This window comes from Toxorhynchites rutilus, chromosome 2 (assembly GCF_029784135.1).
Source record: "Toxorhynchites rutilus septentrionalis strain SRP chromosome 2, ASM2978413v1, whole genome shotgun sequence".
In the NCBI taxonomy this organism is placed as follows: domain Eukaryota; kingdom Metazoa; phylum Arthropoda; class Insecta; order Diptera; family Culicidae; genus Toxorhynchites; species Toxorhynchites rutilus.
The window spans coordinates 290494497-290566585 of NC_073745.1; the positions used below are offsets into that span (position 1 = coordinate 290494497).

The following is a 72089-nucleotide window of genomic DNA, read 5'->3' on the forward strand; positions in this document are numbered from 1 at the left end:
TATAGACTACGTACATAAAAATAATTCCTGTGGGAACTTGAGTGTTCGAAATGATTTATATCAATATATCAATTGTGTGTGAGACGAAGTTCAGCGGGTTAGCTAATTTGTTAATAAAAAGAATTCTGTTTCAAATGTTGAACATTTTCGGGTATCTTATAAGGTGATAGACATTCGTTTAGCCGCACTTGAAAAAAAACATGAAACACTTACAAAACAACTAAGAATGTTCTTTTTATCGGGATGCTTATTTGCTGTAGTGATAATATATTTAAGTCACTTTTATTGAAAGGACGTGCGTCACAATCAGACACACACACAAGGCGGCATCGGTATATATAAACATTCAAACGTCGTTTTTTCCCGAGACATACGTTTAGCCGCAGGGCATAGAAATCGAGTTTTCGCATAATCATCAAGCCTTTATCTGTGTTTAAAAAAAAATATTTGGGAATGTTCAATTTACAAGATAAATTTAGATGTGCAATGTAAGAAGTTGGTCAGATTAGTGATTTACGTAGAATTTAAAGGAATGGTGAAAGGTATTCTATTGACGGAAGAGGGGCGGAAAATAATAAAGATATTCAGTGCACAAAAATTTTCTAATCGCTCGATCGTAACAAAAATTGGTCTATCTGAGAAACTGGTATGGAATTTCTTTGAATAGTGCCAGAAATATGGGATATAACGGCCAACAAATGGGAACACCAAAGTTACTTTGCGTCTTAAAGGTCGAACAAGACACGAAGCAACCAGGAAACGATGTCATGCTCATACATTAAGGCTGTTCCAGTAACGAAGAGGCATATTGCGCGCATCTTGAATGAGTCACCAAACATCATGTGGAAGCCGAATCAAGAGAAGCCGAAAACTGACCGCCATCTATAAGCAGAACCATCTCATTTTCGCCCGGCAATACATGAAATGGAAACTAGAATGGAGAAATATTGTATTTTCCGGCGAAAAAATTTGACAACATTTCCAGTCTCAAGGCAGTGATTCAGGAATGTTGGGCTATAATCAATATAACAACAATTTAAAAACTGTCTGACTCGATGCCAAATCGAGTTTTCAAAATGATCCGAAATGGGTGTAGACATTCTAAATATTAGCTACCGATTGGACTCGAAATTTGCCGCACAAATTTTCTTTTATTTAAATTTTAGGATGCGGCTAAACGAATGTCCACCCTGATTCCACATATTTGAATTACTTAGAAAACAATTGTTGTGCACTCGTGACCGAGTGGTTAGCGTCTCACATTATCATGCCGGGTGTTCGGGTTCGATTCCCGTTCTGGCCGGAGGATTTTTCGTCAAAGGAATTTCCTTCGACTTGCACTGTGGTCACGCGTATTCAAGAGCTTGCCCCTCGGAATACATTCAAGGTGTGTTATTTGGCTTAAGAAATCTCATCTAAGTATTAATAAATGACGCTAGTTAATGCATACGTTGAGACGGCAAAAGTTCCACAGGGAACGTTAACGCCATTCAAGAAGAAGAAGAAAACAAAAAGTGAATTTATACTTTTCTTAGAAAGAATTCGATGAAAATAAACAATAATCGTCTTTTATTAGCAAAACTGTACAAAGAATTGACTTATTTTTAAAAATATTGAGGAAAAATAGGGTGCGGCTAAACGAATGTCTACCACTGTATTGTCAGTCTCCAACCTCACAAAAATTTCCACGTGGTATGTTCGACCATAACACCCACTCATCTCCACCCAAACATCATATAGCGTTAACATTAAAACTTCCCAACCAAGCCTAGGAAGTTTCTGTGTTTGGCCTTGCGTTGTCTTTATGGAACACAATATCTCTTCTGTTGGCCAGTTCTGGCCGTTTCTAGTCAATCGGTAGTTTACAACGAACCAGTTGTTGACAGTACAGATCTGGAATAAGTGTTTGGTCATACGGAGACAGCTCACAATAAATAACTCTTTTCAAGTCCCACCGAATAGACAGTAGAACAGTGGTCATTAGTCCTGGTTTGGTCACCGTTAAAGCAGCTTTACCACACTTTGACTTTGAGATTTTTGCCTTATGTATGGTTCTGTAGTTATCCTACTCTCTCTCTTCCTGCGTTGTATTAGAAGCTCCTGAAGGAAATCACAGTAAAATATTCATTGAAAAAATTGCGCTGCGGTGGCGTTAATACGAAGGTACTATTTTTTTTAACAATTCTGTTCACTTTTTTTTAGACATTTATGGTTTATATTCTGTATATTAAAATTACCTGGTTAATATAAAAAAAATAAAGCCCATGTTAATTTTGAAATAATCTCTTAGCCTCAAAGAACAATACGACAAGGAAAGAAAACGATCTGCTAATTGTGCCTATACTAATTTCTAAAAATTAATGAGCGAAGTCTCCTCTTCATTTCCAAATTTCCTCTTCACAAATTTTCATCTTACTGTACATTTTTGTTACTCTTTCATGTTGTATTGATTAAATCTTATTTATTATCAAAAGATTCGACAAAACTCATGACCTGATTTGTGCTTTCTTCATTCGGGTGAATGTTGCATTCGAATTACCTATAACCGGTTAGAAAATTTTGGTATACGTTAGGTGTGGGGGAGTAGATAAAGTAGTAGAAATAAACCGAACAGTTTTACAATTTTTGGTTAAATGACCCTTTGTTTCATATTATGTAGGGGAGAGAGTAAAAAAGTAAAAAACAGAAAAAAATACCGTTGCGTAATATTTAAACGACCCCTAGTTAAAATGTTAATAGGTTTGACTTGTATCATGTCTGTGTATTCATAAATTTCGTACTTAAGTATTGAGGAACGCAATGTAAATGTTCTCTATTTTTTGAATTTATCAGCAGTCATTCATATAGAAATCACTGGCGAATAACGTCCGACGAAGGCAGCAAAAAATAGTCGATTCTCACTGTGCTTCAACTTACCCTAGGGCTGAAAAAAACCTAGGCAAGTTGAAAAGCATAGAGCTATGCGGAAAAAAAATGTTGAGCTTATTATTATTTTGAACCACTACATTCGATTATCTCTATTCGATTACCTGACGTGCAATTCTGAAAATATTTTTGTGAGAATCTGTGTTTTCGGACCGATTGAGTTAGCGCGCCAAAACAATCGTTTTGATTTTACGAACGACGAAAAGTAAACAAAGGCGCGAATTGCGTTAAGGCATTCCAATATTCTGGTTATGGGTGACATCAGGTGGTTTAAAAGGTACTGTTTACTGAAAAAAATATATCACGTCAATCCATCATTCCTAATGAAAGTTATGGCTTCCGTTACAACTTTCCTCGTATTTCAACTTGTCACGGTGTACTTCACGCCCTGTTGAAAAATCAGTCGTAATTTAAATTGGTCGTATGATAATGAAAATTGTGATTTTATGTAGTTTCTATCAAACAACCAATTGGCAAAATAAGCAATTTTTCAGACCACCCTAGTTCAGAATGATGGACCCTAATGGTCATTAAAAATACAGGTCTAATTTTTTTCTGAGAGGAATAGATATAGGAGGTCTGAACAAAATTCGAGCAATTTTTATCTTCAGTAAATTCTTTTTCCATGGAATTGCTACAACATAATGACTATGCCAATCAATGATCATTAAGCTACGATTATGATTTATATATCAAAACAGATTATCTGAAAAAAACTAAGATGAAAAGTTTTTTGGAGCAAAAACATAGAATGTCCAACCGATATAAATCCTGTTTCAGATGAGATTTCCTAGCATAGTAATAACGTACAGAAAAGGGAAGGATGTCATGGAATGCACTTTGAGGGAAAAATACCTGAAAATTATTCATCAGCTGTTCGGATGAATTTTCGAACTTTTCGTGTGATACCACCCATTATTTTCTGCATAGTACTGCTGGTAACCGTATTTATCCGAACAGCAATAATTTTCATGTATTTTTCCCTTAAAGTTCATTTAAAAGCATACAAAATGACCCCCTTCTCTTTTTGTACGTTATTATACTGAGAAATGTCCTACTTTATGCGACTAAATTTCAACTGAAACAGGCGTTATTCAAATGATTAACTGAAACGATAAAGAAATGGAATATTGAAATCTAAAAATTGACGGTTTTTATGCTTGCTTGATATAAAAAAAAATTCCAACTAGAATGGTCTTACGTTTATCGCACTTGATTGAAAAATCACAAAACCAAATGTATTTGTTCGCAGTGGATAGAAAATGTTTGAATGTTTTTTTTTTTCAATTCCCAGGAGAACTGGCAGATCATTTTTCAGCAACGATAACATCTTTCCGGAATCTTCTCGACGCTGGATGGCAACCAAACGAAAATAGTTCCGCGCGTGTATATGTGTGTGCGTGTAGCGGCAGCTCCGATGCCTCCGAAATTTTTCAATGCTGATACTCTCTTGGTCGCCTTCTCTGCTCCTTCTGATGGATCGGCTTTTCTGCGCTCCCTCACAGTTCCAAACAAACTAAATGCGTTTCAGGTCAGGCCAGATAATTAATCCCTCGATCCCTCGCCGTCCAGCTCATCCATCTCGTTCAGCTCGTTCAGTAACGATATTGTCTTGTCGATGTCCTCACGAAAAATGAATGCGTTTCACCACCAGAATATCGCTTAAGTATGCTTTTTGTCTGTGATTGAATCGAGAGAAGGTGTGGCAATTTGGAAGGCAAACTAGAGGCGAATGAACTCACTGAGTTTGAAACTTTCAGCGACTGAGCAACAATCGATTGAAAATTATATGATTTTCGCGATTTCCGTTGCGCGCGCATCCAATTTTGGATACGAAAATATCCTACTGATGGGGAAGAATAATCATCAGAAGCTTTCCTGCAAATTGCACTTGAAGATAACCAAAACATCTTTCCAGATTCTCCTCGATACTCGAAGCCCACCAGTGATTAATGTTAACTCGATAATCACCTGTTCATTGCACTTGATTGAAAATCACAATACCAAATGTATTTGGTTGCAGTGTTATATGGATAGAAAACATTAAAATAAACTCTTTCGCATGAATGTATTTTTCAATTCCAAGAAGAACTGGTAGATTTTTTTTTCAGCAACGATGACATTTTTCCGGAATCTTCTCGATGCTGGGTGGCAATCAATCGAAAATAGTTCCACGCGTTTACGTGTGTGTGTGGTGGCTGCTCCGATGTCTCAAACGGAACCGTTTGTGGCATCACTCTCCTCCTGATGGATTCCCTGCTGGCCTAAGGTGCACAAACAGGCTCTTGGTGACACCGTTCATCAGCGCTTTCATGATAAACGAAGATAGCTTCACCAAAACAGCGACAACATGCTCCAATCGCTGTTCAATTATAACTGAGTGGATTTCCGAGCGGCGCTCGCTTATATACCGATTGGTGATTTCAATAGCCTGTTTTGGAAGCAATTTTAAGGCTATTGAAACAAGTTTTTGGATGAAAGAGTAACAAGTATATAACGCGTAGACATTTTATCTTTCGAATGAAGTGTTTATCATACCATTTCGTTCGGTTGTTTAGGAGCTATTAACGCTCAAAAGCTCGATCTCCGGTGTAACGCTTTCGTTTTCGATCTTTGAGATTACACCCTGGTATAGAAATGAAAGACGTAGTCCTACGTCAAAAAGGGAGCACATGAAGGAGAGCAATATCTATCTCGGTCTGGCCCGTGCATGTGGCAAAGTATGCGGAAAGCTTATTTGTCTTTGGTTTCGCTCGCTCGTATTAAGTTGGCGCTACACGATGCTACGAACACCCCTCGAATGTTGGACGCTCGATGATTCGACGTATCGTGTAGTCGACTGACGAGCTACGAACCTCCAATGTCGAGCGTCGAATATTCGCGTTGGAAGGTAATCCGTTCGTTATGGATTACCTTCCAACACGAGTGGCACGAATCAAAGAATTTTTGTCATTCGCTCGATTCGACACTCGATGGCATTCGATACACTGCTACACAATTCGTCCGAGTATATTTTTGACAGATATGTTTGTTTACAAGTTGTAGGTGTAAGAGCTAAGGAATTAATTCGTAAAATATGCGGTGCCGAGAGTGCACTATTCTTTGTGTTTCAATAAAATGTTTTTAATCAGTGGAAGGTTAGTGTGTTATTCTTCCGACGATTTTGTATCCGCGGGACATGAAACAGTTTTTTCCGCTTCTAGGTTATGCTTGTGTTGGGTCTAAAAATAAACGAACGCTTAGGTCGTGATAAACTAGGATGGTGCAAATCGATAGTGTCACGTCGATCCGGATTGAGAGTGTTGACCATTGTATGCACAAACCGGAGCCCCAGTTCGACACATGCTTCTCCGAGTTCAGAGATTCGGCCGTGGACGTGTTGATGTATCAAATCGCGACCAGCCTGGACAAAGTTATCAACATATCGCTAGGCAAAGCAACGTGCGAAGTGAAACTTGTGCAGCATCCAACTAGCGCTAGAGCTTTGAAATGTTATTCAAACCAAGTGTTTACTCGAATGTGGATTCAGAATGAACTGTGTAATTTGAGTAAGGAGTAACTTTTTGTTATAAAACAGCACCTAATATTTTAGAGTTAGTAAATAATGACAAAATACAGTCTATTTTAATTTATTATATGTTTTTCGATTGTTTCGATATTTATAAAATTAAATTGTATTTTATTTATCTGAATTTCATTTATCAGTGCTTCAGTAGGTGCCTGACAAACCACGGGGACGATTTTGTTTATAGACTGGTGAGATATTTTATACAGATATCCAAGGATGATAAAAGTATCACCAACTGCTAAGAACCTTAAAGTAACCGCTAGAAGGACTTTTATTGGAATACCAAGTCTCATATTGGTGTCTTGTGCAAATATTTGAAATTTCAACTGACATTAAAAACTTTCCTGACCATCAACCATAAATCCATCAACATATCCGATCCGTCGTACCTAAAAGGTTATATATATCTCATTACGGTTTTGTAAAATTTTTTTAACTCACTTTTCTCTACTTTTATTTGAAGAATAACATCCACCAGCTCATAGCACGTCTTTTGCGTTTATTTCCTCCAAGCATTTTTAATTCACATTCCGTTATCAGTATAATTGCTACGGCACCAATTTATAATTGCTACGGTAAATAAAAACAATAAACATTGGTACCAAATACTCGCCGATTGTTTTAACCGAATGTATTATATCGAACATTCACTTCACCGTGTAGCAGCACATTCGTCCCAACATTTGTCGATTCATTGTTTGTTTGAGTAAAACATTCGAATGTTTGAGTAAAACATTCGAGTCAAACGTTGGACGAATCGTGTAGCGCCCGCATTAATCTTAAGGCCGTTTTATATTATCCAGCACGTACCGACACCGGCAGACAAATACAAGATTTATTCATATCATCAGGCATAGCAACTTCTCTATAGGGACCGGCAGCGCAGACGGAGCGGAGAAATGCTAGTGGTGATTGAACCGATGTCGTACCGAAGAGCGACGAACGCACCCATACCACGAACTTCGACGTTTGATTTGTATGTATGGTGCTACTCGCTCGAGTAGTTCGTGCCCGGCACCGGCAAAATATTCTTTTCGAGAATTCCTTCATGCATTTGTCTGAAACGTGCTGTGTATGCCCGGAGCCGTTCCGCTATATATATACGCATACACATTTGAAACACACCATTCGTCCAACGTTTCACTCGAATGTTGGACTCAAACATTTGGCTCGATGAATCGACAAATGTTGTGACGAATGTGCTGCTACACGGTGAAGTGAATGTTCGATTCAATGCACTCGGTCCTAACATTCGCCGAGTATTTGGATCGAATGTTTATTATTTTTATTTACCATCAAAAACGTTAGGAAACTGGATGACGATGCGAGTATTCAAATTGCTGCCGTAGCAATTGTACTGATATCGGGATGTAAATTAAAAATGCTTGAAATCAACATTATTAAACTGCAATATTTTGCCGAATATTTTGAATTTTGTGAATCAATTTCATAGTTCCTTCATCTAAAACATGTAAACAAACCAATCTGTCAAAGATAGATTTGGACGAATCGTGTGGCGGTGTATCGAATGTCATCGTGTACCGAATCAACGAATGACAAAAATCCTTTGACTCGTGCCACCGCGTTGGAAGGTAATCCACAACGAACGGATTACCTTCCAACGCGAATATTCGACACTCGACATTGGAGGTTCGTAGCTCGTCAGTCGACTACACGATACGTCGAATCATCGAGCGTCCAGCATTCGAGGGTGTTCGTAGCATCGTGTAGCGCTGGCTTTATATAGGGCTCTTACTACACATACATGCAGAGCATCTGTTGGGCAAACATCATTTGTTTACATTCTTAGCTTCTATGCAGCAGCAGCGGATCCATTATCAATCGACGTTCTTATAGATGATTTAAATATATATAGAATATACATAGAACTAACATTAACTTTGAGAAACAGTTAGGCAAGCTATTTACCGAACAAGAGCTTTTGTGTGACGCATTTTGCTTAACTTACTTATTTCGTGATGTTCATTGAGCGACTTTCCCACTAGATTTGAATCGAAAATATAACAGGAAAGGATTATCAGCATGGTCGGACTTAGATTCAAGACACAGAGGCTGGAGCTCACGCTTGAATGCTTCCTTGTATTTTCCATGAATTAACTAATTGATAGATTTTCTTCGTTTCCGATCAATTTTCTTATAACCATATTTCACTTCTCCGCAGAGCATTCAGGTACCCGGAAATCACATATGAGGGTTGGTTGATCTTTCTGGCTGAATATGTTCTTAGTTTCGACATAAGCATCTGCTATTTTGGCGTAACTAACCACCGATTAAGGATATCTGCACACGAATATTCATTATAGTTTACTTCTTTACGAGACCAGTATTTCAGGGCATTTAGACAAAGTCTAAATGGGAGCACACTTCACCTAATCCGGCTATACAATCGCAATTTGCAATTTGCATTGTTTCTGTGAAATTTTTTGAATAATCAATCTGCTTCCATTGATATGGATCATAGCCATAACAGAAATTTCTATTTTTCTCCGTGTATATGGCTTTGACGCTAAAAGTAAATATTTTTATGTAAAGAGACATACACTCGCATGTTATTAATATAGTGTAGCGCGTAGTTTCCGTGACTATTTGGCTAAAATAATTATTTAAACAAAGCTCAATCTTGTCGAACTATATAAATCCTATGCAGCGATCTCTTTTGCCTGCCCAACAGATCACTAATACATATGCACGCTGCAAGCGCCCTATTGGCTCTAGCATATATATTATACAAATGATATACATGTATTGGGGAGTAGAACATTTCCTGTTATTTTTCAGCTCATTTAATGTAATAAATCGGGATGCCATAACATGTGCTAAAAATTAACTTTGGGTGTACTTGACCTAGTTAAAATGGTAGCATTGCATTGATTCAAAGCCTTTATTGCATGCGTTACTACGGAATATCATTAAAAACTCCCAGTTATTACAATTAAAAACAACATTGCATTAGTTATGTTCTAAATTTATTAGGATAAATAAGACGAGCGTTGCCAGCCACTGGCCACAGATACAAGCGTTAATTACCCGTGCTACCGTGCTTGATAAGACCAACGCCGCATGTCGTCGCACCGTTGTTGCTCTTCAGAAGCCACATCTTCCTGTCACCGGTGCGGACAGTCGGTTGCTCGGTAGGTGCTTTTTACGGTCGTTCTGAGGCCTTCGAGCATGCGGTCCAATAAAAGTGAGAAAAAGTAGCACAGCACTGTAAATGGCTCGGTTCGGCTTTCTAGCTGCATTCTCCAGGAGAAAACATTGCTCGGCATGTGTGTATCTTGGCCGTTAAAAGCAAGCTATCCTGCTGGGTGTAATAAATATTCCTTCACTTATCGTTAACTTTACAGCGGCAACTCGTAAATGCACGACGGACGGCTGCTGTAGTTCCACACCGCAGCCGGGCTTCCGGGGGAAAGTCATTTTTCTACGATGGTTAGTAGTGCGCACGTATACATGGCTGTGTGTTTGTGTGTGATAGAACTTTTTGTTGTCCAAAATGTCCCCCCTGATATTTAGTTGAATAGTGTCGCACATCCGGAAGGGTGTCTGGTGGAGTTTTTATTTCCCCCATTGCCCCACAATAGTGCAACAGTTTTGTGTATCCTGCTCGGAAGGTGGGTACGAAGCTGGCAACAATGAATCTGTGAGAATGGGAGTCCGGGGGGTTGCCGTAAAATGCCTGAATTATTGGTCCCGGGAAATTTGATGAAATTGTTGCGCATTTTCGGCGCAGGAGGAGGTCGAATAAATTAGTACCATCGTGGTGGATATGTCAGGGCAGGGAGGAGTAGGGAGTCGAGAATTATTGACTATAATTGGTCTCTATTTGTTCGAGTGATTCAATCGTTAATTTGTGGAGTAGCCAGGTGACGCAATTTGTCGATAATTAAAGCAATTTTGTTTCGACGCAAACGATACAATTGGATGACAGTCGTTCCCCAAATTAATGAAATACAACAGTATAATATGCTACATAGTTTATCATACGCTTTTTTCGGTCGAACATCCAAACTACCTAGAGCCAATTAATTATCGGTTATAGGCGATCCAATGAAGATAATTATTGAATTATATTGTTGATAGACCGTAACATCTGGTCGATTAGAAGTAAATGAAATGGGTGCCACTGAATCTCATTTTTTACATGTATCCAGTAGCCACCAACCACCGCAGACCATTCTGATTGTTAAAAATATTCTAAGCAGTTCAATGCATAATAGGGAAATATAATGCTATAATAGGGAAATGTAATAATGCCTGAAAATAGAAAAAAAATCGCCAGTTTACCATCGTCTTTTCTTTAAACATATCAAGGTAAATGCAGTGCAACAATTTATAGCCTAAAAAACCGTTTCCCTCTCAAACACATACAAGCGAAAACTAATAAGACCCGATTAAAAATAATTTATTTATCCCGCTCTCAACAAGACACATACCCGAGATGGAAACGGCGGACAGCTGTGTCGGGCATGAACATTCCAATTTAGTGTTGTTTCACTCTCTGAGCTGGTGATCGTCTACCGTACACCCAGACACAGCTTCCGTCCGAATTTTCCTCAAGTGTCCCATCCATTCATACATTTGAATACCATATACTCTTACACGTTTCCATTCCTTCACTTGCTATCTGTATTCGAACTCATTTGTGGTTCATAAATCACTTTTACCATCAAACCTCCGCCCCTCACTTTTCTCGATTCACTCCGGATCCGAGAGACAGACAATCGAATACGCGTGATAGTCTCAAGACGGCGCTGCGAGGTCAGAGTGTGGAATGTGTGCTGGTTTATATTTCACACATTTCGTTCTACTATACGATTCCAAGTTTTTCTCGGCGATTTCCTTGAGGCGCTTCCCACTTGAACCCATTTCCGTTCGCCGCGCATGCTGTCATTGGAAGATTGCGAGTTTAGCATTTGTCCGCCCTCTGCCACCTTGGCTTGGTCGTTAAATGGGAGGGGTGGGGAATGTGTGCTTACATTCAGGTAAAAGACTTCAATCGTGGACATACGGAGAACGAACGACGGAAGAGTGGTTGGAACGGCGGAATACGGTTCAAAAAATTTAACTTGAACTTGAAACTGTTTGCGGAATATAGTTTTTTTGAACTAAATATGATATTGTTTGCGGAACACGGTGTTTATGACGTAGGACTACGTTTTCCTGGGAGGCCGTTATTTTAGAAATGATTTCTGTTCTGAAGAAATATTTAAAAAAGTTGTCTGGCATGCATAATTTTTTTTGATAGTGAAATAGTGAAAAATGGACTTTAAACTCAACTTTTAAGGATCTTCCTAAACAAAGAAATCAGAATCAACAAATGTAGTGAAATGAAACAATTATTCACTTGCAGTCCCTTAGTCTTATAGCCATGCGCGAAAACCGATTACAACTATACATAGTGTTAAACCCTTTCGTTACGAGCGTCGTCTACAGACGACATCCGCGCGACGTTCTGTATGTACGAGTGTCGTCTATAGACGACATCCGCGCGACGAGCTGTGTGTACGAGCGTCGGCTTTAGACGACCTGAAATTCATATTGCTCTTCGATCACACAAGCGCGATGTGCATACTTTTCGGCGCAGTGCTCCGTAATGAAAGGGTTAATCGTGCCCGTGATCTTAGGTCATAACTAGAGCAACTCCGATTTGGAGAATTGCAGGATTATGAAAAAGTTTGTTTCGTTCGTATTTAATGTCACGCTGCATTCAGTAGGAACACTTTCCCATGATATGGAAAAGGCACACCTGTTTCCCAAAGTGATGAACAGGCTAATGACAACCTGACTAACGACAAATCTTCAGTGCAGAGTATAACAAAAATTTTACAAAGAAAGAAAAAAAAATTTTAATATTTCTGTACGAAACATGTGATCAATAAGCAAAAGCAGAAAATAAACGATCGTTTCGATTCAGTAAATTCAGTAACTGCAAGTGCTTATTAGGGATTGCATTACCGTGCCAAAATTTCAATAACCGGTTATTCGGTAATGAAATTTTCATTACCGGTAAAACCGGTGAATTACCGGTTAAAACATACTTTTAAATAAACCATTTACTTGTAGAAACGAATTTTTTTATAATGATTAGTTCACAAAAATCATTTTGCAAGTTTTTGCTGGTTAAAGTAATACTTAAGAACACAGAGAATGTTAATTTTGTCGTAAAACGGATCTCATCAACAAAGATTAACAAAGTGGATTTTTTTCCTCCTACTGTCCAGCTTGTCACCTCCTTGTCCGAAAGCGCATGAGATAGAGATAAAATTTTAATAATTGTTCGGACGTTACGAAGGCTCTAGTCACCCGACCCAAGTGCCCTCTATAAGGCAACGTCCAGGTTCGAAGTCTTGGGAACCACCGACTAATTCCTTAGTCATTCCACACAGAAGGAATTATGAGCTGTCCCAAAAAATGCTGAACACGATTTAATTTCTACTTACGAAATTTTTATTCAGTGTATGTGTGTTTATGAAATTGTGTAGTGTCTCCGGGTTGGCTGATTTGGGCTGAGCTCTGGTGTCTAGCGTTCCTCCTCATGGTATGGCGTAGCGTGATCAGGATGGAAGAAGGCTGAAATTCGGTCTACTCAGCCGTTTGTTGCGCGAGTTAACGATTGAACCCTAGACACAACCAGCCCATCGTCAGCATAATCGCGTATCGCATGAGAAGCGATATGAGCCGCCGCAGATAAACAAACATCATTTCTGCTGAGTGGACAACCACCGCGGGACTGTCATCAGTTAGTTTACATATAGCCTGGAGAGATGAAATAAAATAGTCTTAACTTCATCACCGACAAGTGCAGTCGAACTTTTATTTTTAAAAAGAAAACCCTAGAAAATATTTAACTGGCGCCCGAATAGGGACCTCGCCAGTGTGGGAAGAGTATAAGGTTTTGTGTTGTGAATTCGTAAAAAAGTGAAGAAATCAAATTCAACAATTAGGTTCAACGAGCCTTCATTACGAAACCGAAGCGGAACCAGGACACCGAGTTTGTTAAACTCAATCGCTATTAGGACCCCGAGTAGCAGCCCATCAAGGACGGCAAAAGGATTTACCCCGACGTAGCTGCCTGGTTTTCCCCCCACCAAGCGAGGTTAGCGAGGAATCAACACAAAAAGTCCAACTCTTGTTTCGACATGTTGGCATTTATGTAAGTCGTTTTTATTTTTATTTTTATTGTTAACAGTGAATAAATAACCGTGAAAATAACCGAATAAAAAGAACTAATATAGTGTTTTTAAATTTATTTTATAAATGATTCAGTGAAAGATTTGATTGTTTTTAAAGTGTTTAAAGTGTATTTTATTTTTCCTCAAATTAAATTTCATAAATAATCTTACACAATTTATTCAAAAAAGCCTCGAGTTGGTATTTATTTTAGAAATATCATGGCTCTCAACGAAAATCCGCAGCCAATGACGGCAGAAGATTTTGTAGGGATTGGGAAAATCCCAGATTTTGTGCGAGACGTAAAACAGTTTAGCGGAAAACCGACTGAATTAGTGGACTGGATAGCTGACGTAGACTCGATATTCCGGACATATCGTGAAAAACATGCGACAGCCGACCAAATTAATATACTTGAAAGAGTTATACGTCGAAAAATCTGTGCAGAAGCAGCGGATATTTGAAATTCAAACAACATTACTAGCAATTGGGAGCTAATTAAAAACACACTTGTTCTCTACTATAGACAAGCGCGACGTCAGAACTTTAGACTTTGAGCTAACAACAATTAAAAAGTTAGCGACTGAAAGTATCAGTACATATTACAGCAGGGTCAACGAAATTTTATCACACGTAATTGCCCAAACACACACAGATGATAAATTGAAAATTAATGCAGCTGTACACATCAGCTATTTTCGCGAAAAAGCTCTTGATGCCTTTATCAGAGGACTCGAAAAACCTTTGAACATACTTTTGAAGAGTACTAATCCTGGATCTCTAGGTCAGGCCTACCAATTTTGCATGGACTACTATAATATGGATCTTCGAAGTGCCCCGTATAGGAATGAGTTTGGTAATCAGCTAATACCCAAACCCAAAGAACCACCAAAAATGATTCCTAGAATGCAAAATCCTAATTTCCGCCCAGTTCCACCTCCGCTTCCGCCAAGATTCCAAAATACATTCCCATTCAGACCAAATCCATTCAATCCGAATATATCACGACCAAACAATTTTAGACCATTTAATTCACCGCAGAGAACATTTCCTCCACCGGAACCGATGGATGTCGACCCGAGTTTGCGAACACGAAATGTGAACTATGGTAATCGACCACCAATCAACATAAAACGCCCACACCCTCCTTCCCAACAACATCCGAATATAAAACGGCAAGCATATCCACTTGAGAATACATATCAATCCTATGAAGAAGACTATGACTATTACAATCACTACGACTTTGAATCTCAACCTAACTTTGATACTGACTATGACCCTTACTACAATTACGAAACACAACCAGAAACAGAAAATCAAGATAGACCTGACACTAACGACCGACCAAACGACGGAAACAGTCCACCACAAAATAATGAAACCATTGTATCTTCCAATTTTTTAGAATGGACCCCCGAGTGGTAAGTATACCGTACATAATGCTCAAAACCTCCATTGGAAATTTTCCCTTTTTAGTTGACACAGGCGCTAATATTAATATTAATAGTCCGAAACTGGCTTATAGTTTTAAACACTCGAAACCATATCATTTAAAAGCAGAAAATATCTCTAGTGCGAATGGTAGCTTCAACGCTTCTTCAGCAATAGACATTAATTTCTTTTCACCGAAAATTGATTACACCGCACAGTTTATATTGCACAAATTTCATAACTTTTTCGAAGGGATCATCGGAACCAACATATTAAATGCACTAGGTGCAATTGTTGATTTAAGGAACAAAAACTTGACACTACAATTAGACGAACAGAAACTGGCTATACCCCTTCAGTCCTACATTCCTCAACGTACAGCTTCGAACAGCTTAACTGTGACGACACCTGACACCACTAACAATGACCTAATCGAATCAGAATGCTCCGATCATGAAATTGAAAGCAAAAACGTTTCAGATCCATCTTTATTTAGAACAAATCACCTTTCAGACGATCAAAACAAAAAATTATTGAATATACTTCAAAACCACGACTCAGCTTTTCATAAGCCTGATGCTAAGTTAACATGTAGCACAGTTGTAGAGTGTAGTATCCATACCACTGATGATATTCCAGTTCATCAGAAGGTGTATCCTTACCCTGCAGCTTATGTTGACGAAGTGAACAAACAAATTAACAAACTTTTGAATGATGGAATTATACGACCCTCTCGGTCAGCCTGGACGTCACCTGTTAGGATTGTCCCGAAAAAAACAGATGCGTCAGGAGAAAAAAAATTCCGCATGGTCATTGATTATCGGAAAATCAATGAAAAAACTATTTCAGACCGATATCCTATGCCGGAAATTAACTATGTATTGGATCAATTGAAAGGTCAAAAATTTTTCACCACTCTTGATTTGGCATCTGGTTTCCATCAGATTAGAATGAAGGAAACTGACATTGAGAAAACAGCGTTTTCTATTAACAATGGCAAATATGAATTTACAAGAATGCCATTTGGTTTCAAAAACGCTCCGGCAATTTTTCAACGAGCTATCGATGATGTGCTCCGTCAATATATTGGAAAAATTTGCTACGTTTACATAGATGATGTAATCGTATTTGGCATAACATGTGAAGAAGCTTTAGAAAATCTGGAGACCATAATCAAGGCATTGAACGATGCGAATCTCAAGATTCAGTTAGACAAATCTGAATTTTTGCATCATGAAATTGAATTTTTAGGATACGTGATCGAATCTGAAGGAATAAAACCGAATCCACAAAAAATTGTAGCAATTAAGAAATATCCACCTCCAAAAACAATAAAAGAATTGAGATCTTTCCTCGGAATGATGAGTTATTATAGAAGATTCGTGAAAGATTTCGCGAAAATTGCTAAACCCCCCACGAACCTTCTTAGGGGGGAGAAGAACATAAGTTCATCTAAGAAAATTAACCTCAACGAAACCGAAATAAATTGCTTTGAAAAAATGAAATCGTTACTATCGTCAACAGACGTGTTAGCATATCCAGATCACACAAACCCCTACATACTGACAACGGACGCTTCAGATTTCGCGATTGGTGCTGTGCTATCGCAAGGTGAAATAGGAAAGGACAGACCAATTCATTTTGCATCACGGTCATTAACAAGAGCAGAAGAAAAGCATTCTGTGCCCGAGAAAGAAATGTTGGCAATATATTGGGCTCTAAAAACGTTTCGAAACTATCTATATGGATCCAAATTCAAAATATTTACAGACCACCAACCACTCACATTTGCCTTATCGCCAAAAAATACAAACGCTAAACTCAAAAATATGAAAGCCTACCTCGAAGAACACGACTACGAAATTATCTATAAAACAGGAAAATCAAATGTTGTTGCTGATGCCCTTAGTCGCATCGCATGTTCGATGACAGCAACCCAACATTCAGCCAATGACAGCGATGACATGTTCATTATATCCACAGAAGCACCTTTAAATGCATTCAGGCATCAGATAATAATAAAAATGGGACCTGACAAAGTAGAGACTACCAACCCTTTTCCTAATTATATTAGAATCACTATATATTTGAATGATATTAACAAAAATTCTATTTTTCAGATACTGAGAGAACATGTAGATGCATCTAAGCTAAACGGATTATTAACTACAGAAAGTATCATGGGTAAAATTCAAGAAGTGTATAAAAAACATTTCGCTAGACAAAACATGTTAAAAATCCGTTTCACTCAGAAAATGCTCATCGACATACCAGAGGAACACGATCAATGGGAAATCATCAAAAAAGAGCACTATAGGGCACATCGTGGCTTAGAGGAAAACAAAGCCCAAATCCTTAGGAAATTTTATTTCCCACAGCTGAATAGCAAACTTCGTGAGTTCACGAAAAACTGCCAACTGTGTCACGAAAACAAGTACGATAGAAATCCTATTCACTATCCTCTCCAAAAAACACCCATTCCTAACGCACCATTTCAAATTGTCCACATTGACATCATGTTTCTAGAGAAATTAATATTTCTTACATACGTTGATAAATTTTCTAAATTTGCTCAAGTCCGTTTAGTACAATCAAGAGCAGCTATAGATATTGTACCTGCTATAAAAGAAGTTTTAACTAAATACAAACTACCGGAGATTGTCGTGATGGATAACGAGACATCCTTCACTACAGGTGACCTGGTAAATTTCTTCAACGAAAATAAAATTACTCCTTATATAGTAGCTACAGGTCGAAGCGAGATGAATGGAGTGGTTGAAAGATTTCACTCCACCTTACAGGAAATTTTTCGGATTACTAAAGCTGAAAATCCAAATAAGAAACCAGAAACACTTGTTGAGATGTCAGTAATAAAAAACAACTTCACTGTTCATTCCTGCACAAAATATACTCCTTATGAAGTAATTATCCCAAGTTCCCAAAGCTCAAATATTATTGAAGCAGTTCATAAAAAGCTACAGAAAAAACAAGACCAGGACTTAAAACACCACAATAAAAAACTGACTCTACGGACTATAGACCCAAATAAAGAAGCTTTTGAAAAGACACGATGACGAGTAAAAGCTGTACCCCGCTACAAAAAAATTAAAATCAAAAATGTCCATAATAGTACAATAACTACTTCAGATAACAGACGTGTGCATAAAAATGACTTAAAGATTCGACACAATTAATTTCTTTACAGACTGTTACTGACGCAAATCTCTGGACCTGTCATGCCACAAACGATTTCGGTACATAAGGCAGACAACCTACCTCTTTTCATATACGACAAAGGATACGGCCGAATACAAATCAACTTTCATTACTACATCCATCATTTTAAATTAGAGCCGTTCAAAGTTCACGTAAAAGATCTAAAGTCGAAATTCAATGAAATAGAAGCAAATCAGTTTACTAATCTTATACTAGATAAATTCAATGAGTTAGATACAAACATAAAAAATCTTTTGCCAATAAAGAGAAAAAAACGATGGAATCAGTTAAGAACAGCATGGAAATACCTAGCAGGAAGCCCCGATGCTAACGATCTCAAGATTATCAATAGTTCCATCAACGGCCTTATCAACAATAACAATGAACAGGTTAGAATCAACAGAGAAATTTCACTACAAATGAAAGAAGCCGTGTTTAAAACAAAAGAATCTATTCAACTGCTTAATCTTGAGTCATCTGAATTGTATTCTGTAAACATACTCTTGAACTTAAAATTCCTGAATGACAAATTAAATCAAATTATACAAACAATAACGCTAGCAAAAGTAGGGATGCTTAATGAACAAGTACTGAGCCAGAATGAAATAGAGTTAATTATTGAAGATCTAAGTAAAGAAAATGTAACTGTTTGGAACACCGCTGAAGCATTAACTTATGTCACTACATCTATTGTAACCAACGAACATGAAATAGCACTTTTACTCAAACTACCAAAGCTAGACCCGAGAATCTTCAGAAAAATCTTCATTCTACCAACATGGTTCAATCGTCAACAAATCCACATCTCCAACCATAATTATCTTAATCATGAAGACCAGTACTATATTGTGAGCAGCCTGCAGCCAAGAATTTTCGATGCCAAAGACATTACACCTGACTCAACAGTATGCGTACCATACCTGCTTAACGGAAAACCAGCAAAATGCGATTATCTAGCCAACCCAGCGGAAGAAATCATTTCAATTGACAGCCAACATCTCATCACGAATGTGTTAGACAATTTCACCCTGCACACCAACTGTGGCTTATCCGAGAGGAACCTGTCGGGTACTTACCTGATTTCATTCAACAACTGTGAGGTAACAGTTAACAACCAAACGTTTTCAAACTATAACCGGAACATAACTGGAGAACCTATTCATTTGCCGATGTATGGCATACCTATAGAAAAACAACGTATTGTTGTTAATCTGAGCTTACATCATTTGCATAATCTGCACCTAGAGACAAGAAAAGAGATGGAAGAAATCCGTTTAAACGCCACTAGTATACAATGGCCACATTGGACAATTTTTGGAGGACTATCATTTACTCCCATTGTCATAAGCATTATTTTCTTTTTGTTCATTTCCCGCCATAGAAGATCAGAAGTCAAAATCCAGATGAATCACCAAAAGCAGGCCCCAGATGAAGCAAAGAGATTCCAAATATTACCATTAAGTGAAATTCTTCGTATGGAACCTCACACTTAAAGGGGGAGAAGTTAACGATTGAACCCTAGACACAACCAGCCCATCGTCAGCATAATCGCGTATCGCATGAGAAGCGATATGAGCCGCCGCAGATAAACAAACATCATTTCTGCTGAGTGGACAACCACCGCGGGACTGTCATCAGTTAGTTTACATATAGCCTGGAGAGATGAAATAAAATAGTCTTAACTTCATCACCGACAAGTGCAGTCGAACTTTTATTTTTAAAAAGAAAACCCTAGAAAATATTTAACTCGCGCGCAGGATGCTGGTGGTTGAGTCTTCCAGCAATCAGAGAGCCCTTCTCTCTTTGTAGCATCTTTTTATATCCTCAAAGATGTGTGGCCAGTTTCCTCCATGAGTACCGGTATTCTGGAGAGAATGGAGATGAATTTGTACCCACTGACCACCTTTATTTATCTCCCCGGTTAGCCCAAGCGAAGGTACGGTATGTTCTGTTGTTCTGGTTTGTGAGTGCGATGTGTTTTTCCTATGGCACTTGACTCACCTTTCCAGTGTATCATTAAGAAACCTGGAAATCAGGTTACAAGCTACTGAATCAATATCATCATCGTTGAAGTTGATCAAATTGAGTTCAAAACTCAGAGCCCTCATTGACCATCTTTGTGTTGTTACAGAATAAACACGTCCACGCAACAATCATCAGCGATGGAGAACGATCCACGGTCGAAATAAGATCAATTCATCCATACAACTGCTCTGCTCTGCAAGAAACATCGGGCTGCTGTTCTATAAATAACTTAACAATGATCAATCAACTGTCTCCGCTGTCCGGTCTAACTGGATAATGGAGAAACAGAAGGAAAACTCTTACGCCTAAATGGCTGCTGTGTAAATGTGTACCATATACAATGGTATAAGAAGGGAATACTCTAACACCGAAAAATGGCAACTATGTAATGTGCTAATTATAGATATGATAAATATGTGACATGTACACGATTAAAATTCGGCTTTGTTACAGCTAAAATGCTAATGAACCTAAAATAAACTAAAGGGATAAAAAAAAAGTTGATCAAATCAGGAACAATTTCAAATGCCTGTTTGATCAATGCAGTCCGCGACGTTTGATAGAAAATGCCTAAGTCTCCATAATTGTGTCACGACCACAATTTCATATAGGGGAACAGGGGGGAATTTGGAACACCTAAGCAAATAATCTAATATTTCCAAACGAATACGGTCTAAATCAAAAATGTCACATTGTATACTGAGCTACACTTGTTTTCTCTCAATCAATAATGGCTAATACTTATATCAAGCTTCAAATTACCAAATATATCGTAAAATAGAAGAGATGATTTTTGGACATTAAAATTTGATGCGGGGTGATTTGGACCGTCTGTGGGGTGATTTGGTCCAGTGTGTGTTTCATCGAAAAAAACATACTTATGTTTATGTAAAGTATTTTGGGATAATGTTACAATCAGTAACAGTGTTCTAGGATCGATACCATGAGTCTTGGCCAGATTCCAGACCAGAAAAATTGGATTGACACCATCTCGAATTCTGCATGAATCTTTTCACTGTTGTTCGAGCATTTTCGAACACTTTCGTTGTTGGTCAAAGAAAATCCATTCTTGATGGCCTGAGTTGCTCTTTCAAGCTCCTTCTTCTTTCAACGTTGTCTGCCCATCCTCTTTTTGTAATTCTTTGACATCTGGAATCAATTAGATCAAAGAAAAGCCTCAAACCTGTAGGACCAATTCACCCCACAGAAACGTGTCCATGTCACCCCACACAACATGCAAAAATTAAAATGCAATTAATTTCATTTATTGTTATCAAACTTACAGTTTCGCTGCATCAAATTTTTCCTGTTCTGTAGGCGAACAGAACTTTACTGCACATAACACGAAAAGTTTGTTTAATCAGCGGGAAAAACATTAAAACCACGATCGGACAATCAAAGTGCTTCTTGTGTTCATGCTACCGTTTCCTTCCACCTGCCGAATTTTACCAAAGTTTTTTCACGTTAGTTACATACGGTTCAATAATAAAACAAAATGACATTATAAAAAATCCAAGTTGAGCCGTACTTTTTGAGTTTTTCACCAATAAGAACCAAAAATTTTATGAGAAAGGCATTATGAAACTACCTTTAAAACGGCAACAAATTATACAACAAAACGGCATACGACAAACATTGATTGACTCAAATCGAGCAGTCCGAAACATCTTAAATAAAGTTATGAGTTTCTCGCAAAAATAATTGAAATACTCTTTTACCCCAACCTAATAAAAGTTGTAAGGAATTGACTAATACATGAGCCATGAGGAAGAATTGTATGTTTTTCACGTATAAAGTTGAATAGAAAATTGTGTGATTTTGGGGAAAACTGTTTTGGTCATGTTTTTTTTGAAAAAAAATACGTGAAGATGGATTTTGGTCAGCTCCCAGGACTAAAATTCTATAAGGCCGCAGCCAGAGGAGATGTCCCCAGCCAATTCATTCGCTGATAGATTTGCCAAGACTTCATTTGCAGGCATGAAGAGATCATGGAATAGAATAGTCGCCGAAGTAGACGAACAGAGAGTTCAAACTTTAATGAAGTGTATCCGAAGATAAGCACGAAAATTCATCAGAACTTCAACGGAACATTTTTTTTTCAATATGTTTTAATGAAAAAAATGTTATCTCTAAAAAAACTCCTCTTCAGAAATATAAAAGTATGAAACATGACATAGCTAAGCGTCAGTTCCATTTTTTCGAAAAGATCAAAAGTTAAGCAGAGATTTGCTTCAAAAGACCAACAATTCTTCAAACATGGAATCCGTAGTCTGCCAGGAATATGAGTAAAGTTTATATCTAGCGACATGCAATCCTTTCAATAATTAAGGATAGAACCATTTTATTTGCAATAAAATCCTAAATTTTCACAAAAAAGCGGATTCACTTCGCACACCTGCTATTAAATGGCTCTCTACTTCCCTAACGATGCTAATTACATTTATAATACGTCCACATCAGAGACCATTTATTTTTTGCTGATCACACCCACAACATCCCGAGATTCCGCATTCAAATCAACACATCACGCTGGAAAATAGCGGTGACAAGTTCAATGCCATCCTAGCGCGTATGAGGAGGATATTGTCCCAAATCGGTTGAACAAATTAAGAGACTAAAATTTTACGCCAACACGCGTCATTCCATTCATTCTCACCAATCATAACCGTTGATACTGCCGCAGCACCCACGAATCGGTGTGAGTAACGTCTTCTTCTATTTCTCGCATCCATTAGTAAACGATCTTCCCCTGCACACCCTTGCCGCCTAATCTCTTTTTCCCTGACGCGTAGTAGCCGCATTCCACATGAACCAGATGCCGAACCCATGTTTCGCTGTCAGTGTAAATAAACCAAAAGCGGGATGGACCCAGGGGACAGACCGATCGCCTCTCGGTCCAACTATCAGTGTTTTGATTCCGTCTCGATCATGAGCGGTCTTTACCTGCCATCATCTCACAAGCACGCCAAGCGTTAGAGCGACCTATTTTTAGGATCGGCATGTGAATTTCAGCCGTGCCAGTGTCGGCTAGTGTAAGTAAAGCTTGTGTGTATATGCGTGAAAAGTTGGATTTTCGCCCCATCCATTGCAAAATCCATTCTTCAGTTCAAATTTTCTCGAATATCTCAACGGACGGGATCGCGAGTCTGGATTCTTACCTTTACTGCGCCGTTGTTGTCGTTGTGTTTCTAGTGGTCTCGTGAAAGATTCGAGGGTATGCTGATCGAGTTCTGTGCCAAAACTTATTGAAAATTCGCCTAGAAGTGAAAGCGTTACGGGACCTGACCACCAATGACTGGAAGTTATCTTCCTGAGTCGTAACGGAATTTCATCGACGCGGAAGAATGTTGTATCATTAGTTTGAATAATTTTATGTGCACGGAACACTGGATCCGTTAAAGTTCCAGTTGGATTGTCAGGAAATGAAATGTGTTTGAATAGAAAGTGAAGACACTTGAAAAGCGATAATGTGTATTACTGAGCCTATAGAAGCAAAAAACAAACCCATTAGTTGGTGGGTATAGCAGAATCTCGGTTGTATTTGGAAGGGTGAATAAATGTAAACAACTATCGTGGGTATAGGAAAAACATTCCGACGTCATACAGCTACGATTTGGAAATCTCCACAATACAGCACAAAGAGTACTTCTTGTCGAGATACCTATTTGTAATTTGGTTTCATATTTATAATTGGTATCCATCAAGCTGTGGTAACTCACGAGGACTACAGATTCAAACTCTTGTTAGGGACGGATCAATGTTAGGGACGGATCAATGATGTGATGTGATGTGATTACTTTACACGCACTTTCACGTGCCATCTCAAAAACTGTAAAAAAACAGTTTTTGGAGGAACTAATTTTTTTTACATCTCACCGTTTATGGCGACATTGATCACGAATAGTTCACTCCGCTTGACACAAGTTCATATGCCCTGCCTAATAAGGTACTTCAAAGGTAATTTCGTTAGCTTCCTCCGTTTGAAACGGTCATCCACAGCAAACGTGTCCTTGCCCGTGAAATGTTTATTTCCCAGCAACTGATTAAAAATCCGCTTCAACGTAGGTCACATCATCAATGAGCCCTATTATAGAAATCGAATCGAGGATTCGATACAATCACTATCACTATCACACCGAGTAAAATCTGGAATTATAGAAATCGAGGAAAACTGTTCGATTCGTTAGTAAGCTCAAATGTCAGCGATTATGATGAAATATTTTGAAACAAGTTTGAAATGTTTCACGAAGCACTATAGTAAGGATGCCAAATCTTTTTTTGAGGCATCTGCTATGAAAATGTATTTCCAAAAGTGTTAATATGGTTATGTTTTGGAGTAAATTGATATTCCCTCAAAGAATGAAGCTTACTAGGCGTAAGGCACGCATGCATGTGTAATAAAAACGACAGCGTGGAACAATTTGCTTTAAAAAAATATAATTATTAGAAAATGAACTTTTTCATGTATTTTCATAACTGCAATCTATGGAATTCCGTAAAGAGTCACGCAAGAATTTCACTTTTTTATAGCAAAACAATTTTTTTTCATTCATGTAATGCAACATGTAATTCTCTTTTAGCGTAGATTTCTTGTTGTAGCGGCGTCAATAGCTTTATTGTATTGGGACCACCACCTGTTGCTCTGAATTCTCGCTTGTTGTGTGCTAGTGTTTTCTTTACCTTTCCCCTCATGTCAATCCAAACCTGTAATTTAAATAAAATCATTATTGTTTTGCAGGATAGCTTTAGCATATGGTATAGAAAGTTTGACATCTTCATCTGTAGGAGCATTTTACCACTGCGACCATTAGTTTGATCTATTGTAGTGAAAGTGGTGTAGTTTGGCATAGTATAGCAATAAAATAAAAAAGAAAATTACTGCCAAAAATAACGTACTAATGTATGCTAGTAGAAGTAAGCAATTTTTAGGTAGGAAATTCGCTTGAAAGAAATTCAAAGAGTATGATAAAATGTACATATGAAAGTTATGTGTATCGTAAAAGAAATACTTACTTTCTGCCATTCTGAACCAAGATGCATTGGTGGCCTCAGTGCATTAACCTCTTCTCTGAATTCCTCTATCTTTTCCTACATCGGGATTATATTAGAACTGCCCCCACAAAAACCTCGAGCAATGTCTACATTCGCTTTCATTGGTTCTACGAGCCGTTCATACTGGTGGTGATTTGGTTTTTTTCTTCCGCCACTCATTTTCAGCCACTGAAATATGCGCTGGAAGTAAATTCTGCATCGTAAATTATAACATGATTAATATAAATAATGCTGGATTGAACATTTACCTTGTATACACTATTCTGGCAGCACCGTAAAACAAATGCTGATCAAAACAAACGAACATGTGTTGAAAATTGCATATATTGAAGCGTTTCTGAAATGTTTTCAGAAGGATATATCAGGGACGCAAGCCAAAACAAAATAATTCTCTGAAGATATGCAACAAGCGAACCAAACAACTCGAGAAGTTCTGACACTTTCATCGATAGCTATCACTCGCTCGATGCTATCGAATTGCTCGATTTATATAATAGTAAAATAGAGCTAACGAGCAAAATTTTCATCGCCTCGATTTTTATAATAGGGCCCACTAACTGTCATCCGTTCCGAAGATCCTTGTGGCGCTCGAACGATATATAGGGTTGGGGAAAAAGAAATGTCGTATTTCTGATCGAAATTTTACGCTTTATTTAACATACTTAAAATTATCCAATTTAGGTCAAATATGCGCCATTTTGTTCGCAAACTTGTTGCCATTTAGAAGGCAACTTTATTATCCCCCCCTTATAAAACCCCCCTCCTTATTTGCAGAAAAAACTCAAACAGCCAGTTTCGCAAGACTCTTTTGAGGCCAACTTAGTATCACCAAGAGCATGCATGGACCGGATAAGATGATAATCACTTGGAGCCAAGTCCGGACTATACGGTGGGTGTAATAGGACATCCCATCCGAGCTCCCGTAGTTTCTGGCGGTTCAGCAAAGATGTGTGAGGCCGAGCGTTGTCCTGGTGGAAAACAACACCATTCCTATTGATCATTTCTGGCCGCTTCTGGCCAATCGCCTGCTTCAAACGGTCAAGCTGCTCACAGTAGAGAACCGAATTGAGGGTCTGGCCATAGTTGAGCAGCTCATAGTGGATGATTCCCTCCCAACCCCACCAAACACACAGCAAAACCTTCCTGGCCGTCAATCCGGGCTTGGCGATGGTTTGGACCGGCTCATCGCGCTTCGACCACGACTTTTTTCGCTTTAGGTTATCGTACGTGATTCACTTTTCATTACATGTCATCATCTTCTTCAAAAATGGGTCGAGTTCGTTCCGTTTCAGCAGTGCATCGCAGGCGTTGATTCGGTCTAAAAGATTTTTTTGCGTCAACTCGTGTGGCACCCATACATCCAGCTTTTTTACAACCCAATCTTCTGCAAATGGTTCCAAGCGGTGTTATAGTCTATATCCAGTTCCTGGCCAATCGAGCGAGTGTTCACATGCCGGTCTACTTGGATGATTTCAACGATTTTATCGGTTTCCACGACGATTGGCCTACCAGTACGGGGTGTATCTTCGACAGCCACTACACCAGAACGAAATCGATCAAACCAACGTTGTGCTGTGCGAATCGTTACAGTATCGAGTCCATAAACTACACGAATTTTTTCGGCCGCCTTCGTTGCAGTTTTACCTCGCAGGTAGTTAAAACGTAAAATATGGCGAATTTCTTGCTTGGTGGACTCCATCTTTGACGCGCTATAACTTAAGACTGAAAAGGACAATCACAACACTGTCAAAACGACACTTGTAGCACAGATTGTCGTCTTTAAATAGCCGTATAGTATGACCCGATGCGATAAGTATAACACAAGATATGTTGAGGTGTTGCCATATATTGACAATATACGACATTTCTTAAATATTCCCCAACCCAATATTTTCATCAGTGTTCCCAAGGCGCGGTGTGACAACCACAACTTTGCATGTGGTGAACAAAATCTTCCCGTGAACTTTTGCCGATTTTCTTGCATATCGACCGGAATTTTACTGATAACTGCAAAACTAAGGGGTTATTTTCGGTCAAGTATGAAAACAGTAACGCAAGTTTCAAAGTGTCGGAATAAACATTGACTCACCCACTCGATCCATGACTCACTTTAGTGGTATTTCTTGAAGGCTTTCCGATCGATCATTCAATTTCCGCGCATTGTTTCCGGTTTAAAAGTGGCGTCAACGTGCAGCTCATTTCAAGGCGGTAGTTTGTGTGAAGAAGGTATTTTACTGCGGTGAGATCTTTGTTTTTCGGTTGAAAATTGAAGCTAAAAATTGGTTTCGATGGGGTTGACTCCGCCGCCATCACACAATAGATTCGGTTTGTATTTTCTACTAACATTCTACATTGTTGGTACATAGTATTATTTGTGAATTATTTCTTTGGTAATAATATTTTTGGAAGCGTGGAGACGTAAAATACGCTTTGGTCGTTAATGCGGCTATATTTAATAAGATTTAATATGTAAATTTAATATGCTGTCCACAAGTATCCCAAGGTCCTTCACTGTGCTTGTACGTTTCAAAATTGTTTTCCATTCTGTAGTTGAAAAAAATAATAGAAGGCTGTGTCCAAGACACGACCACTTTGTTGACGTAGAACTACGCTGTTATTTTGTTAAAGTTGCTTGTTAATAACTTCGGATTTTATTTTACACACACACACACACTTATCCCCGCTTTGCGCTCTTCTCAACAGAAGCTCTTTCTATTATAATTTCCGGTTTCGACTAGCTTTGCTGTTATTCTTGGTGCAGCTAGTTTTGCTACTGTCATGCGAAACCAAATGACACACAAAATTCCTAAAAAATAATTTCTTAATGAGCCGATTATATCCTAGATATCCCCACACTGTTTGATGTAATGATTGCAATGCCAGACACATCCACGAGTAAGTAATTTGGTCGCGTCCACAGCTCAATCCGAAACGACGACATGTGATGACGCAAAACAAGGAAGAACAAGCGATATTCATTGCTTCGTATCTAAAATGATTAAATTTTCATTTTTCAATTTTCCGCAATTGTTTTGTTTGAATTAGTGAAATCATCGTTATTTTTTCGACACTGATGCCAAACAACATCATCGAAACAGCTATAAAAACCACTCAATGAAATGTTATTCCTGAGTCATAGCGTTTCATGGCATGAAAATCAATAAAATAAAATTGTGAATTCTAGCAACTTTAACATTGGTCAAGAAAATTGTATTGCAGAGCTCGGAACACTGCCACGGCAGACTCTGGTGTAAAAAATAGTAAACGGAAAAATATTACATCCAATCAAAATGTCTCGGCCAACGAAGAGAAGGGTTATAGCTCTCCAACGTGAATATGTGAAAAAAATACGATCAACGAAGGAAAATATTAAGGAATTATCAACATCGAGTTACTGTGCAGAAGAACTTGTTAATAACAAAAAGAGCCCCAATTCGCATGTGTTATAAATTTGCTCATGTTGCGCTCGCGTATAATCAGAATTTTACTTCATATGCAAATACACTTTCTATATTTATTTATATTTGCAATTGTTCATCGGAACACATCCTTCATACATTTTACTTAAATATTGAATTCTCGCGTAACTTTTGAAAAGGTCCTATGTAACAAATGTAAACAAATCGAGTTAATGGATGCACGCTATTAGTTTTTAATCATTGAATGTATTACAAAAACAATCGTTCACGTATCTATCTTCTTCATATTTTTGTCGCCGATACAAAAAATATCCAATGTACAGATTCGGATTTTAAGCACCCGGCTGTTACTTCGGACGCCACTTTCCTCCGACGGCCGAAACGTCCGAAGTAACAAAGCATTCAAAAGAACTCGCAGTCGTACTTCGGTCGTTTTGGAATTTGTTTCTTACAGGTGCTGTTATCGATTTCAGTGCAATTCAACGAGTGAAAACAATAATAATCAGTCTTTAGAACGAAATGCTGATATTTGGATTGTTATTTATTAGTTAGTTTCAAATTCTTATAGTGCAACGTAACATGTCCAATGTGCAAACGCGGGCAGTCAAAACGTCCAATGTAACATTTTTCGCTCCGAGGCTTCAACCTTAATCTCAAATCACGGAACAACAGTTACGATTGGTCTTACGGAGTTATTCTTGACAGCTAGTGGTGAAAACAGTGATAAAGATCGATAGCTTTTAAAACAATTCGCGAAATAATGTTCGGGTCTTCAACTTCGTTTTTCTCGAGTTGGCGAAAATGTTACATTGGACCTTTTCAAAAGTTACGCGAGATTTGTAATTTTTTTTCAACTGTATTCTAAGACTCGTGTCAGTGAAGCGCCACACAGTCTGATAAGTTAATTGATCTATTTAAGTTACAAAACGGTGTGCTTTGCTCTTCTCTCACAAACACTATTACCCCATTTTTACACGTGGTTTTACCTATACTACTACAATGGCTTCCCTTCCACCTTCACCTTAAATCACTCCCGTTCGTCTTCTTCTTCTTTTCGTTTGTCTATGGAGACTTCAAATCCAACGATTCATTCGTCTCCGATATCTCCCCTTCGTTGATCGCCGGTAAGTTGCTCATAAGTGACGGCATGGGTCTGTCTGATTCTTATGGACTCGAAAACTACTGAATCGATATACGAAAACTGGTATGTAGATGTTTTGGAACCGGGGAAGGTTTTAATGATAGTTTGAGACCGCTCTCTCTATCTAACGGGGGGCCGCCATACAAGTGAAACACAAATTTCTGTATTACTCGAGAATTAATCAAGCAATTGAAAACAAATAAGATATATGGAGGTTTGAGGGTGCAATAAATGTTTCTATGGTGATTAGACACCCCATCTTCCTCTCTAAGGGGGGGAGGGGTGGTCGCAATACAAATGAAATACAAATTTCTTCATTACTCGAGAATTAATCAAGCAAACGAAACCAAATTTGGCATGTGAAGGTTTTAGGGTGCAATTTTTTTTCTCTATTATAGTGACTTTCAACACATTTCGGCTGGTTCGTCACTTTTACTTCCATTTTTGGAAGAATGTCGGGAGTGAGAATTGAACTCGTGATCTCTGCGTGAGAGGTATGGATGTTACCACTACGCCAGATCGCCTCCACCTTTAGGGTGCAATAAATGATTCTATGGTAGTTAGATACTCCTCCTCCGTCTCTTAGGGGAAGGGGGGGGGGTGTTTGCCATACAAATGAAACACAAATTTCTGCATTACTGGAGAATTAATCAAGCAAAGGAAACCAAATTAGGTATATGAAGGTTTTAGGGCGCAATAAATGTTTTCACGGTGGTTAGACACTCCATCCCCTTCTCTAAGGGGAATCTGCCATACAAATGAAAGACAAATTTCTGCATTACTCGAAAACTAATAGAATGGAGCCAAATTTGGCATGTTAAGATTTCAGAGGGCACGAAACATTTCTATGGTGAATAGACACTCCTCCTCTCTAAGGGGTGAAGAGGGGAGGGGTCTGTCTTTATTCTATCAAATTTTCTGTATCAAACATTTATTCAATGTAACGGAGAAACATGTTATTTGAAAGTGGTTAAAAAATCTTGAACGAGAATTGTGTCTGAAAATAATCTGATATTATAATGATGAGTTTTGATAGAAGTACTAGGAATTTTTTAGTAAAAGGTAAATTCAACGGGGTTGATTAAAAAATCAATCAATGAACAGTTCTGCGATTGGACTCATGAACTTGCGCTTAGTAAGAAAACGTGAATGTTTGAAGGTATTGATAACAAATCAAATTTTGGGCGGGACGAAGTTTGCCGGGTCAGCTTATCTTAGCTTATCTTATCTTAGGAACTTGCCGATTCGTTCGGTATGTAAATCGTCTAAATGCATTCGCGGCAAAAATAGGTATTACCGTTAACTTTGTTTCATAAAAACGTGACCAGTTTTCTGATTTGACACTTAGAAAAAGAAAGCACGTAGAAAGACGTAGTTCTACGTCAAAAATACAGAATACGAGAACGACTGAAGAGATCACAGAGCATGAAATGGACGAAACTTTCAATTTAAAGCTGCAAGCAACCTTTCGCATGCGAAATGAAACTCTTTGAAGATGATAATGAATATAGCCAATTTAACAATTGCAATCGTCAACTACTTGGTTGGTAAATGACTGGACTAAGCGTACCATCGGTACTTCGCGTACCTGCAGGCATAAAATAGACCCCATTCGTGGTCCTTAGCTTCCTGTCCAGTAACTCCTATCCTTACCTCCCCGTGGTACCGGCTGGGGTACGAGTAACCATAGTGAAGATCGGGTAACCAACCCCGGTGGGATCTTGGTCGTATGCTGACAGGGAAGGGGGCCTATGCGAGCGTGTGTTCACCATGGAGGTGCGGCTCAAAACAGCGTCTGATCCCCATGTTAGGGGCGGCTGATCACTGTCTTCGTGCCAGCGGGGACTCTAAAAAGAGCTGTGCACGACGGTCCTCTGGCGAGACAGGGGGTTGGTGCAGGCCCTGCAAGCCATCCGTAAAAATAAAACGCACAGGAAAATTCACAAAGAAATTCGAGACAGGACAATCGGACTAGACCTACGCAAAGAACACGGACTAGAGATTGGAAACTCGGAACATGGAACTGCAAGTCTCTCAATTTTCTTGCGAGTACCCAAATTCTTTCGGAAATATTGAGAGCCCGCAATTTCAACATCGTAGCGCTGCAGGAGGTGTGCTGGAAAGGTTCGATGGTGCGATCATTCCATGGTGGATATACCACCTATCAGAGCTGCGGCAGCACACACGAGCTGGGTACAGCTTTCATCGTGATGGGGGAGATGCAAAAAAATTGGTTGGTGGCCGATCAATGAAAGAATGCGCAGATTGAGGATGAGAGGCCACTTCTTCAATACTTCTTCAATATCATCATTATCAGCCGAACGTTGCTGCAACATTCTCGCAGCGTCTTGAAGCTGCGTTACCGGGGGTAGACGAACTGGATGCTGTTCCCCTCGATGAATGCTGGAACTCCTTAAAATCAGCAATTAGCAGCACAGCAGAGACCGTAATCGGGTATGAACAACGAGGACAACGGAACGAATGGTTTGACGACGAGTGCCGAGCGCTCCTGAACGAGAAGGATGCAGCACGCGCAGCCATGCTGCAACGAGCGACTCGACAAAACGTGGAACGATACAGACTGAAACGAAGGCAGCAAACACATCTCTTTTGGGAAAAAAAGCGCCGCCTGGAAGAGAAAGAGTGTGAGGAGATGGAGCTGCTTTATCGTTCTCGAGAATCGCGGAAGTTCTTCAAGAAACTTAACGCCTCGCACAAAGGCTTTGTGCCGCGGGCCGAAATGTGCAGAAACAAGGAAGGAGGCATCTTGACGAACGAACGCGAGGTGATCGAAAGGTGGAGGCAGCACTACGATGAACACCTGAACAGCGCGCAGACAGGAGACCTAGACGGCGTTGAGGAGGTCTACACCGGTGCAATGAACAACGACGACGTACCACCCCCGACGATGGGTGAAGTTAAGGAGGCCATTAATCAGCTCAAGAACCACAAAGCAGCTGGTAAGGATGGCCTCGTAGCGGAGCTCTTCAAGGGAGGTCCGAGAAAACTTGTAGAGTGTATGCACCGGTTGATAGTCAGAATCTGGGACACAGAACAGCTACCGGAGGAGTGGAAGGACGGGGTAATCTGCCCCATCTATAAAAAAGGCGACAAGTTGGATTGTGGGAACTATCGTGCCATCACAATCCTGAATTGTGCCTACAAAATTTTGTCTCAGATCCTCTTCCGCCGCCTATCGCCAATAGTAAGTAGATTTGTGGGAAGTTATCAGGCCAGATTCATGCCCGGTTGCTCGACGACGGACCAGATTTTTACACTGCGGCAGATCCTCCAAAAGTGCCGCGAGTATCAGGTCCCTACACACCACATCTTTGTCGACTTCAAGGCCGCATATGATACAATCGACCGACGACAGCTATGGAGGATCATGGACGAACACGGCTTTCCCCGAAAGCTGACAAGACTGATTCAGGCAACGATGAACGGTGTGCGGTGCAGTGTGCGGATCTCAGGTGAGCTGTCGGAATCATTTGAGACTCACAGGGGACTTCGACAAGGCGATGGAATCTCCTGTCTGCTCTTCAACGTGGCGCTGGAAGGTGTTATGCGGAGAGCGGGCTTCAACATGTGGGGCACATAATCATAATCGGAATCGGAAGAACACATGCGACGGTAGCCGACTTGTATACCCGACTGAAACACGAAGCAGGGCTGATTGGGCTTGGGATCAATGCGTCTAAGTCTAAATACATGCTAGCTGGAGAGACTGATCGCAACAGAGTTCTTCTTGGTAGTAGTGTTGTGATCGACGGCGACGAGCTCGAGGTGGTAGAGGAATTTGTTTACCTTGGCTCGTTGATAACAACTGACAACAACAACAGCCGTGAAATTCGAAGACGCATTGTCAATGGAAGTCGTACCTACTATGGGCTCCGCAAATCCTTGAGGTCCAACAAACTCCGACCCCGTACGAAGTGTACCATGTACAAATCCCTAATTCGACCGGTTGTTCTCTATGGGCACGAAGCATGGACGATGCTTGAAGAGGACTCACAAGCGCTTGGAGTTTTCGAACGCCGAGTGCTCAGAACAATATACGGTGGTGTACAGGAAAGCGGAGTATGGAGAACGAGAATGAACTACGAACTGGCGCAACTCTACGGCGAACCCAGCATTCAGAAAGTCGCCAAGGCTGGACGAGTGCGATGGGCAGGGCATGTTGCAAGATTGCCGGACAGCAGCCCTACAAAGATGGTGTTCGCATCGAATCCGGTAGGAACAAGAAGGAGAGGAGCCCAGCGAGCGAGGTGGTTGGACCAGGTGGAGCAGGACTTGGCAAGAATCGGTGCAGCCGGGAGTTGGAGAACTGCAGCCATGGATCGGGACTATTGGCGAAAAATTGTGAAGAAGATCTAATCTCTCAATGGGATGTAGTATCATTATAAATAATAAATAAATCGTCAACTACGAATAAAAGCGATTACGACCCACAACCGGCAATGTTCCGAACAAGGATAACATCGGCGTGGCAACGAAGATGGAAATACTGTTCTCAATACATTTCCATATGTCTGTGACAACATGGAGTCACATACTGTCCTACGTCAAACTGCCATCCACGTCTCTGAGCACTGACCCTTTTACTTTCTTCCCTCAATGATCGACTCGAACGCATAATTTGTGTTGATTAATGAGCTCATGTGAAAGTTTCAGGTCGTTCGATGTCCCTCGGCTTCAAACCCTGTGGAACCCAGTTTCTGTGCTTTTGGATCATTCCCAAAGCTTGCAAACGATACGAAATGGCTTGTCGGGTTATACCCAATGATTTCTAGTTCCTGTGGCATTTGATTTCAATCCTCATGATGAAATGTCTCCAATTCTACATTTTCAATCGTTGGCACCATTCCGAAATACTCTTTGTCTTCGATATCCATAACATTGAAACCATTCCCAACACGTTTTTTCAATGATAGCACAGGTAGCAAAAATAAAAAGAATCGGTAGAAAAGCCGGATCTTCAGACGATCCCAATTCAGAGTTGTGGTGCACCCTAGAAATACGTGTCTAAAACTTTTCAAAAAGGAATAAATATAACAGCTATGAGCTAAATCAGAGGAAATTTAGGGTATCAATTGTTTTACGGCTCAAGAATTTTTCAGCTTAGATTCATTAGAAGATTCAGTATACAAGACAGTCGCACTAACTTCGGTTACTGAAAAAAATCGTGCGTTTTCTAAAGAAAAAACATTTAAAGTGATTGGAAAAATAGTAAACAAATTGGATTGTGGCGATGAAAAATGAAAAACTGCTAAAGTATTCGAAATTGAACAGCTCTAATAGCTATATATCCTACCAAAAATGGAAAGAGGAACTTGTTCTGCTGTATACATTTCACTAAAATTCAACAACAATACGCCTACAGTTTGTTGACCAACTTAACAAGTTATTCAATAATCTTAATTCACCGAAATATTCCGAGGCTTTGTGCGCATTAGTACGGATATTTTGCCATGGCCATGATTTATTTGAATTCATTTAAGTTACCCATTAATCGTCTGTTTCCTTTTTGATGTCCCCTCGCACACAAACATACACACATACACACCGAAAGCCACCCAAAACAATTTCGGGAGGAGAGAGTCTGAATTTCACCGCGCTTACTGCTAAATTATGCAATCATTTTCACTCATCCGCTAATGGTTTCATTTTACGCGCGCCCTCTCCGTTGTCACCGGAGAAAAAATTAAAAATGAAATCTGGGGCCAGCAACAACAACAATCAACAAAAAGCGCCAACACCAATGGAAATCCGCTCTCTGTACGGCATTGGTGCGGGTGACGGCGTAGGGCGGTGGCGGTTTGGGTACGAAATATCAGATTTATACGCCAATTCGGGCAGAGTTCCGCTCCGCCGACAGCGACAATTTAATTTCTCACTCACAATAATATTTTCGAAATGAAATTACACACCCGAAGATCAAAGGACCAGCGTTGTAGCGCTTCGGTTGTGAAGAGAAGAAGTGTGGGGGGTGGTATGCTGGTTGCGGGTCTCGTAGTGTGATTAAACAGACGAAAAAATGGAGTGAAAATGATGAAATGCACTATGGAGACGCATTGTTGTGCACTTTTGTGAGTAACCGTTTTGTCTGCATCAAATGATACGCTGCAATCGATCGTGTTGTGGTGACGGCTGGGAAATTGAAACGGAACAGCTCGTTTTCAGCAGATCTTGATCACCGAGGGCCCACAACTGGACGCTCGTGACGATGATGGTGATGCTGATGTGATGTGTGCCGATGTGAAAAATAACCGGAAACGGCTGACGATTTTTCTCACTCAGTGCACTCGAACGGAAAACGGATATTTCCTCTGCGTGAGATCCGGACTGGAAACGGTGTAACATAATTAAAATTTCATTCAGTACATACACAAACCGGTGATTTTGGAGAATATTAACGTAAGCCGGGCAGGTATGTGTTTTTTTTTCGGCTGATGGTGGAAAATTTACAGCCAAACAGCAAACAGTGAATGTGAGCAGCAGCAGGAGGAAAACAGAGATCAGCCGTCGACGGATTATGGGTATTGTTGAGCGCCAGGCGTGGCTGTGTTCATCTATCAGTGGCCAAAGTATTCAGCGATAAAAATCTGTTTGTCATTTAAACGTGTTCCGGTGTGTTTGTGCACAGCTTTTTTTACATTTGTGTATCCATTCATCAGAGATGCATCATTTCAGTGCAGTGAGAGCTGGGATTACATTGCGCAGATAGGAGATAAAAACGATTTACTGTTTCACGTGTTGTTTGCGGAAAGGAATTGATAGCGAATCGGAAACGTAGAATGACCACACGGGGGATCAGACGGAAAAAGTCATATTTAGCGGAAATCAAGGTGGCGGTCATTGGAGCTCCCGGAGTGGGGAAAAGCGGTGAGTTATTGTTTCAATTTGGTGTGTTCGGTTGAATCATTCCATTTATCTAACAGATTTGATGGACCATGTTTGTTGTGTTACACTATTTTCATATTTGCATCTAATGCAAGACTGATAAAATTGATTGTTTTTCGAACAGATAAAAGCAGATGAACCAGATGGATTATTGTTATTTATAACAACAAGACAAGAAGCGAGGAAATAATGATCAAGAAATAACGCCTCATTGATCGATATTATAATGCCCCAAAACCACTACTGTAGTCTTAAGGCGGAATTCAATATGTTCAACATGCTACATGCTACATGTCAATGGTTCTTGTTTATTGGAGCGTCTCTTTTCACGACATAATTGGTCTTGTCGAGTAATGTTGGCCTTATCCAATGGCCTGCGGATCGGTGCGGCGTGTGTAGCACGACAATATTGAAGCAACTACGTCATTTATTGAAGATTATCATAACTCACCACAATAATGGAACAACAGAATGTTTGATCATAAAAACAATAACATCAGAACAGATATATTGGAGCAGTGAGCGTTTGCATACTACCTGTGTAGTGGCTGATGTGGAAACGAAATAAAAAATTGCCCTAGTATTATATCCACTGGTGTTTACCATTGAATTGTAGCATGTAACATGTTGAATAGATGGAATGCCGCCTTTAGAGTCACTATCTTGCATAAATATTTTCAGGGGCATTCAGCATATTGTATGGTCCGCGTGCTTCTACGTTTAGTGCCTCTGTTTTCCTTCTTAAGAACGGTATTTAGCTAGCGTCTGTCTTTTATCCTAGAAGTTAGCTTTCAGTTGTTTGAACACGAACCTACAACTATATTGGACAAAACATTGGCAACTGATCATAAACAATTCTAAAATGCGTTTAAATCCGGATTTGTATTCCACTCACACAGACGCTGTGCAATGCATAGCAGATCGTTCTTCTGGGGCCGATATCATCATATCGGTAGGCGACTTCAACCTCCCTTATCTCCGGTGGCCGTTTGACGATGCCGTGAATGGTTACATTCAATCAAACGTTTCATCTGAGGCCGAGCAGTCTCTTATAGAAAACATGTTTGCCACTGGCTTCCAACAAATCTGCAATTTCGTGAACACAAATAATAGGCTGCTGGATTTAGTGTTTGTTAACCGACCAGATGAATTAGATCTCTTAGCACTATCTACTCCATTTTTACCTGTGGACAATCACCATCCACCTTTTATTATATTGCTCGAAGAAAACGTGAACGACTCAAGCACACCTGAAGACTGCAATGAAAATGTGTCGTACAATTTTCAAGCCTGTGATTTCGACCGATTGAACGACACACTCACTAACATTGACTAAGACGGTATAATGAGCGACGGAACTACGGATGAATTACTTTCGACTTTCTACGATAAGTCAGTCAGTCCAGTGAATCAAGTATTAACTGAACACGTACCTCGGAAAAGACCAGTCTCCGTTATTGGCAAACCATGGTGGATTCCTGAGCTGCAACATATACGCAACACCCTCAGGAAAGCACGCAAAAGATTCTTCCGAACAAAATCTGAGAGAGAACGCAACAATCTTCGAGAAGTGGAAACAAGTTATAGAGAACTTCTTCTGTTATCATACGAAAACTATATTTCTAGGGTACCGTCGAATATGAAACTAAATCCTCAACTCTTCTGGGACTTTGTGAGAACACGGAGATCATCTACCCGCATTCCATTCAATGTGAAATACGGAGAATCTGATGAAAGCTCGAATGCAGAAGCAGCGGAAAATTTTCGCTACATTTTTTGAGGGTGTGTTCAGCAAAGTGTCGCCGTTTGTCGTCGCAATTGCTTTGCTCACATACCATCATATGACATCACATTTCCAGTTCTTCAGTTCTCCTCTGAAATGTGAAAAAAGAATTTTATGGAACATGATACCAAGAAAGCATCGAGTGCCGATGAAATATCTCCCTTGCGTCTCAAGAACTGCTCTTCCACCTTGGCGGGGCCCATCGCTCTTATATTCAATCGCTCTCTGCGGGACCGATCATTCCCGCCTGCATGGAAACATGTCTGTATTGTTCCGATCCATAAATCCGGAAACTGCGTTTATGACAGCAATTATCGTGGAATATCATGTGGTCCCCATGGCCTAGTGGTAAGCGTTGCACTTGCCATGATGGGGGCTTCGGGTTCGATTCACGTTCGGGTCAGAAATTCTATCGTCATAGATCGTTTTTCTGGCTTGCACTGGTAAAGGGGAACTGTCTAGGGTGTGGTGGGAGATAAGCATTAGGCATTGCCAGTCCCCAAGAAATGCCACAAAAACCCGAAAACAGCTCCTCTAAGCGAATTGACGCCGCTATAAGTGTCTCTTTGCCCAGTCCTGGTGGTACTCGGGACGTAAAGCAGCGGTATCACGATGGTCCTCCTGCGAGATAGTGGGGTTGGTCGCAGGCCTTGCAAGCCGCACCACTAAAAAACACCAAGCAATGAACGATACACAAGAAACATTGTGAATCAGGCCATGTTGTAAGGACGTTAAGCCAAAATAAATAAATAAAAATATCGTGGAATATCAATACTGAGTTGTTTGAGCAAAGTCTTCGAAAAGTTAGTACACAAGCCGGCAGCATGGCTTCATGAAACATCGGAGTACCACGACTAACCTCATTTGTTACGTCACCTCTCTATCTCGTGAAATAGAGCTCAGGCGTCAAGTAGATTCGGTGTACATTGATTTCTCGAAGGCATTCGACACTGTTCCGCATATTACTGGTATCAAGAAAATGAAGCACATGGGCTTTCCCGATTGGTTTATGGAGTGGTTATGGTCGTACTTGACGGAGCGTTCCGCATATGTAATGGTTAATAATACAAAATCTAGCCCATTCAGTATCACGTCTGGCGTACCTCAGGGTAGCGTCCTTGGCCCTCTGATCTTCAAACTCTTTGTCAATGTCTTCACTGCTCTCTTCTTCTAAGCTTTCTTTTGCCGACGATCTGAAATTTTATCGGTGCATCATCTCGCCCATGGATCATGTCGCTTGCAAGAAGATATAAACACAGTGTTTACATGGTGTGGCGATAACGGCATGCAGGCCAATAGTAAGAAGTGCAAGATCATATCCTTCAGTCGCTGTTACAACATTGCTTATCACGAATATTTCATGGAAGCGGACTCGCTTGACCGGGTCAAATCTATCTGTGATTTAGGAGTGACCATTAGTGCCCAACTCAGGTTCAACGAACATGTAGGAATCACGACCGCTAAAGCTTTCGCTACTCTTGGATTTATCCACCGGCACCGATTTCACCGATATACACGCATTGAAGTCGATCTACTGTTCTTTGGTGCGCAGTATACTGGAGTATGCTGCTACTGTCTGGTGCCCATACTACACATCGCACATAATCAGTACGCATACAGAGGAAGTTCATACGGTTTGCACTACGTCAACTTACATTGAATGATCCTATCGATCTGCCTCCATATTCCGACCGTTGCCAACTGATCGACTTGGAGACCTCATCCAGCAGGAGGGTCAATAACTTTTTTCTTTCATTTGAACATCTAAGAAATAAGAATTACCCAAATTACAACATTTATTTCAATTCTAGTCCGGTCACAAAAGGTAAATAAACAAAACCCGAGTCACGAAAGCATTTGCACCTTTTATAGGAGAAACGTTTGACGGCATGGGCATAACAGACAGCATGGGGAAAAAACTGCAAGAAATTTTTTTCAAGCAAAATGCACTTGAAAAATAGATTCGGTTAAGTTCGCATGACCCAGGTCAAAACTAGTGCAACTTTACAGTTTCTTTTGTTTTCATAAATCAAGGTGCATAAAAAATCACCGCAAAATGGATTGTTGTGCAACTTGAGTGTTGTATTCTGCGTTCTTTTACTAAATCAAAGTGAATATTGAAAAAGGGGAGACTACACTTCACTAACCCTTGTGACGACTCTATGATTGTGAGATGAATTCCTCAAAATCATCCTTTATGGTCCAACAGGAGCTACAACTGTGTATCAGATCGAGCTGTATTGTTCTCTAGTCGCCATGCAAAAAAGCTTTTGTTTTTACCGAGGTATCAGGAAGAGGCCAATAGTGTATATCCTTGAATGTGAAAGCTATTTAGACAGTTAACCGAGTACCAATCGCATTGTCTACATAGGACTACGGAATAATTGCATTCCATTCGCCTGTTATTCAATTCCAATATTATCATAGTAAGGAACGAAGTTGATTGAATATCTATCTGTTGGATTTTCAAAAAAAATTGATAATTTTAATATGAAGTCTCAGCATTAACATATTCTGTTGACTGATCGCTGTCTAGAGCTGTCACAGAGTGAAATAATTTATACATTTCGCTCGTTGACGCAACGTCGAGTTATAAACGTTCAAAATCTTTCATTTTTTATTATATGCCCACTTTTTAGAATTTCATTTTATTCCCTGTACCTTCCTTCTAAATGGCGAACGGTTTTATTTCTGAAACGATGTTGTTACTTTATTATTTACGTTATTTTCCTAAAAACAGTGTTGATCCAATTCATTGAATCAATGGCCGTTTCGTATAAAATTACACCCTCAAAGATGTCATGCTGCCGATTAGATTGTATTTTTCACAAGATAATGACCTAAAGCAAATTGCCACAGTGGTTAAACAAACATTTCTATGTTATTACAATACTTTACTGAGTGCATGGAAAAAAATGATTATTTCTTGCATAAAATAAATGTTCTGGTCTTTAAACAAACGCAATTCATGAACATAACAAACGGCTTTTTAAACTGACCGGTAAACCAGTTGAAAATTTACTGTTGAATTCCATATTGATGTTGAAAACTCCTCTTACAAGTCATTCCATAATACTTGAACTACTGCAAAACATTGACATCCCGTTAGAAAAGCAAAATGGTGAAAAGAAACCGAAGCCCATAAGTGATTCTGCGTGCAAATGTATTTTTTTTGCAAAATTTGCATTAAGCATTTTCAATGGTTTAATTTACAAATTTAATTATTTTGGTAGGTAAGGTAACATCGAAATTATTCCGCGCGGCGAGTGAGGTGAGATGGCTCAAGTCACTGCATTCCCGTAGGCGAATGGCGTGACTATAGTTTATCACTAAGTGAGATTCAAAATCGTGTCCTCATATGTTATTGATTCGGGTATGAAAAATAAGTTGAAAAGTAATGTAGCTTCCACAATGAAGCGAGAAACTTTGCTATCTCACGTCACTCGCCGCGTGGAATAAGTGGGAATGTATCAAATACAGAAACAAATGCCCAATTAGGCCAAGTCACTAAAAAAAATTTTTAAAAATTATCAAATAGATATATTAATTCGAAAGTGGAAAACTGTGAATGATTCAAATCATCGTACTGTTGGTTTGAAAAAAAACAGGAAGTGGGTTATATCTGTGGTATAACCGCAAGGGTGACGTAGGACTATCGTTGATTTAGAGATCATTTGTATGAAGTTGAATCTGAATTCATTCTGAATGAATGAATATTTGGAGAACTTCGAAAACGAGAGCGTTACGTTGGAGGCACAAGGTTTTATGCATCCAATATTGGATACGGAAATATCCTACTGATGGGGAAGAATAATCTTCAGAAGCTATCCTGTTGATTGCGATTGATTGAAAAACCACAAAACCAAATGTATTTGGTCACAGTGTTACATGGATAGAAAACATTCAATTAAACTCTTTCACATGAATATATTTTGAAAATTCCCAGAGGAACTGGCAGATTATTTTCAGTAACGATTAGTTATTTCCACATTTTCCTCGATACTGGAAGCCCACCAGTGGTTAATACCAACTCGATAACCACCTGTTAATAGCACTTGATTAAAACATATTTGGTCACAGTGTTACATGGATAGAAAACATTCAATTAAACTCTTTCACATGAATATATTTTGAAAATTCCCAAAGGAACTGGCAGATTATTTTCCAGCAATGATTAGATCTTTCCGGAACTTTCTCGATGCTGAATGGCATCCTAACGGAAAGAGTTCTGCGCGTGTATGTGTCGATCCTTCGCCGTCCACCTCCTCCAGCACGTTAGGCAACGATGTTGTCTTGTCGATGTCCTCACGAAAAATGAATGTGTCTCACCACCAGAATATCGCTTAAGTATGCTTTTTGTTTGTGATTTAATCGAGAGAAGGTGTGGTTTACAATGGCAATTTGGAAGGCAAACTAGAGGGGAATGAACTCTCTGAGCTCGGAACTTTCGGCGACTGAGCAATAATAGATTGCGGGCGCATACAATATTGGATACGGAAATATCCTACTGATGGGGAAGAATAATCTTCTGAAGCTATCCTGTTAATTGCGATTGATTGAAAAACCACAAAACCAAATGTATTTGGTCACAGTGTTACATGGATTGAAAACATTCAATTAAACTCTTTCACATGAATATATTTTGAAAATTCCCAAAGGAACTGGCAGATTATTTTCAATAACGATTAGATATTTCCACATTTTCCTCGATACTGGAAGCCCACCAGTGGTTAATGCCAACTCGATAACCACCTGTTAATAGCACTTGATTGAAACATATTTGGTCACAGTGTAACATGGATAGAAAACATTCAATTAAACTCTTTCACATGAATATATTTTGAAAATTCCCAGAGGAACTGGCAGATTATTTTCAGTAACGATTAGTTATTTCCACATTTTCCTCGATACTGGAAGCCCACCAGTGGTTAATACCAACTCGATAACCACCTGTTAATAGCACTTGATTAAAACATATTTGGTCACAGTGTTACATGGATAGAAAACATTCAATTAAACTCTTTCACATGAATATATTTTGAAAATTCCCAAAGGAACTGGCAGATTATTTTCCAGCAATGATTAGATCTTTCCGGAACTTTCCCGATGCTGAATGGCATCCTAACGGAAAGAGTTCTGCGCGTGTATGTGTCGATCCTTCGCCGTCCACCTCCTCCAGCACGTTAGGCAACGATGTTGTCTTGTCGATGTCCTCACGAAAAATGAATGTGTCTCACCACCAGAATATCGCTTAAGTATGCTTTTTGTTTGTGATTTAATCGAGAGAAGGTGTGGTTTACAATGGCAATTTGGAAGGCAAACTAGAGGGGAATGAACTCTCTGAGCTCGGAACTTTCGGCGACTGAGCAATAATAGATTGCGGGCGCATACAATATTGGATACGGAAATATCCTACTGATGGGGAAGAATAATCTTCTGAAGCTATCCTGTTAATTGCGATTGATTGAAAAACCACAAAACCAAATGTATTTGGTCACAGTGTTACATGGATAGAAAACATTCAATTAAACTCTTTCACATGAATATATTTTGAAAATTCCCAAAGGAACTGGCAGATTATTATCAATAACGATTAGATATTTCCACATTTTCCTCGATACTGGAAGCCCACCAGTGGTTAATGCCAACTCGATAACCACCTGTTAATAGCACTTGATTGAAACATATTTGGTCACAGTGTTACATGGATAGAAAACATTCAATTAAACTCTTCCCCATGAATATATTTTGAAAATTCCCAAAGGAACTGGCAGATTATTTTCAGTAACGATTAGATATTTCCACATTTTCCTCGATACTGGAAGCCCACCAGTGGTTAATGCCAACTCGATAACCACCTGTTAATAGCCGCGCGTGTATGTGTGTGTAGCGATGTCTTCCCAGGGAACCGTTTGTGGCATCACTCTCCTCCTGATAGATTCCCTTCTGGCCTAGGGTGCACAAACAGGCTCTTGGTAACACCGTTCATCCGCGCTTTCATGATAAATAAAGAGCTTCACCGCAACAGCGACAACATGCTCCAATCGCTGTTCAATTAGAACTGAGTGGATTTCCGAGCGCCGCTCGCTTATATACCGATTGGTGATTTCAATAGCCTGTTTTGAAAGCAATTTTAAGACTATTGAAACAAGTTTTTGGATCAAAAAGTAACAAGTATATAACGCGTAGACATTTTATCTTTCGAATGAAGTGTTTATCATACCATTTCGTTCAGTTGTTTAGGAGCTATTAACGCTCAAAATCTCGGTCTCCGGCGTAACGCTTTCGTTTTCGAAACGAAACTTTGATTTTACACCCCGGTATAGAAATGAAAGACGTAGTCCTACGTCAAAAACTGTGAAGGGGATAAGACGGACATTAAAAAGATGGTGGCTGAACGGAGATCGAATTCGCGTCCTCTTTATTTCTATATTTGTGTTTATATTTTAGTTGTTGGACAGACAAACTATAAAACTTCCGAATTAGGAGCTTGGCTGTCAGGAAGTAGCTCATAGTAGACGATGACATCTAAACCATCCTGGGCGTTAATCCTAACTTGCAATGACAACCGTTTTCGCTTGACCTAGTTGGATATTCTGCCCATGAGATCTTTTTTTGCATTGAAGAATTTCCACATATTTTCAGGACCTTCTATGTTTCTTCGACTTCAAATCGTTACAGAACCTCTCTTAAACTCTACAGAAACCATTCTAAAGATTCCATTCTTAAATTTTGATGAAATACAAAAATCAGTGGTTTTTAAGATTGAATGAAAAGAGTGCGGTAAAACTGATACCTCTAGAAAAGCAAATTAAAACTTGTTACATTAATTCCAAAACACTCAGAAGATATCCCTATACTATGTGAAGGCCTTAAGACTATAGAACCAGATGGAAAAACTCTCACTCCCTCACAAAATTAACGTCAATTTCACATGAATCACAATAAGTTTCTAATTCGTTAAGGTGACCGAACCACGAACCACATTATCAACAGCGAATAGCAGTACCAGCGGCCAACGAAATTCACTTTTGCTGCCATCCAACGGACAACCGTCACCCATCGTTTTCGTGTAATCGATCCAGCACACAGGGCACCGATTCATTCACTAAGTTATATTTAAACAGTTTTATAATACACGTCAATGCAATTCGATGCATTCTAAAGAATTATCCGAAATAATAAAAACTAAACTGATTTTTGTTTGCTTGGAGAGAGCTTCTGTTAATTTGGGAGGGTTTTTGGGCTTATTGGTGACTGGATTCCGATCGATTATTAAATTTCTACGATTTTGTGCCGGAAACAATGGATAGAAGTGGCGTCGTTGGATATGTAATTTTGCTAATAGGTACACAATAACTACTCGTATATTCTAAGCTATTTCAATTGACATCCCTTGTTGTAGTCCTACGTCTTTCCGGATACATCACCGACATTTACCACCCGTCTTTTTCATTGTTTTTTTTTAATGTTATTCTTTTCATTGTTCAAAAATCTGTTATTTTAATTATTTTGAAACTCCAAATGGTGGCTTAGAAAAGGACCGTTTGTTATATGTAGATGGGGATAATACGGACATGTTAAGAAGAACTTCAATCATATCTTTGGAAATTCATGTTTCTCAAAACTTGCAATTTCTTGCAATAAAATATACTGTTACGACTTAACCGGCCAAATATTGTAAAAAAAAAAAGTTTTTCAATGTTTTTTTTACTGGAATTGAACATTTTCGGAAATTTTACTTTATTTTTTAATGAAAAAAAAACACATCTGTCTTCTTTTTAAAGTTCAATTAGTACGAGGGTCACTATTTATATTTCGGGAATTGGCAACACTGATGTCATGTGAGTCCATCTGACGGTTCCATCGTAAAGTTTGACATTTTTGACGATATACGTACTCAGAACATTTTGTCATACGGACGCTATTTGTTTATTTTATATTTAGTTGAAAGTTTGGTCTCGGCAAAAAAATGGAACTGAATCGTGAACATTTTCGTGCGATGATTTTTTACGACTTTCGACGTGGATTATCATAACAAGAGTGCGTCAATCAACTTAATTTGACTTTTGGCGATGAAGCTCCATCAAAAACCACTGTGTATCGCTGGTATAGTGAATTCAATCGTGGTCGTAGTTCGCTGTCCGACGAGTTTCGTGAAGGTCGTCCAAAATCGACTGTAGTGCCAGAAAACATCGATGCTGTGCACGAAATGATTAAGCAAGATCGTCATGTAACCTATTGTGAGATTGAGGCATCCCTAAGCATTAGTTCCACCAGCATATATGCGATTTTACATGAACACTTAGTTGTGCGAAAATTATGTTCACGTTGGATCCCACATAATTTGACAATCGCTCAAAAAAAAGGCTCGTGTCGATTGGAATAAATGCTTTGGAAATTGGTTTAAGCGCATGCAAAAGTGTATCGATCATCGTGGCGAGTACTTTGAAAAACAATAAAAATATATTCGCAGCTTAACTATTTGTTTTTGTTCCTATTCCCGAAATATAAATAGTGACCCTCGTATTAAAGCAGTAGTAATCCAAGATCCTTGACCGTCGATTCCCGTTTCAAGCTTATCCCCGATAGGACATAGTTATGTTGAATCAACGCACGTTGTCTGCCGAATGAAATTATAGAACATTTCGATGCATTGAGTGACATGCGGTTTAGTTGGCACCACCCGGCAAAAGCGTCTAATTGCAGCTGAAGAAAAACAGCATCGCTTGGTTTCCGTATCACGAGATACAACTTGAGGTTGTTGGCGCACGACAACCTGCGGCATTTCAGAAAGTAGTCATTCGTCATTCATATACAGCAGAAACAGGAATGGCCCTAGACGGCTGCCTTGAGGAACGCCAGATGTCACGGGGAAGGAAGGAGCAACATAGTCCGCAACTTTGACAGACATGCTTCGACCAGTCAAATAAGAAGATAGCCAAGCAAGCAGATCGTTCTGAACACCTAACACCTCTGTCATACTTAGCCAAAGCGATGTCGTGATTCATTTTATCGAATGCTGCAGAGAGGCCTTGATGACCTTGCTCAATTTCACGGATAATGTAGGAAGTGAAATGTACTAAATTGGTAGTCGTCGAGCGCTTGGACATGAAACAATGCTGGTTCCCCGAAATGCAGTGGGCGAAGTTATGAACCAATTCTTCGAGAATAATTAGCTCGAGAAGCTTCGACGTAGCACTTAAAGCGGCTATTCCACGATAGTTCGATACAGTTCTTTTGCAACCCTTCTTGTGAATCGGAAAAACGTAAGATTCATTCCAGCAGGATGGGAAGTCACCCAACCTCAGGGAAAGATTGAAAGTATTGGCTAGAAGTATTGCTAGAGCAGGCAAACAGCGTTTCAGGAGCAAGGACGGAATACCATCAGTACCGGAACCCCTTGAACTTTTCAGTTGATTCCCGGCTGAGATAACCATTTCTCTCGTAATAGCAAACGGTCCACTTGGGAAGGCTGAGAAAGGAATGTTGCGAGATGCAGCTGCTACGTCCTGGCTGTTTGTTCGTTCGTTACTGAAAACGCTGCTAAAATGTTTACGAAATAATTCTGCAATATCCGGAATGGTGGCAGCGTTCACTACACCGTTAGTCATGGTTGAGAGGGAGCCCTGTTTCATTCCTTTGAGTATTCACGTGTTACCAGAACCTCTTAGGGTTGGATTTCGGACGGCGTTGGAGCTGTCTTAGGTGCCCTTGTTGTAGTTGATCGTTTAATCATCTGTAGTCCGAATTAGCCTTGGAATAACGCGCTTTCGTAGACTCGGTATGAAGTTTGGCATTTTCCCGAAGAGCTGCCCTTTTCCATTTCTTCAAACGCTTAAGCTCCGAGTTTGACCATGCAGGTTTAAGAGGTTTACGGTTAGTTCGCTCTTTGTACCTGAGCGTAGGCTTGGCGTAGGCGTAGATTATGATACACGATACCGTTTATGCCGCGTCGTTGACGTCGCGATTGGCCAGTTCTTCATCCCAATTAACGTTTGAGAAGAAATTGTTCATCTCGTCATGTCTTTGGTCCAACAGATTACGGGATACGAGTCCAGTCGACGAGTCAGATGTGGGGAAATAAAAACCATGGGTGTCCTGCCCCCATCTAACGTCACGTAAGTTGAAAACTCCAAGGATCGTTAAACTGTCCCTGGCGCCTATAAGAGAGATAATCCAGTCGAGCGACAACAAGTGCTTTTCGATAAGAGTATTTTCGTTTACACGACCCGTAGGAATATACACCACACAGATGAAGAGCGTTGAGTAGCCCGTATTGATCGACACCCACAATTGCTTAACCGTCAAGCTTTCGGGAGGAAGGAAGGAAGGTATTGAATTAGAGAGACTTTAAACTCTGAAAGTTCATTCGTCTCTTTTCGGGAGGGGATACTAACCGCGACTTATAGCGAGAACGAATAGCCAGCAAGACTCCGCCACCAGAACTTTTGTTGCTGTTAGATGGTCGCTGCAAGCAATCGCGTACTTCGCTAACGAGGTGTTAATTCCGCCAAGGTTTTGATAATACAGAAAGACAGTTGAATCGTTGGCATCAGCGACGTTGGGAATGACCTGTGATTTTCCGCTGCAATTCGACGAAGCAACAGGAGAAGAGCGTCGTGAATAATAAGAGACTTGCCTGTCAACACAGGCTGGAAAACCCTTTCACCAGCCTCGACCGCAGGACCAGGACGACTTCGATTGCAGGAACCAGCAAACCGCTCGACTGGGTCGGGTTATCCCAGTTAGAATATCGGGTGGATCCAAGGCTTGCAAAGCACAGTACACATTGCGTCCTGGTGTATCCACAACCTTTTGCAATAAGTTAGAATTACTGGGCTCAGCTGGGGAGCTTGAGGATCTTGCGTCGTCAGAAGGGCGTTGACTGATTTCGAAAGCAACACGGCAAATCTGTAGTCTATAGCTTAACATAGTGCTGCAGTTTTGAAAAGCATCAGGGGTAGAACAGTCACCAATACACGCGTACTTGCCTTGAAGTGCCGGCTGGGTCCGTAAACAGGTCCAGGACGACTAAGACGGCAGCATGTATGATATTGATACGTTGACGATGCTGGGTACGACTGTTACGGGGTTAGAAGCGGTTCCCAAAGTGCTTTTTAGAATGCGCCCTGGTGAAAATGACACCGATGTTTCTAAGCAGCCCTGTCTAAGCGCTCCTTTATGACAGGTGGGTTCGGTGGCTTCTTGTTCGAATGTGCCTTTGAAGATATTTTCTATATTTCTTGGCGAACTTCGACAGTTCCACATGCTTGAAAATATCTGCTACTTATCCCCATTTGGTTGCCGTTTAATACAGGGTTTTCCATTTCGGGCTTCCGAAAGTATATAGACCTGCGCTGACAACCGTTTGACATAGCTGTCAACCAAAGCGTCATATCGTTAGTTGAATGTCTGCCATTTTACAATATGGATCGTTTTAGCATCGCACAACGTGTTAATTTTGTTAAATTATACTATAAAAATGATGAAAAACCGGCAAATGTTTTTCGAGCATTACGGACGGATTGTGGTCGTCATGGACGGCCTACAGAGCACACAATCACTAACGTAGTGCGTAAATTCGAACAAACTGGATCCGTAGCGGATATTGTGAAACCTGTGCATCATCGTAATGTGCGTTCGGCCGAAAATATTGCTGCTGTTGCTGCCAGTGTGGAGGATGACCCGAATGTTTCGATTCCACGGCGTGCTCAGCAATTGGGCTTGTCAAACACATCATTGTGGCGAATTTTACATTTGGACTTGCACCTACATACATATAAAGTCCAACTGGTACAAAAATTAGAGCGTGGTGACCATGGAATGCGTCGGGCATACGTCGATTGGGTGAACGAACAACAGCAGCAAAATGCTGAATTTTCGCATCAAATTTTCTTCAGCAATGAGGCACATTTTGAGCTCGGTGGCTATGTGAACACCCAAAATTTCCGTATATGGGGCTCAGAAAATCCACACGTGATTGTTGAGAGGCCATTGCATCCGCCAAAAGTCACTGTTTGGTGCGCATTATGGTCTGGTGGAGTCATCGGGCCGTATTTCTTTGAAAATGACGACGGCGAGACGGTAACTGTGAATGGTGAGCGCTATGGCCGCATGTTAACCGATTTTTTTGCCACAAATTGAAGATATGGATACGGATGACATGTGGTTTCAGCAGGACGGCGCCACGTGCCACACAACACGACCGAACATGGCCATATTGCGAACGAAATTTGAGGGACGCATAATTTCGCGTTTTGGTGATGCCAATTGGCCGTCCAGATCATGCGATTTGAACCCGCTAGACTTTTTGTTGTGGGGTTATGCGAAACTCTTGAACATTTGAAAGACAACATTCGTGAAGTTATGACCGAGATACCGCCCCATATGTACCGAAAAGTAATCGAAAATTACCTGTTCCGGATCAAGGTGTGCGAGGAAGCCCTAGGTGGACATTTGAATGATGTTGTATTTCACACATAATGGCATAAACCAAACTTTAATTTGAAATAAAAGTTTCATCGAAATTCGAATTCTAAGTGTGTTTTATTTCAATTTACTTTCGAAATTTAAAGTTGGAAAACCCTGTATAATAATGCATCGAAATCCGCACACAGAAGCGCTTACGATGAAAATTAAAAAATATCAACACATCAGAGCAGTAAAAAATACGGTTCCTAAAAAAATAGATGGCTTTTATGTAAGTTATGAATCACAGAAATCCACCACATCATGTTACATTTGTTCAACATTTGTAAATGTCTTCATTGTGCCGGCGATTTTAAATCCGGACATCTAACACCAATTATTAGTGCGTAAATTGACGTTTCTATGCCAGAATAAAGTGCGCTACACATACAGCGTCACCGTCACCGTCCCGTCAACTATTCTCCTGGACTTATTTTGCCGACGTCAATGTTGTCGGTGATGGTGTATGTGAATGCTACCACATACGATTTTCATTGGAGAATATTTGACATTTCATTCCTTTACGTTGACTTCACGATGACGGGACGGTGTATGTGTAGCGCACTTAACATGCCTTGAATTTATTCTGATTGACATGCTTCTACAAAATTTGAATCGAGTTCTCTTATACCATCAAAAATTGATTGGTTCCATAGTTATGAATCATAGCGTGCTCACACTACGCATCACCAGAGCTCTAATTTACCTTCATCCGGAAACGCATCAACAAAACGCGGCAAAAAAACGAAACGAAAAGCCACAATCCGAAGAAAGTGAATACACATACACTAATATTAATTAACCCGCATCCGTAACACGTGTCAGGCGTCGAAAAGTTTCCCTCTGTGTATTCAATAGAGATTTTCCGCTCCACACTAAAAGTCTCCACAACATGGCTTGGGAATGGGACGCGATCAGGATGGAAGGCGGAAATTATAATACATTTTCGCTACGGAGCAATACCTTGCCTCGTTTGCGTTCGAATCACACTATAACCTGAAGCAAATCGTGTTTTTGCTATGCTTTTGATTTTAGAGCCGGTTCTGCGGTAAATGCGGAATGTTAGTATTGTTACGATTTCGTGGGTGGCGGAAGTGGTTACCGCTTGACAGTGGGAACAAATTTGTGCTGCTAATGGTTGTGTTTCAAGAATTTTGTTTCACGTTTCGGTTCAACTTAACTTGAATTGGGGAAAATAATCCCATTTGAACATGTCATATTTAACTTTCATTATGTTTTATCATAATCAAAGTCACCGATTTTAATTGATGTTCCGCCATATTACAAATTGCCACTCGGTGAAAAAAAATCATCATCATAATTTGAATGCGCTCCATCTCAATAAACCCCTCCCATCCTCGGAAAAACAATAATGCCTCTTCGAAGTTTGATCAATTATTCACAGCAATGAAAACGAAACCGCAAAACGCTTGCACCGGATTCTGTTGTCACACAGACAACAGTTCGCTACTCGTCGTGAATGATTAAATAGAATTATTATTACTGTCGGTTTGTTGTACCATCGCTGTTCTTTTTCAGCTGTGTCGCATCAATTTTTAATTTTCCCCCCTCGTTTTTCCTCTCTTTTATGCAGCGTTAACTGTTCGCTTCCTGACCAAGCGGTATATTGGCGAATACGATCATCAGGCAGGTGAGTGAAGGCGGCCAAATGGTCGCCGTTCTGCTTTTTTTCGTGTATGTTTTTTTTCGTTGATTATTTTGCTCTATCCGTATTTTGACAGAAAACAGACACAAGTACGAAATCATGGTGGACGGAGAGGCTGTGCTGTGCGAAATTTGGGATACATGTCCAAAGGTATGATTTGTGTTCGAGTGAATAACACTATTTGAGGAAAAACTTAATCCTTTTTCATTCTGATTCAAATTCTCATTGAAACACCGGAATTTGAGCCTGAAAAGAACTCTGAGTTTCCACGATCCATATTTTTATACAACGGAATTATTTCAACATTTCTACATATAACATTTATTTCCTCAGTTGTGACACAGCAAACAAATTTCTTTTTAAACTAATGAAATTCTGGAAGTTTCATATTACTACTATTCATTTTATGTATCTTTAGTTTTGCCGATTCTTGCCGTTGGAAAAGGCAACAAAATTGCGGCGGAATCCAAGTATGTACAGTATGATTACTCTTGATTTTGGGTGGTTGTTGATACCGGATAGCATTAGCCCCAATGAACATGGTGTTTCCATTATAAGCTGTTCCGCTTTATAAGAAACTAGCTGACCCGGCGTACTTCGTCCCGGCCTAACATTGATTCTCGATACGATACGATTCTTGAACATCCACATTTTTTTTTACAAATTTGTACAATTTTCTCTTTCTATAAGTTTTGTAATATTTCTATCAAAACTCGTTATTATAATATAAAATTACTAGCTGACCCGGCAAACGTTGTTCTGCCATATAACGTATTTCTAGAGAATATTTTGGTTGGTAACGAATATACTTCAAGAGAGTTTTTATGTTACCGTTCATATATGTAATATATTGATCTAAATAATGATTTTCACAGCGAAACATACATATGCGTACCTCTTATTTTCGAATTTTCCCTTTTTATTTTAAATATCCTTCTTCTTTATCCCTTTTGTTTATATTAGGCTCATTAGCTTTTTAGCTGTAACAGAGCCGAATTTTAATCGTGTACATGTCACATGTTTATCATATCTATAATTAGCACATTACACAGTTGCCATTTTTCGGCGTTAGAGTATTCCCTTCTATACCATTGTATATGGTACACATTTACACAGTAGCCATTTAGGCGTAAGAGTTTTCCTTTTGTTCTTCCATTATTCAATTAGACCGGACTGCGGATACGGTTGATTGATCATTGTTGAGTTATTTATAGAACAGCAGCCTGATGTTTCTTGCAGAGAAGAGCAATTGTATGGATGAATCGATCTTATTTTGACCGTGGATCGATCTCCATCGCTGATGATTGTTGCGTGGACGTAGTTATTCTGTAACAACACAAAGATAGTCAATGAGGGCCCTGAGTTTTGAACTCACGATCGATCGCTTACTAAGCGAACGCGCAACCAATGTGGCTACGGAGACCCCAGGTAATATCCTTCTTATATATAGAGATATGCATAGTCATTTTTTTTTTCGAATTTTTCCAATCATCTCAAATATTTTCCAAAGTACTCTGCCATTCTAATTTGGGTGAAGACAAACTCACAAAATATATGGACGACGCAGATCTGATCAGCCGTTCTCCCGTGATGATGAGTTATACGTACGTGGGAAAAACTCTCTTTTATATATAAATTTCACAATTCTCGTTCAAGATTATTTAATCATTTGCAAAAAACGAAAAAGTATGGAAAAGTAAATTTTCATTCATAATCTTTATTTTCAAAGTGTGTTGTTTCACCCGAGAATTCATCACATGGTCACGTTTTCTTACTAAGCGCACGTTCATGGGTCCAATCGCAGAACTGTTCTACCCGTTAAAATTACCTTTTACTATAAATTTCTTAGTACTTCTCCCAAAACTCTTCATTATAATATCAGATTATTTTCAGACACAATTCTCGAAGATTTTTCGACCACTTGCAAATAAAATGTTTCTCCGTTACATCAAATAAATGTTTGATACAGAAAATATGATAGAATAAAGACAGTCCTAGAATAGGAATGAATACTCTCACGCCTAAATGGCTAATGTGTAATATACAACATGGAAAAAATTTGTACACGATAAATTCGGCTCTGTTACAGCTGAATTGCTAGATGAGCCTAGTGACAAAAATAAACAGGTGGGATAAAAAAAAAAGACAGTCCTAAATCGGACAATTCCTTTCTCGAGTTATGCTATTATCAACACATTAGGTGATCCATTTTTTTATATAGATAGAAGAAGATATAGGAGTGCGTTTTATCACATTAAAATCCATTTCCACTTTCGAACAAAAATCAATTTCGTTAGCGCAAACATCAAATGGACTAACAACGGTTGTCACTATGTAATTGTAGAACATATGCGAATTTAAATTTTCCTATTTTTCGAATTTTTCTTCAGAGTTTTCCGAAAAGTTTCAATTGTCATGTTTGGTTGGAATATGTATAATTGAAATATGTGTATTATTTTTACTGGACTCACTCTCCATTTCGGAGGAGAGAGGGGTGTCATACCATCATAGAAACATTTCTCGTATCCAAAATCCCTCACATCCCAAATTTGATTCCATTTACTTGATTAGTTCTCGAGTTATATAGAAATTTGTGTTTCATTTGTATGGCAGCCCCCTTGCCTTTAGAGAGGGGGAAGGATTGTCAAACCACCATATTAACAATTATTGTCTCCTAAATTCTCCAAATGCCAAATTGTTTCCGTTTGTTTGATTAGTTCATGAGTTATGCAGATTTTTTTTTCATTTGTATGGCAGCCCTCCACTTAGAGAATGGGAAAGGGAATGGGTATGTAACCACCATAGAAACATTTATTGTACACCAATGTCCTGGAAAAAAAGGTAATGAAGATGGTCGAGTTTCGAGCGACTATTTCGCAAATAGTGGCGTCAGTCGTTGTGTTTATCTTTGATTGCCAACCGCATCCAAATGCTATTTTCAGGAAGTAATTTGTCAATTAAAAACGTACATTTTTGTAGAGCTCCCGCTGAATATGAGGCTAATGTGATAGCGTGGAGTGAATATTTGTTAAATCACGTCGAAAAAGACGGATAAAAGTAATAATTCCATGTGTCATTTTCACTCCCCCACGTTCATAGAAACAAACGAAGTTTCATTATTTTACCGTTATGAAGTTGATGTTTCGAAGGCTCTCAGTGTCGGTGTGTATGTTGTGAGATTATAATTGCACTTATAAACAAAGTTTCACCGAAAATATGCTTTCGAGAACTAAGCATACGACTGCTCTCTGGACCTTTTTACCACATGAATAATCGAAATAAGCCACGATATAATTGTCATCTGTCAAAAAACAACCAGTTGAATGATTTCATGAGAATTTGGCTCAAATTATCATGTGAGTACTTTGAACATTGTTTTGATTCTTCCATATACATTCCATATTGAATGCAAATAATTACGACACGATATTTTGCTTGCCAATACAGATACACTTCGCCTACTGCTCCACCTCTATATGTACCTCATTGATTGCACCCTAAAACTTCCACATGCCAAATTTGGTCCCATTTGCTTGATTAGTTTTAGAGTTATACTGAAATTTGGGTTTCATTTGTATAGCAGCCAAATTTGGCACCATTCGATTAATTAGTTTTCAAGTTATGCAGAAATTTATGTTTCATTTGTATTTGTATTAAAGAATGGAAATCACCTTAGATGATTAGGGAGGCAATATGAAAACAATCAAAATCTTCCAATTTGACAACATTACGTCTTATGAGCATTCTAAGTATACTTTCTAAAGTATTTGAAAATATTAGAAAACAAAAACAGATTTTCGCGTTTAACGCTCAAAGGAGGAATGGATTTCTCATCGAAAAAATCCAGCATAAATAATACCCCTGTCCCCACCAATTAGAATCTTCGATCGAATGTGGCGTATGTCAACAAATGATATTGAAACTCCTGCACTCATCAAACAATGTGGTTTCTTTTTTATCCCATCTGTTTATTTTTAGGCTCATTTAGCAATTCAAATGTAACAGAGCCGAGTTTATTCGTGTACATTTTTATCTTACGATTATTTTGTTGTATATTATTTAGGCGTAAGAGTATTCCTATCTTATTGATGCAAATGTCGTCTTTTTTTTCGGCGTAAGAATATTCCGATGCAGCAGACCGTAATGTGAGCGGTAAGGGATTGGGATTACCGTCACATGATGATTGTTGCGTGAACGTAGTAGCTAGAATAACACACAAAGATGATAAATTAAGGGATCTCAGTCATGAGCTCATGATCGTTCGCTTAGTAGCGAACACGCAACCAATTAGGCTACGAAGATCCCCTTTCTTAGTTTCTTTGATATGGTGAAATATCCTCTACACCTTATCAAACATTTCATTTTCTCCGCTTTCAAAGCCATTGCCAATGTCATATTTAAACATTCTGTATCGAATTGTCATCCACACTTCGTTTTTGCTGAAGGCTTTTTGATTAGAACATAATAATATTTTATATAAAGTAAAATAGTTTTTTCACAACAATCAAACTCGAAAGGGATCTATTTTCTCTCAAACAAAAATATCTCTGCGTTGAAATATCCTACACGAACGTTTAAGGGATCAAATGAAGCTTGGTAGATAAGATTAACTGGATTTGCTATTGACTTTGTTGGTTTATTTTTCTTCTTCTTATGTTGGTACGACCTTAAGACGCACACCTGTCAAGTTTTAGTGCCATCCGATCATTAGTATCTGCCTGTACGTCACAAACGGCCAGAAATATGAGCCGACAATTCTTGGATTTTGCATGATGATAACGCACCATCGCACCGAGCCCGAATTGTACTGAATTATTTGGCCAAACATCAAGTAAATACCATCGAGCAAGCACCGTATTGACCTAATATGGCCTGGTGCGACTTTTTTCGTTGCGTTGCTTTTTTTCTCTGTTATAGTGACATTCAACACATTTCGGCTGGTTCGTCACTTTTACTTCCATTTTTGGAAGAATGTCGGGAGTGAGAATTGAACTCGTGATCTGTGCGTGAGAGGTATGGATGTTACCACTACGCAAGATCGCCTCCACATCCCTTAGTTGGCCTACCAGGGATGCATGGAGGACTGAGTCAATCGTTGGCACATGTTGGCAAAATAGTTTTGTCTGGATATTTAACTCTATTTTGTTTTATTTAAAACTCTCGGAACTTTCTGATCATAAGGTTTGATTGTAAAATATTCCAAAATTGAATATTGAAGCTTTAATATGATGTACATCCCATCTTCATGCGTTGATTTTTCACGTAGTTAAGCATTTCAAAAATTGACTAAAAATTTCACTTTGCACTCTCTCTATTTTTTTTGTCGAGTGTATAATCATCGATACCCTATCCAGATTCATCAATGCACATTTCAATTTGAATAATTAGTTCTCTCAATTCTTACCGCTCCCCAGGTCGAGGAAAACAGCGAAGCCACCCTCTCGGCCGGTTCCGACGCCGTCCAGTGGGCCGACGGGTTGCTGCTAGTGTACTCCATCACCGACCGGGACTCGTTCAATTACATCCGCCGGGCGAAGGAGGAACTACCCAACGAGTCAACCACAGTCGTCCTGGTGGGGAACAAGGTGGATATGGTCCACCTGCGCCAGGTCAGCACCGACGAGGGCGAGATTCTCGCCAAAGACTTCGAGTGTAGGTTCTTCGAAATCTCCGCCGCCGAGCACGTGTACCAGGTAGCCGAGGCATTCCACGATTTGTGCCGAGAGGTCATAGCTGCGAAACGGAAGTCCAAGCAGAGCTTCATCGACAAAATCGACCGGATGTTGAGCGGAACGCGAACGTACAACAGAGGCAAAAGTGATAGCGTTTCCCCCAAAGACTAGCGATCGTATTTATCGGTATGGATCACGTCTATTTCCAGATGCGTTGTATAGAGCACCTTCCCGTGAATGCGATTATCATAGGTTTAATTTATTTCAATTCATTAAATAAGTAAAAACCACTAGTCAAAATGCATAGCCAAAGAGCTAAACTTGTGAATGAAATACATCAAATACGACAATCAATCCATAAATACAAACTCTGTATTGTAACCATTAAATCCAGAAACCATTTTAGGTATAATGTGTTTGGATAGCAGCAAGCTGTCTGTCATTAACAACGAATAATGTGAAAGAAAATAAAAATAAACGTGAAATCACAAAATTGTGCAGAAATTTGAAGAACATTAAAAACTTTCCGAAACCACCTGAAAGCATTCTCTCATTAAAAGCAAATGCTGCGATTAACCGTGAAACTGTATTGGGAGTTATTCCACAAAATTATATTAATTCGGTCACTTCTCAATTAAAATTTCAACGCAAACTGCATGTGTTAAGCTTAACAAAACATAAATAAATAAATCACAATGAAAAATGCCAACCCACTTGTCCGAGTGAAATAGTGACCCGGGGGATGACGACGCGTGAATGGCGTATAACTTTTTACCGGACGGGCGCTCACGACGCGGGGTGAGGGGGGAATAAAGCAAAGTTTATCCTGCGTTCAGCGGTTTTTGCTTTGCGTGCACACAACGAAAAACCCAGTTCGTTTGCTCTGCTTAAAGTCATTATCCCAATCCCAGCTCGATAATTTCCAATTTGCACCTGGTGTCACACCTGGACCTGGGACCTGCCTAGAAAATTAATGTCGAACTGAGGAGGACAATTTTAAACGACGTGAGTGAGTTGTCGTGGAGAGCGGGATTTCGTGGGAAAGTTTGTGAAGAATGGTGTGTGTGCACGTAGCACGGAGTGTGGGTGCGATGCTCGATGAGTCGGTATTCTGTGTCTCGAATTGGAATAAAATATCATTCGGAAATATTGGGGTAGACAACGCGCCAATTCGTCATTTTTTGTAGCATTTTTCTGAAGAGTTATATTTAATTGTTTTTTTTTTTGTATATAAAACATCTTTCCCACGTGCCGTTGGATATTGGCGAACGCGCGATCATCGGAGTAATGATTGCTCGACAAATGGGATCGATTGGAATTCAATTTTCAATCGAGCGAAAATATTTAATATTTATAAAATCGGTGCGCTGTGAAAATGAGTAAAACGGGTGACCGCGCGCCATGTTAACATATGTGTTTCTAGGATTTTTCTTTTGTTTCTTTCATCCAAAGATGAGAAGAAATCGGGCAATTGATATTTCTATCGTAGGGAACCCGCTACATATTCCAGCATTTTATGTTGTTGTTTCTCTTAGCCCAGCAATATTACCCTATGCCTTAATATGAATCCAAGAAACACCATTCATTTTGAATGATGCAAATACTTTCTGATACGAAGCATTAGAAATGCATATTCTAAATGAACTTTTGTGTATTCTGGTTTGTGTGTTTGTTTTTTTGAATATTAAGCTGAAACTAAACCAAAAAACAAGCTACTTTATGAACTAACAATCTCGATCTATGCAATAGGAATGGGTATATAATTGAACATCTTGATGAATTTATTGAACAATTTAGAAACCAAAGGGTTTCAAAACAATTTTAACTTCGAGTTCTTGTACTCTGGATTTTAATCACGCTGCATTTGATTTTTTTTTTAAATTAAAATGCTGAATTTTCAATTTCAAATGATGTATGTTTCATCGCCAGACTTCACTTTCAGTCGAAGTTTCAGCCTTTCATATTGATTCATATGTTACACATCGCTGGGCTGACCAAATAGTTCAAGAATAAAAACGGGACACATAAACACGTTAACAAATAGACATAATATTGTTTGAAGAATTTTACTGACTGAACAAACTGATCAATCGAACATTCTTAGATGTACTTGCTTGTTCTGTACAACAAAGGAATATTTTTATGCAGGAGAACCTTGCGAAGGAAATTATGATTTTCGAAAATTTTGTCATAAAAATTGTCACATTCCATAAAGTTATTTTTGATAATTATCATAGCGTTTATGTTATGACTTTTCTGTTGTCCAAATAGTTATCATCATAGAAAAATCATTCCAATTAATGCGATACTACCAGGCAAACACATACAAAATAATCAAATAATCATTAAGCTTCACGAATTCCTTACGTTCTAGAAATTTGTTTCCCTTTTCTGAAAATATTTACACACAACGATTTTCAACTAGTACGGATTGTTTGTTCCATCTTTTTATCTCATCACTATAATTCATGTAATCTATATGAACAAGAAGTTTTTTGGTACTAGTGTCACTCCGGGAATTTCTGGGCCTGATTCTCGAATACACTACAAATATTTACACTTCACGGTGGAAACGGAATGAAACGTATTCGCGATGACAACGATACGGTGTCGACATCTGGATACGAGATTAGTTTCCCACTAAATTTATCATTATAATATTCAAATTCAAATTTTTGTATGAGATTATTATATCACAAGAAGAAAACAAAAGTTTTCCACTCACATTGAATACCAGTTTGATACGAAGAGGTTAATTTTCATTAATGATTTTTTATTTGAAAAGTGCTAATTCTGCCTGAAAACTCATCATTATCTTCGCTTCACTAACTCGTAAAACGTAGCTCAATGGCGTGCCGTTTATTTCGTTTCCACCGTGAAGTATATTCGAGAATCAGGCCCTCTATATCATGGAACGAGTGGAATCGCGTGATACAATTTTTATATACCACTGCGAATGAAGTGTGCCTAAATTCGTCACTGGAAATGCAAATGCAACGTTCGTTTGTACGAACGTTGTGAAGGAAGTTGAAATTGCAAATTAATCCCGTCTGTTTTTAATTTATAAAGAACTAGCTGACCCGGCAAACTTCGTCCCGCCCAACATTTGTTTTTAAATGGTTTTATTTAGCTTGCCCTGTAATCTGTTTGTATGTTTGTATGTTTGTAACATGTTTGTCTGTAGCGCTGACCCACATCAATAGAAATTTGACCCCCTTTCTGTTGACCGATTGATCTGAAATCGGAACACACCTTCATCTCTGTAGTCATTATAAAACTGCGTATTTTATGATCTTGAAAATCCAAGATGACGGCCGCTACAAAATGGAGGATCACATATTTTCTCAAAACCTCATCGATATGGGTTTTCCAAAACCCCATCAATATAGGTATCAAATGAAAGGGGTTGACTAGTAGAACACAGTTATTTATGAAAAATGCAAATCCAAAATGGTCGCCACCACAAAATGGTGCCATATATGATTTTTTTTCAAAACTCTATCAAAATGGATATCAAATGAAAAAGCTTCAATAGTAGAGCACAGTTATTTATGAAAAATGCAAATCGAACATGGCCGCCACTACCAAATGGTACTACCACTACCAAAAATCCAAATCCAAGATGGCCGCAATCACAAAATAGCAAATTACTTTATTAAAAGGTTTTATTTAGCTTGAACTATTTGTATGTATGTTTGTATGTCTGTAGGGTTGTCCCACATTAATAGAAATTTGACCAATAGGAACTGACCGAATTTATAAAACACCTTTATCTCTGCTGTCATTTTAAAACTGCTTATCTTGAAAAATCCAATTTGGCCGCCGCTACAAAATAGCTGATCCCATATCATTTCAAAAAAAAAGGTTGATTGAGATATGTGTATCAAACGAACGAACTAACTTGGAGAACACACTATGTTTTTTCTGCAATCCACTCAATATGTCAAATGAAATTATCTGACTGATAGAATACAGTACAATGGTTTCATTGTAGAGAGATATTCTAATGAAACAGATAATGTACTAAAAACTAGCAAATAAAATAAGTAAGAAAAACTTTTTAAGTTAAACGGTTTAATTGTGATTAAACATAATAATGTACTAAAAGCTAGAAAATAATCAGGCAAGTGATAGTTAGCAGTTATCACAACTCTCCTTCATTAGTCTAGAGCATTGATAAGTTTTACTTTTACTTTTTTATTGGTATAGATAGAAGAAGATATAGGAGTGCGATTCATGACATTAAAATCCATTTCCAGTTTCGAACAAAGATCAATTTCGCTACCGGAAACATCAAATGGACTAACAACACTTGTCACTATGTAATTGTAGAACATATGGGAATTTAATTTGCCGAATTTTCCCTTTTCCTTCACAGTTTTCCGTGCCACACCATCATAAAAACATTCCCCCCCCCCTTCTCTCAGAAAGAAGGAAGGAGTGTTGCAGCACTTTTGAAATGTTGCTTGCCCCCTAAAACCTCCACATACCAAATTTGGTTCAGTTTGCTAGATTAGTTCTTGAATTATGCAGAAATGTATGTTTCATTTGTATGGCAGTCCGCCCCCCCCCCCCCCTCAGAGATAGGGAAGGAGTGTCTAACCACCATATAAACATTTATTGCACCCTAAAACCTTCAGATGCTAAATTTGGTTCCATTTGCTTGATTAATTTTCGAGTAATGCAGAAATTTGTGTTTCATTTGTATAGTAGCACAAGTAGCAGTAGTTTCCGAGTCCATAAGAATCAGACAGACAGACAGACAGACAGAAATCCATTTTTATATATATATAAATAGATAAATAAGCCATTCGCGATTAATAATACTCCGTAGAGCTCCAACAATCAGTCAAGTAGGCTCTTCTAATGCTGATGATGTCACACGCAATGGTTCTGCTCGATACAAAGTTCAAGAGCAAAATCACTTCGGACAAAAACTATTTATGAAAACCATCGGTCAGTGACGCCTTTCGTCGACATTTTAACACTCCACACGATGAATCGAACTCAGCTACAGAAACGGTTCAGAATCAGTATACTATAACCTTTGGAGAGTGTAAATAATACCTGGGGTCCCTTTGGATTGGTTGTCACCAAATACCGGAAGGTGTTCGCAACGCCACACAAGTCGAAGCTACCATCATCATGATCATGAAAAACACGTGTAGCGTGATTATATTAAGCTTTTTTTGACAAAGCTTTTCGATCATGTCCGTTAAATTCCCGAGTAATTATGATTTCGATGGAAATATAAATCCCAGCGAGGCAACTTTCTGTGGCGGTCATACGGGTAAACCTTGTCCGAAGTCGCGAAGTCCGCTGCGAAACCTCGATGTTCAACCGACCACCCGACCAAACTAATTGGAAATGAGATCTCTCGAAAAACACTGCAGCGTGGCACCGGCTCACCAGCCGGAGTGGTGAACAAGCGAATTGCATAAAATAATTCCATAGTCCTTCGTCAACTGTGCGGTCTTGTCTTGGAAACAAGCCTCTATATTTTTTGAGAACACTTTGCACCTCACTAATCAAAAATTCTTCTTACTTTTCATGTTGAATAATTTTAATAAATTCATCAAAATTAACACCAACTTTAGTGGCAGATACTTAATCTCTTTCAACAAAGCCAAACCAATTCAAATATTTTTTTTAGACTCAAAATACGGTACAAATTGATAAAAAGACGGGACAATCAAAAATGGTCGAAAATACGGTACCGTCCTGTTCAAAACGGTACGTTTGGTGAGCCTACACATTGCTGTTCTAATTTTTATGTCGAGAGTATTTTCTGCTTGCATTTTTAATCGAATACTCCGAATACACCGTTAATATGTAATATGTCTGCTCATGTTCTCAGAATATTTTCAAATCAGATTGAACAATCATTATGTAAATAAACACTGGCTCTGATCTCGGAATTGTACCAATAGAAATTTTTTGAACCCCCCATTACGGAGTGTTTCGCATCAACGGAGACAAACATTGAACAATTATAATAACAGTGAAGAAGTTTTGTTAATAATCTGAAGAATGCCTGTGTTTTATTAATAGATTCACATCCCCATAAACCGGACAGAAACAGGAAAAGCAAGAATTCTTCGAATAAATTGTTCGGTGAGATAGTACCACTTTCCGTGGACAAAACAACGCACAAGAATGCAGCAATTGTTGTTATCGGGGACGATTCGAAGTCGCGAATGTTCCCATACCTGATATGGTGCCTCTGAAAGGTGGAAACGATATGTGCTTTGTGCGAGTATGAAAAATAGCAACGATGACAACCGTATGGAGTATGTCGATTCCATCAAGAGTGGAATCCTTACAATTTAGAATACCGATGAGCGATGGTATAATATCACCGACTACAGAAAGCGAGATGCGAATCAATCTCTTCAAAACACGCGCAATATACAAAAGACTGTATTCAATCACGTAGTTTCGCAAACGATGACAGTGAGTTTTTTTGAATCTATCTTTCCTGAAGAAGACTGTGAATTTTCGTTCTTTCAACTAAGTAGAAATATTCAAACTGTCTTGCGATAAGTTATTTTATTTTTGAGAGTTATTTTCGAAATAAAAAAAGGGAAAAAACAAACTTTTTATGTTAAGCGGTTTCACTGTGATCAAACGTAATAATAATACAGATAATGAACTAAACGCTTAGAAATAATTAGGCAAGTAGCAGTTAGCATTTATCACACTCATTCCTTCATTAATCTAGGATATTGATGAGACTGAAATAAAATCGTGGGGCATATTATTATGTTTAATCACAATGAAACCGTTTAACTCAAAAAGTTTTTTTTTATTTTTTTATTTTCTAGTTTTGGTACCTAATTTGTATTAAATAAAACCATCGAACTACTTTTTTTTCTAATTTGTATTCCATACTTTGTTTTTATCGGAATGTTTTCATGGTGTATTCTATTAGTCAAATAATTTCATTTGATACCCATATTGACGGGGTTTTGATAATATATATATATATATATATATATATATATATATATATATATATATATATATATATATATATATATATATATATATATATATATATATATATATATATATATATATATATATATATATATATATATATATATATATATATATATATATATATATATATACAGCCATTCCATGCCAAACCGATATAGTGTTGCTCAGATTGCCGTCAAAAGTGGTAGTTTTGTTCTTTATAGCAAATTATTAGAGTCGTATTTTTTTGTTTTTTGTTAGGGTGATCATTTCCAATCTAGGATGGTTCGAAAAATCAATTTTTTCGCATTTTTGCCAAAAATGGTCTCGGGACCATGAAAACTATAATAAAAACAGATACAATCAATAATGACTAAACCAAAACCTGAAATTTTTGCAAACGTAGCATTTTTCCAAGAATTACTTAAAGCTTACAAGCTTTAATTTGATATGTCGACCGTTTAAATCGGTCTAGTAGTTCACAAGTTATGATTTTTTTGAAAAATGACATTTTTGGAAAAAAGGGGAAAAGGTCGATATTTCGGATCACCCTAAAATGAAAATGTGCACCCTAACAAAAAAAATACAAAAAATACGGGTAAAAAAATACGGGTCTAATAGTTTGCGATGAAGAACGAAACTACCACTTTTGACGAAAATCTAAGAACTACTGGGCCTAATCACGAACGTTACTTCACGGTGAAAACGAATTGAATTGTATACAAGCTTACTACGGCTGTCACCGTGTGTGTAGAATCCAGAAGAGTTCATCCATCGTGACAACTTTGATGAACTCGGTGTTATTATGAATACCACGATACTGTCATGTCACGGAGAAAAACAGGTATATTTATCACATGTATTTTAGGTAGTGAAAGCTAGTCACGCGGAATGAAGTAAGTTTAATTTCGCATTTACCTTTCTTGCTAACATTTTGAATATTGTCTTGTCTTGTTTAAGAAACAAAAGATAAACAAACAGTAATTTACTCGCCTGGTGGCCTTTTTAGAACGAAATTCTGACGTATCCAGAGGACGTAAATTTGTTTATTTGGATTCGGTAAATGCGCTATGGGAAGTATTTAAGGATTTAAAATGTAGTTCCCGTAGGCCCATTGAAACATGGTGAAGGTCTACTTCCGATTGTTCTGAATAAACAGAAATTCTTCGTTTCTATTTTTAGGATTAGACTAAGAGAGAGTTGCAATACGCAATGATCGTATTTGGGCTAGTGGCAATGGCCACTGGCCCAAATACGATCATTATGATTGAATATGTATAATATTGATTTGTTGATATTTTGAATAAAAAATAATAACTGTAAAGTTTGAATTACAATAACAGCAGAGCTAGTTATTGTAATTCAAACATTCACAATTGGCGGACCAGACCAGAATCAGGACGATAGTTATAACTTTTTACGTTATACAGGGTTTTCCAACTTTAAATTCCGAAAATAAATTGAAATAAAACACACTTAGAATTCGAAATTCGATGAAACTTTTATTTCAAATTAAAGTTTGTTTAATGCCATTATGTGTGAAATACAACATCATTCAAATGTCCACCTTGGGCTTCCTCGCACACCTTGATCCGGAACAGGTAATTTTCGATTACTTTTCGGCACATATGGGGCGGTATCTCGGTCATAACTTCACGAATGTTGTCTTTCAAATGTTCAAGAGTTTGCGGAGAGTTGGCATAGACACGGTCTTTCGCATAACCCCACAAAAAAAAGTCTAGCGGGTTCAAATCGCATGATCTGGACGGCCAATTGGCATCACCAAAACGCGAAATTACGCGTCCCTCAAATTTCGTTCACAATATGGCCATGTTCGGTCGTGTTGTGTGGCACGTGGCGCCGTCCTGCTGAAACCACATGTCATCCGTATCCATATCTTCAATTTGTGGCAAAAAAAATCGGTTAACATGCGGCCATAGCGCTCACATTTCACAGTTACCGTCTCGCCGTCCTCATTTTCAAAAAAATACGGCCCGATGACTCCACCAGACCATAATGCGCATCAAACAGTGACTTTTGGCGGATGCAATGGCCTCTCAACAATCACGTGTGGATTTTCTGAGCCCCATATACTGAAATTTTGGGTGTTCACATAGCCACCGAGCTCGAAATGTGCATCATCGCTGAAGAAAATCGACGATGATGCACAGGTTTCACAATATCCGCTACGGATCCAGTTTGTTCGAATTTACGCACTACATTAGCGATTGTATGCTCTGTAGGCCGTCCATGACGACCAAAATCCGTCCGTAATGCTCGAAAAACATTTGCCGGTTTTTCATCATTTTTATAGTATAATTTAACAAAATTAACACGTTGTGCGATGCTAAAACGATCCATATTGTAAAATGGCAGACATTTAACTAACGATATGACGCTTTGGTTGACAGCTATGTCAAACGGTTGTCAGCGCAGGGCTGTATACTTTCGGAAGCCCGAAATAGAAAACCCTGTAAATATTTTCAACGGTATTGGTTTGAAGACATACTTTGAATGAAAGAATATTAAAGAAGTGCTGACCAGTTTCTGTTTAAATAATTAAATCAAACCTCATGTCACGTGTATCAAATTACACGAGAACTTCAGAATCCCATATGGGAGTAGCTCAGATTATACTGATCGTGAGGTGAATAAATTAGGGTTTGTTCTGAGATATAGAAGATATTATTATTCACCGAAATTGTAGAAACGGTTAATAAAAAATGATTCTAAATATTTCTCACTATTCAAACGAGTAAGACAGAGCAAAGTGCAAGAGTACGTGAGATTTCGATTATTAAACATAATAGTCATGTTTTATCTCTAGCTTGAGCTTGAGCTTGAGCTTGGGTAGACTGTACAATTCGTAGTTGCTCTCCGTGATTGACCTGAACCAACCAAATTGCACAAAGAACACACAGAATGACGCTTGGGACTAGCAAATCATTCTCGTTGTGCAATTTTCGGTCATTCGAGCTTTAAATGGTCAATAACGACGCCGGCCACGTCCTTACAGTCACCAAGGGAATGGAAGGAATGTTAGTATGATATCCGCCGCCCGAAAGCCAGAAGGGTCGCCTCTATAGCGTGGTTCCCTAGCGTTTATCATGGAAGGGGATAGTTGTTAGTGGGAAAAGGTAAGAATCAGGATTCACTGAGGTAAGTGATGTGATTAAGTAAAAGCATATAACTCCATTAGCGGCGATGGAGAGTTACTTTTTGGGAAACCTGAGAAGGTCACCGAGAGAGCTGCTCTATTATTCAACGCGCGACTTCTTTATATATCTCCAATCCTAGCAAAAGAGGGCAAGGTGAGAAGGTCAGATTTAAAATCAATCGAGGCGATGGAGGAATATCTCTGAACAACCTGAGAAGGTCACCGAGAGAACTCCTCTAAAATTAATCGGACTGGGGATATATTTCTATTATTCAACGCGCGTACTCACTATATAACTCCAATCGTGGTGAAGGAGAGCTGTCTTCGGGCATCCTGAGAAGGTCACTGAGATAACTCGTCTAGAATAAATCGGAGCGGAATTATTTTCTATTACTCTACGCGCGTACTCTGCATATAACTCCATTAGCGGCAATTGAGGATTTTTTCTTGGAAACCTCATTATCTTTTCCATTGAAACGCACTAAGAAACCAATATTGACATCACGAACACGTATAGTGACGAATAGTCATCCCCGACACAAATACAGAAGAACTTCGATTATCCGCGAGCGGATGATCCGCGATGATGAAAAATATTCTTCATGCTAAAACATCTTTTTTTCGTGTTTACACCTCATTTTTAACCCTTCATTGCGTTATCCGCGATTTTCGTTTTTTTTTTCCCAAATATATATTTTTATAAAGGCTCATATGGCGTTAGCCTCACGGGGCCGGGAGTTCAATACAATTTTTCTTATTATCTATGTTAGTAATATGTAACCGATTACTCGCGGTTGGCTCGAGGTTAGTATTACAAGTGTTTTCGTAATTGGGATGTTGCTGTCTCCAATGCTCTGTACGTGTGCCCGACACGGGATACTTCCTATTGGGATGCAGCTGACCATTAATCAGCAACGCCCCCCTAGTCTGTACCTCATATCTAGCGTGGTGCGTCTTTCTCGACTCGAGGAATCCAGGATAGAATGGTCTCTAGCCGGCGCAATCATCAGTTCGTGTAGAGTTGTCATGAGCGGTACAACCTTTGGCTCTTGTTGAATGATCAGTGGACTGCACAACCTTTGGCCCGTGTGTCTGTAAAGAGTGTGTGTATGTATTGCCGCGACTAAGTAAAAGTTTATCGATCGGATAGGAGGGATATGAAACGGGGACACAACGAAGGAAACATCATTAAACGTTGACATCGGCGTTTCTGAGGAACAGGTATAGATGAAGCAGAAGATCAGGATCCCGGCTACCTAAGATATCCCGGACGGGGATATCCGATTGTCTGCCTTGTGCTCTCAGTGCTCTAGAGAGCTGAGAGCGAGCAGCATGGAACCGGATACACGACCAGACAACATGCTCGATGTCGTGGTAGCCATCGCCACAATCACAAAGATTGTTTGCTACGAGCCCAATGCGATAGAGATGCGCGTTTAGGTTGTAGTGATTGGACATAAGCCGAGATATCACGCGAATGAAATCACGACCTACATTCAATCCCTTGAACCATGCCCTCGTCGAGACCTTAGGGATAATCGTGTGTAACCAACGACCGAACTCATCTCCACTCCACATGCGCTGCCAACTTACGAGCGTATACTGACAAGGAATGTGGAAAAATTCATTATAAGCAATTTGCCTTTCAAAAAGAGTGCCTTCTAAAGCGCCCACCTTAGCTAGTGAGTCCACTTTCTCATTCCCCGGAATCGAGCAATGAGAGGGAACCCATGCTAAGGTAATCTTGAATAATTTTTCGACCAAAACACTCAATAGATGTCTTATTCTTGTTAGGAAATAAGATGAGCGTTTATCAACTTTCATTGAACGAATTGCCTCTATTGAGCTGAGACTGTCTGAAAAAATAAAATAATGGTCGATGGGCAGTGTTTCAATGATCCCTAGTGCGTAGTATATCGCACCCAGTTCAGCGACATACACGGAACAAGGATCTTTGAGTTTGAAAGAGGCATTGGAATTTTCATTGAAGATGCCGAAGCCAGTGGACCCGTTTATGAATGAACCGTCAGTAAAGAACATTTTATCAGATCTAACTATGCTCCCATATTCTGCCGAAAATATCGGCGGAATAGAATCTGAGCGTAGATGATCTGGGATTCCATGGATTTTTTGTCGCATGGACAGATCAAAAATTACAGAGGAATTGCAAAAGTATGGGAAGCAAACTTGGTTGGAGATGCCTGGTGAAGGGTGCACGTCGTGGTTAAGGTACTCATGGTATAAAGACATAAAACTTGACTGAGGAATTAGTTGGAGTAGATTTTCGAAGTTATCAATCACCAATGGATTCATGATCTTGCAACGGATGAGAAATCTGTAGGATAATTCTGTGAACCGAAAAGTAAGCGGGGGTACTCCTGCCAAAACTTCGAGACTCATCGTATGTGTCGAATGCAAACACCCCATTGCTATAGGCAAGCAACGATATTGTATTCTCTCCAGCTTGAGAATATGAATCCTGGCAGCTGATCGGAAGCAAAAACTGCCATATTCTAACACTGATAATATCGTTGTTTTGTATAACTGAATGAGGTCTCCTAGATGGGCACCCCACCATGTTCCGGTTATTGTTTGGAGAAAATTGATTCTTTGCTGGCATTTCTGTTTCAAATACGCAATGTGTATTCCCCAGGTACATTTAGAGTCAAAATATACTCCAAGGTATTTGAAAAACATCGAGTGCTTGATCGTTTTGCCGGATAGGTGAAGCTGGAATTGGGCGGGTTCGTGCTTCCTAGAAAAAACGACCAATTCGGTTTTCTCCGTAGAGAATTCGATACCCAGCTTGAGAGCCCACTTGAACAGGTTGTTCAGGGTATCTGGCAACGACTTTTGCAGAACGACGGGATTAGTACCCGTGATGGAAATAACTCCATCGTCTGCAAGTTGTCTCAGCGTGCAGTCTCTAGTTAGACAATCATCCATATCATTGACGTAATAACTGTACAAGAGGGGGCTTAGGCAGGAGCCTTGTGGTAGGCCCATAAAACTGTATCGAGAAGATTTCAAGCTGCCATGATTGAAAAACATGTGCTTTTCTGAGAGTAAATTGTACAGGAAATTATTCAGAATTGGTGAAAGTCCACGATTATGAAGTTTCTCTGAGAGAATTTTCATGGAAACTGAATCAAATGCCCCTTTGATATCGAGAAAAACGGAAGCCATTTGTTCTTTGCGAGCAAATGCGATTTGGATTTCAGAAGATAGCAGCGCGAGACAATCATTCGTCCCTTTACCTCCCTTCCCCTCGTCCCTTTACAGGATAACATTGCAATCGGCCTATACGAGTTGTGATCGCAAGCCGGCTTGTTGGGTTTCCGTATGGCTATCACTCTCACTTGTCTCCAGTCATGCGGGACAATATTCAGCTCCAGAAACTTGTTGAACAAGTTCAGCAAACGCTGTTTTGCCAAGTCGGGAAGATTCTTCAACAAGTTGAATTTAATCTTGTCCGACCCCGGAGC

General features: G+C 39.2%; 1 protein-coding gene across 15 annotated transcripts; it reads left to right on the plus strand.

The window, feature by feature from the left end:
• Window positions 1-23285: 23285 nt before the first annotated feature.
• LOC129768712 (ras-related and estrogen-regulated growth inhibitor) lies at window positions 23286-58942 on the plus strand. Of its 15 annotated transcripts, none has more exons than XM_055770530.1 (5): window positions 23311-23391; window positions 36665-36856; window positions 52723-52779; window positions 52871-52944; window positions 58209-58942. In XM_055770530.1, exons 2-5 carry the CDS (start codon window positions 36769-36771, stop codon window positions 58635-58637), a joined length of 648 nt encoding a protein of 215 aa, XP_055626505.1. In that variant the 5' UTR covers window positions 23311-23391; window positions 36665-36768; the 3' UTR covers window positions 58638-58942. The 15 variants fall into 15 exon arrangements, with proteins under 15 accessions (XP_055626490.1, XP_055626505.1, XP_055626495.1 ...); XM_055770520.1 differs by lacking the exon at window positions 23311-23391 and adding an exon at window positions 23465-23573 and having other exon boundaries at window positions 36272-36856; XM_055770523.1 differs by lacking the exon at window positions 23311-23391 and adding an exon at window positions 23465-23573 and having other exon boundaries at window positions 36353-36856.
• Window positions 58943-72089: the final 13147 nt, after the last annotated feature.

Excerpts from the sequence above, each read along its gene's own strand:
- LOC129768712 (XM_055770515.1), top strand. The coding sequence starts at position 32,511 with ATGCTGCAACGAGCGACTCGACAAAACGTGGAACGATACAGACTGAAA.